Genomic DNA, 72,089 nt, shown 5'->3' with positions numbered 1-72,089 from the left:
TTTTTCCTTTTCAAATGTTAACTTTTGTCTTGTATTTCCATTAAATATGGAGTTCAAATTTTTAAAGGTTTTTGCAAATGGAGTATGAACTATAGTTTCTTCCACTTCTATTTGCATTATCCTGATAACAAGGTGTTCTCTTAGTTACGGAAAATGTAAAGGGCAGTTTAAATCTTATGTGCATGGATTAATCTAAGATTTATTTAAAAAATATTAATAACAGTATATCCATTTGTTATTATCCCATAATATGGAATTTAAACAAAACAATACTTTTAACACTAAGTTGGGTTGAGCACAATAAAAGTACACATTTTTCCACAGGTGCAGTAATGGTGATGAAACATGAAAAACAGACATTTGTCTCAGTAGGGTAAAGAGCCTACATGAACATCAGAAACAGAAGATGTGTGGTGTAATCAATTTTGGTATGAAGGACTGGGATTTTCCAGCCACATGAAGTAAAATGTAGTCAACACAGAGGGTGACACTTGTCTTGGAGAGCTGGTTGTGTCTCTTTTGTACCTTCTGTGGTATCTTCTTTTGCATTTTAAAATTTAAAAAAATCTCAGCACTTAAGTAAATTATAGTTAAAATGCACATATCTATCTTTAATTAAATAATCACAGAACAGAAAAAGAATAGCATGTCATCCCTTCCTCAAAGATGGGATGGTTAAGTATTCAGGTTGAGTCCTCATTAATGGCCAGGCTCAAGCACAATTTGTGCTTGAGGTATTTTTTCTCTGTCAGGAGTCTTACTATATCATGACATAACATACCTGCCCCTTATCCCAAACCTTTAGCAGGGGCACTGTTTTTTAATTTCCCTTGGACTAGAAAAATTCATCCATTTAACTCACATTTTAAATCTTTCTCACATGACACCCACACACACAGGCAATAAAGAGTGGTGGAAGAGAACCTGGGAAGATATCCTGGCTAAAGATCAGACAGATGGATGAGCCTGGTGACATACCTAACTGCTCAGCTGGGGACACTTAATACCTTGCTAGGAAGGTCCCTGTGGGACAGGAAGCTCAAGTGAGCAGAGTGCCCTGACAGTAATGAGGCCAGGACAGTCCTGGTCTGTGTAGCGAGAGGTAACTCAACAGCTTGAGGGCTGCCATTATTCCTCTTGGTGCTTGTTAAGCCACAACTGGAGTACCTCATCCTGCTTTTCAGCTCAAAAAGAGTACTGAAGAAGTGGGGAGAGCCCAAAAAATATCCACCAAGTTGATTAGAGGACTGATGAACATGACATACAAAAAATGCTGAAGAAATGCTTTATGCTCAGACTAGAAGAGGGAGAGCTCAGCAGAGACTCCATGAGAGTATTCCAGTAGCTAACAGGCAGGTGCAGAGAAGATGAAATTACTCTCTGCACAGGAATGCACAGGTGCCAGAAGACACAAGATACACAAGTTACTTCAGAAGAAATTCCATCTGGGTTTAAGCAAGGGGCTGGGCCAGATGAACTCCAGAAGTCCCATCTTGCCTCAACCATTCTTTGATTCACTGGAGACTCATCTTGACACAGCACTACATAATCTAATCAATTTCAATAGAAACATGGACAAGGGTTCTTTTCAATGTAAACTTTTCTGTAATTTCTGTAACATGGAATAAAATGCATCTATTTACTGATATTTTTAATTTCCTTGAAACCAGATAAGAACAAAAGAAAAACTGTTATAAAAATTATCTGAAGCAAAAAATTTCAGGGGCAAAATGCATAATAAACCAATGGGTTTGGAGCTGTTCAGATCTGTTACTCCTGCTCAGTTCAGCAGAGACCTGTGTCTGTGCAGATGCTACCCTGTCTCACTATAGTCCAGAGACTTCTTTTTCTGCTACCAGCTAGACACCAAACCACATAGCAGATTGTTGCCATCACAGAGATTGTGGCTGAGGTCTGGTCAGAACAGAAATAAGAAAATCAGTTATGTTCAAACTATAAAATTGCGTTGGAAAATTTAGCAATATCAGTATATTTCAAAATCACTTAAATTGCCTCCAAAAGTAAAAAAAAAAATAAATTAGTTTCTACCTATTATGGCTTTCAGAATTGTAAGGACTACATAGTTTTTTTAAATAGGCATCCATTTCATATTTGAAATGCACTTTTATACTGAGTGTTAGAAAGGGCAAAATCTACTGTGGGAGTGCCACTGAGTAAAAAGTGAACATAGTCATTGCTTTCTGGGAGTTTGAAAATGATGCTAGGACAGGATACATGCCTATTAATTTGTTTAGAATGCAATATCTGTTTTGATTGCAACCCTTGAGCAAAAACAATCACAAAGAGAATTTGCTACATTTTTGAAAATTATTTCAGACTCTACCTTTTCAAAAAGCTTTAATCAGTAAACAGCATTTCTTGCCTTCACCTCAAGGCTGTTGCCATTAAGAAACACCCTTTTCTAGTATAAAGTTAGCTATTTCCAGTACTTCCATTTCCTCACCTATTAGTGTGGTACTTGCTTCTCCTCTTTGACTGACCCTGAACTCAGAGTTGCATCCTTTTCCACATAGCTATATGATTTCCCTCCTGTGAGTACTAGTACCACATACACTATTTCTCTTCGATTTCAAGTTTCCAGTGTGAGGAATAATCAAAAGAAATCACAGTTCTGACATGATTTAGCATAAAGAGCTCAAAACTAGTTATAGTACAACCCAGACAGTTTATTTTCTCTCTCCTCTCTGCTATTACATCCAGATATCCACTCTCACTTATTTTGTTGCTTCCATAATTTTGTTATTCATCACACTTTCTGGTAAGTTTTCCAGATAAAGATAAACCCATATTAAACATTATTTGCTGTGAATGCTAACAGCTTGAAATACACCACTGATGTATACAGCTTGTTCCATCATTCTAAGTATGCCATAGATCAAGCTATCTACCTGTGATGGTGAGTATATTAAATCACTTGAAGTTCCATTTGCATTATCATCTTTCCAAACACTCTTGCTGTGGTGCTGACTCAAGCACTTTGAAAGGCACACTCGAAATTACTGTTTAAAAAAAAGGCGAGCATTGTCTCACTGAGTATGCAGGAAATTAAATGTGTTGGGACTTATCCATTTCAAATTAGATTCATCACATAACTGTCTAACATGAGTGCACCTAGCTATAGTTTACATTTGTCTCTCCAGTAAGCTTTTTAATCAAAAGTAATTTAGTGTTAAGTGTATCGAAAAGCCTTTCATTAGCCATCGATGGAACTTGATTTATTAATATGCTGTGCAACATATGTTGCTGATGCAGTCATCTACCACATCTCCAATTTTAAATCAGCCTTTCAGTTTTGGGTTGATATTTATGCAAAGAAGAGGTGATCAGTCCTTGGATCATCTTCATGGCTCTCCTCTGGACTCACACCAACAGTTCCATGTCCTCCCTAAGCTGGGACCCCAGACCTGGGTGCAGGGTTCCAGGTGGGCTCTCAGCAGAGCAGAGCAGAGGGGCAGAATCCCCTCCCTCCCCTGCTGCCCACCCTGCTTTGGATGCAGCCCAGGACACGTTTGGCTTTCTGGGCTGCAGGTTCACAGTGATGGTTCATGCAGAGTTTCTCATCAACCAAGACCGCCAGCTCCTTCTCCCAGGGCTCTCACAACACTTGTCCTTGCTGACCTTCATGAGATTTGCACAGACCCACCTTTCAAGGCTGTGAAGATCCCTCAGGATGGCATCCCTGTCCTCCAGCATCAGGGCACTGCACTGCACAGTTTGGTGTCTTCAGTAAAAACTGCTGGAGCTGCACTCAATCCCACTGACCAAGTCACTGACCAAGAGAGTAAACAGGTACTATACACAGACACTTCATATAGTTCCCGGGTTCCTCTGCTTGTCAGCTGTGCACTTTTTAAAAAACCCCACTTAGATTCCTTACTTGTATTTCACTTACCCACCCTCAGACTAAAAAAAAACACCCAAAAAAACCCCACGAGAAACCACAAAGAAAGGAACAACAACAAAAAAAAGAAACAACCCAATTTTTCCTAGTTATGTTTAAGTCCTTCAGAAGAAGTTTCTTAGACAGTAGGTCTGAAACCATACTACTGGGTTTCTATTGAGGTATGTAAGAATACTGTTTTAACTCCACTGAAGTAAAAATTTCAACTTCTGTTTATACAGCAAGAATCAAGAAGTGTCACTTTAGGTTTGCATGACCCAAAGAATTTCAGGAAATGAGAGTCATATTGCCAGTCTCATAACAACATGCAAATCACTTGAGCTACCAGTCAGACACACGCGTGGATAAACTGGCATATTACTTTGGTGGCTCAGATAACTACACAAGACCATGTGTTACCACACATATTTATGGCAACAAAAGATATATTTTTGAAATGTTTTTGAGAAAGTGCTGAGTGTTTCCAGCAAATTGAAAATTAAGGTGTTTCAATAAAATACAAAATTTCTAGGTATTTTCTAAAGACAGATTATAATGAGGCAGGCCAGCAATGTCGTGTGAAGAGTTTTTTACTTGACTAAAGTAATTATAAGAAATTCAATAACATGCCAGAATGAAATTTTTAAAGATGCATGCTTAGAACTCACAGGTTAAGTTACACAGAAGCAAATATTTTATCTTTCCTCAATGTCCTGGTTTAGCAATGTGCATTTCTACAGAGTTGCTCTTATGATAGGAAAATCAGTGACCATGTACAGTATGAACTGTTCAGATACTCTAGTGGAGAAAATTAGTAGACTTTTGTCAGTTTAGGTGATTAGGAGGGTAAAAGGCGAGACAAGCGTCCCACCAGCATTGAAAGTGCATTTCCGTATATCCCGAGGAACCCGATACAGGTAAACATCCATCTCCCAAAATAGCTGCATCATTGCTAAAATCATATCATTTCATGTGTGGCCTCATTTCCTCAGTACTGACCTTGTGTCTCCCTCAAAAGTTAAAACTGAGGAACAGAAATTTAATTTTTTCACTCTGTTTTTACCACCACCACCACCACTATGAAGGACGAAAACTTGCTTTTACATACTCTTGCTATATGCCCATATCTCTGTTTCTGCCAGTCTCTTTCCCTTTAGCAATATTTGAACTTTATGTTCAATTTCAGCCAAATAAGACAAAGGAGTCTCAAAGGAAGTTTCTTGGAAATAGGCAGGCAAGGAAAAGAGAGAGGCTGCATTAGCGACCCAAAGATGGAGAGGCTAAGGCATGCATTCTGGCATTATTAATCACCTGAGATACCCCCAGAAAAAGAAACTTGGTGTTCCCCAGCAGTCTCTGAATATTCCAACTGCCAGCCAAGATTAGATTGGAGCTCATACCTATTAGACCCCATAAGGCACAGTCATCCACTGGGAACCAGCTCTTAATACCATTGTAGTTTCTGGAGGAACTGTTTTTCTCTCCCTCTCTCTCTCACAGTGCTGCTCCCTCTTCTTTCACTGTCTCAAAAATGAGCTTCATTTTTTGTGCATCTGTGATAAACTGTTAAAAGTCTGCTAAAACAGCCTCCATGGCTGTCACCCCGATTCCACCTTGCTTCAGTGGTGAAATGCAGCCTCTGAGTCCTTCTGTTCCCCATGCATTACTGCACCCAGCCCCTGGGACCAACAGCCTTTGTTTATCCATTACTTCATGCAAAGAAGGAAGGCACTAGATCCCAGCAGTAATAAAGGAGCAAGGATTACCTTCTGTACAGGCTGAAAGGGAATTTTCCCTGTCTTCCATCACTAGGAAAGTATTCTCTGCCTACCTCCTTTGACAAGAGAACCTCCTCCCTTGCTCACTTATCTAGCCCACAAAGACATTCCTAATCTGTAAGGGACTGATTGGTCATTTACAATTTATGTCTATGGGTCACGATACTCTCAAAAGCAATCTTCAACTAATTGAGCAGAGAAAGTGATACAAAGACAGGAACAATTAATTTGCAATTACTTCATCTCTAAAAAAGGGTATTATTTGAGTTATGGATGGACACAATTACTTGTATTTTGTATATAGAGTCATCTATCTCAATAAAATAATACTGTCTTCAAAGATAAATTTTATTATATGGAATGTCTCAGGGAAAGAAAATTATTTTACAAAGTAATTCTATTTTTGCACATTAATCCAGCAACATTAAAACAATGCACAATGATTTTAATTTAAGCAAAATAATAAAAACTATTTAATTAAATCGAGGTTTTGTCATATGGAACTTTTAAATATTTTACTCCACCAGCAAAATCTGCTGATGCATGTGGAAGATCTCTGTATCTAAAGCAGATGGAAACGGATTCTGGATACACACTGCCATCTTGTGGAGCTCTCCCTGAGAGAGCATGTTGCAGAAACCTGAAGCTTTGCTTTACACGAGAACCACTCCTTTTGGAGCTGGTATTGGAGGTTTAACATAAAAGAGTTTTCCAAGATGCAAAAGCAGCAGATAGTCTTATACGCAGAGTGTGTTGCCAGATAGAATGCTGCAGTGCAGGCCTACTGAATCTCTGTTGGGAAGTCAGACAAAAAACCTTTCACTCTTAAAGCACCGCTTCAAATCAGAAGTAAAACAAACAAATACACTTGTCTCTTCCATTTTACAAGAAGCATATAACTCTAAAGTGCTCTGTTTCACATTTAAGACCACACTCAACAAGCAAAGGGACTGAACATTTATTGCGTTCAGAGAGGTGTATCCTCTAGGGCAGGTTTGGAGAAGAACAGTGGGACAATGGGGGAAAATCTAAAGCCCTCCTAGTTAAGAACTAGCAATTTGTAGACACAGACATACAATTTTGTAAGCTTGACGAGTTTCCAGACATGACATTTCTTTCAAAAAATGAGATATTTATCAACAAGCTCAGATGAGTCAGGGAGTTCTTTGTGGAGCGATCAATCAATATCAAATAAGGCAATCCACAGAAACATGAGTCATATCACCATAATACAGAGGAAATAAAAAATCTAGCCCTTCTGGTTCTTACTCCTTTGGTGGCCTTTTATTTGCTTTGTCTCTGTTTATTCTCATCATTAAGGCTAATTTCCAGCTATTGCACTTCAATTTTAGTTTCTTTGGGGTTTTTTTCCTATAGAGAAGGAAAAAAAAGAGACGAAGAAATGTTTTTGTCCTCCTGATACAGTATTAAACAACCTCCAAACTGCAAACTCCCAATTTCTTTTCTCCTGAGTCAACTAGTGTTAGCTCTAAAGCCTTTTTATTGTGAAGTAACAAATCCTGGTACACCCTCTAGCAATATTACTATTAAATGTATCAATTGGGACAGCCTGTAGACTACAGCTGTGCCAAAGACAGGAACAGTGCAAGAGTTTGCAAGAGATTCTTCTGTACTTTATTTTTGACAAAGGCTATCCTCACAGAGGTTTCATAATACTTAAATCAACAATTCGCTGAAAAGCTGATTGTCACTGTGATATTTTATGAAAAATCCTTTCATCAGGATTTTCTCTCCTGAGAAGCTGAGAAGCTTCAGAAAAGAAATGCAAACAATAATTATCTGCTGCTTTGGAATGTGGCAGGTGCATCTTTGATTGGTTCTATGTAAATTGTTTTTACTAAATGACCAATCCCAGTCCAGTTGTGTCGGTCACAGGTTTTTTATTATTCATTCCTTTCCTAGCCTTGTGATATATTCCTTTCTCTATTCTTTTTAGTATAGCTTTAGTACTGCATAATATAATATAACATAATATAACATAATATAATATAATATAATATAATATAATATAATATAATATAATATAATATAATATAATATAATATAATATAATATAATATAATATAACATAACATAACATAACATAACATAACATAACATAACATAACATAACATAACATAACATAACATAACATAACATAATATAATATAATATAATATAATATCAGCCTCCTAAGATATATGGAGTCAGATTCATCTCTTCCCATGTCCTGGGACCCACAAACACATCAACACTGACGAAAGCTGAACCCCAAAACAATGACAATAATGGACAGCCACTCTATGATCAACACTAAGTTGTGAGGTAGGATGAAAATCATCCCCACATGGAAATGAGACAAATGGATTTCCAGGCAGATAACATGGTTTGGCTGAGCAAGAAGATGTGGCTGCAGTGTGAAAAGAAAGGAGCAAAGATAAATCCACTCCACCTCAAAAGATAGCTTTGGGGTGACGCAGTGATACCTTCAAGATTAGGCAAATATAAAGACGCCCACTTTTAATCAGTGCAATACAGAGTATGCACTGCTCAGACTAGAGATTAAACAAATTAATTGGTAGCTGTGGTCTTTTTTGTAGACTACCACCAGTGAAAAGTATAAAAGCAGTCATTCTTTGCTGCAAGGTGATATCATCAGATGTGTCAGGAAGAGAGGTTACACGTGTGTACAGCAGTAGACTGGTAAAAACAACAACATCAGTATCACTGTTCACTAAGCAGAAGGAGCACAGATTTTGACTGACATGAAGTTGTACTTGAGCAATGGCTGTGAAGAAGAGTTTGCAAACTACATTTAATACCACCTACAATCAGTAAGTTCTTACTGAGTGTTTATTCAGTTGCTTTCATAAGTAGAAAGGAGAGGAACCATAAACAGAGATGTCAGAAGAACATGCTAGTAGTTACATGTACTTGATATATCAAGCATATTTAAATTTCAGCAAAATTCTAGGCAAAACTACACCCACTGTTTGCAGTTCTGTACAGATCAACTACATCTTGCATTATATACTACTATGAATTTAGTGCTTTACACTCCAATTTTTGTTGCAGTGTTTTTTCTCAATTTTTGCCCCAAGGAAGAAATCGCATAATTGTTTTTTCCTTATATACTTTCTTTAAAATAATTGTTACTACCAAGCAGGATGGGCCCAATGAAATTAGGAAAAAATGTTCAGAATTCCACTCACAGACTGGCTTGGCAGATAGGCTCAATCAACAACCTACATTATGAACTGAGCAATTTTGTTACCAGCATCATTGAAAGAATAAATATACTGTCACATAATGTCAGTGATTCAGAATGAAGTGTTTTAAATGTCAATTCTTGCAAGCTGTGGTGGCAAATGTTAGAAAAACATCTTAGGTTATTTTCCTAGTCACTATATAAAGGTGATTCATTATATTCCCCTAATTCCAAAAGCTGTAACTAAAAAGAATACGTCTTTGGCACATTCACAATGCACCTCTTGCAACCACCATGCATTATACTCATACAGTGAACTATAGTTAACAATGACAGCTGGCACTAAAATTTTCTCCCTAATTACAGCTAGCTCAGAAATGCTCCGATTCTAAATACTATGGAACATGAAGTAGAGAATTTTACCTCATATATGCTTTACTAGCATAATTTTTGCTGACAGTAGACATACAGGAACAAACAAAAATCATTCATCCCAGTAACATTCTTGTGCATCTCAGTTTCCTTTGAATATAGCTCATAAAGTATAAAGAGCTGAAACTTCCATAGCTACAAGAACAATCATGTTGTTGCTGTGCAACATAAACTAAGCAAATTAGAAAAAAATAAGCAGAACCACATAACTCAGGGTAAATAAAAGCCAAAAACCATACCTGTCACACATTTGTATGCAGTGGTATGTCCTGTTACCTGAGAACTAGGTTTGATTTCTAGCACTCAGCAAGGATACACAGCAGAATATACACTGTAAGAGGTGATCTTGTAGTTTCTAAGACAAAGTACATTGATACACAACCATAAAAAACCATCACCTAGAACCCAACATTACAACCAAGAACATCTGAAAATATCTAAGGCTTTGACCTGGAGGATAAGAAAAGCTCACGGAGGGAGTAGGTGCTCATAGAAGATAGAGACCGGGAGGCTCTGCCAAAAGATTCTTTTTGAAAGCAGAAGAGGCTGGCATTATTTTTTTTTTTTTCCCTAAGGAGACTATCAGATAAGTCTTTAAAAACAGCAAATTGAATTGAGACTTTAGGCCTGTAATATCATTAAACACAGACCATCAACAGATCACAGCAGCCAAAAACAAGCAGTGGGCCTCTGATCTGCCTGCACAACAGTGGTGTAAGGAGATTATCTCTGTTTTTAAAACATTATAATTTATCCAGATTTTTAACATCATAACCAAAGGCAAATTTGGCCCAGCTTAGTCAGTGGCCACTAGGGCTTGCAGTACACACACAGCAATGCACAGATGTGCAATGAAGTTGAAAAACATGTTCTGACTTTTTACAAAGTGTGTACAATGAATATTAAACAATCCCCTGAAGTTCACACTGCCACTCCCCAGAATCACCATCACAATCTCTATTATACACTGCACTCTGTGGAATGTTAATGACTATTTAAACTAATTCAGAGTGGATGTATAAAGAATCAAGGCAGTGACGGGGATACAGCATATTACAAGTGCAAATTGTACTGCAGCATTATATATTCATTTTCCTTCTTCTTTATTTCATGAGGACTTTTTCTTTCCAAATTAGAAAGAAGGGCTATTTTTGATAGCCTTGGGGGACTGAAAATGAGGTTTCCACATCAAAATGGTTAAGATATACCCATAGGCCAATTTTGATTCAGGGAAAAGGAAAAGCTGCCATGTATTAGAATACCATGTCAAAGTCTGGGGAGATCAGTTGAATCATAAAGGGAAGGGATAGGAAGCTTCATTAAAAGTATGGTATATGGAAATTCCATGTAAGCCACAATGTTTTGTAACCTCATATTTGTTTTCTAAATATATCTGCAGGATTTCAATGAATTACAGCACCAAAGTATCAGAAAGCTTTAGCTGGGCAATAGGAAGCAAAGTGGTGTAAATATCCAATTGCTTACATAACTAGAAAGACTGCGTTCATGATGTACAATCTGCATTAGCATATATCACTTTTTCCTTCCATATTCTGAAAAATACCCCAGCTAATACATCAATCAGAAGTAGAGTCTGAGGACTTTTTTTCTGGAGTTCACTACAGCTTCCATTTATTAACTCAAAAGTGCATTATTGTCCTCTCTAGTTGTCAGAGGATTTTTTCTGACAGGGTTTCTTCTGGCTTGAAAGAACCAGCATTCAGAGACTTTATTTTAAGCTGTGGCAAACTAGAATTAATAGAATCTACTCCATCCTGGCTTTATGCCTCTATTCTCTCAGTGGGCGCCTTCCCCAAATCATTAGTCTAGTAAACCCCAATCTAAAATTAACTCATAATTGGACAAATATATCTTCTGATAAATGCTTCCTTGAGAAGGCAGTCACAACCTAAATTTCTTCTTTTGTCACAGCAGGCACTTGCACAAAACGGAACTGTGAATTCTTTACCAAATGTATTGACACAAAAACATGCACGCCTTGCACTACGGAGTATCCCGAAGAACCTATTTGATGTCAGAGTAAGTTCTGCTCTGTGTGAAGGAAAAGCAAGAACTTCTAAGAAGATGTACTTTTCCAACACAAACATGAACACAAGATGTTAAACCTAGGGACACAGCTAGATTTTAGACACTCTAAAACAACTTCACACCCTGGTATTAGACATGGCTCTATGTTTTAATTTGAGATACATTATATACAGCACACTATATTTGTAGAGAGGAAGTTCTTGGCTAGAAATGTGTCCACATTTCTATACTGCGTTCTCATATTGACTTATCAGACCCATTCATTACTTTCTTTTTCGTCCTTACATGCTCAAAGCATGTAGGTAAACTGACTGCAACAAGAACTGTGCTTTTTCCAGCACAGAGATTCTAAAACTGTTGCTACTTTGGCTTTTCAAAATGTCCATGAAATGGGAAAATGCTGAATGCATATGAAAAGGTTAGAAACAACGTATTGGGGAAGGGAGGGAAAGGAGAGCAAACTAATCCAAATAATTTTAAAAAATCAGATTGTTACCTAGCTCTCATTGATGTTTACTCAATTTATAGCATCTGCTTCCCTAATTAAAATAATGGGGATTTTCATTAATTTTTGAGCAGATGCATAACCTACTTTTTTACTACCCTGTACAAATAATTTTAAAGCCAGACAGCCAGACTCATTCTTTCAATCTGCAATTCTGGGAAAAAATTCTGAGCACAGAAAATAAACCAGGAAAGGCTTCTGTTGCCTGCACACAGTTCCTGCCAAATGTATTCCAGCAGGATTTTATTTTACCAGCAGGACTTCATTATACAAGCATTTTAGCAAAAAAATTATGCAGCTAAAGGGCAAGATAAAGACTGTAGGAGCGTGGTGGGGAGGGGTCAAGAAAACCTAAAAACTGAAAAATAAGAAAGAAAGAAAAGTAAGAATAAAGAAGCAGAAGGGCCAGTCTTTTACTGAAACCACATAACAAAAATAAGATTACACATCCAGTCTGACTGAAATTTCAACACCTAAGCAGTGCTGGGCTGTGCTTTCCTGACACCATGTGGCTCGTCTGTAGAGGTGCATTCTCCTGGTCACCTGAACAGCTCTCAAAGGGCTGTTCAAAGGAAGCTTGTATTAAAAGGTATTTTCAAATCCAGTGGTCCTCAGCCCACTTGCGGCTGTGTTACGTCCTAGGATGGTCTTTCATAAGAGAGCCACCTTATGCCACCTAAGTTTGATTTTCATTTCACTCCAGCCCTTTATATTTCAAATTAATTTTCTTTCATTTATACTCAGTATTGTTTTCAATTCAGAAGTCAGATTAAGCATTTTAAAAGATCCTAAGAGGAACCATATGCACATTCTGTGAAATGAAACACTTAAAATTATAAAAAACTAATTCACAGCAACAAAAAAGCCCCAACACAAGTTAAACCCAAGCCTGACATGTAACAGACTAGACCCCTCCCATAGTGCTATTACAGAAGCAAGCCAGAATACAAAATATATCAGCCAAGAAGAACTGCAAAACAAATTGCCAGCATGATCATCATTTTGAGACAATTTGTGCCCCAAATTTAATGATTACTGAGACCCAGATGTCTTTAGACTCTCTCAGCTGTAAAAAAATCTGCTCTTATTAACTATGATCAGCATTCAGAAAAAAAGCCACTTTCCTTTTAAGTGTTTATGTCTAATTAACAATTAAAATGAGTACAATTATGTTTATTTCTGCTTCATGTAATGCAGCCATCATCACAGCTCCTATGCATTTTCAAATCTTTAGGTCATTCAATGAATGCTTCACAATGGACCCTGAACTCCTTGCATCTCCAGTGGACATTTAAATCAAGCATATTCAATTTCTCATTGTCCTGTTGACTTCTTTAATTTTTAACCTTTCTATTATAATTCTGTCAGCAGCAACATACACACAAAAAAGATTTTCCTAATAGGCAAGAATTGCAAATTGAAGCTTAAATTCATGTTTATTTCATCCATTAGCTTACTTTACAGTCAGGTGACTTCACCCAAGAACCTTTCTCAACTGCCCTGAGCTTTTTAACTACAGCATTTACATCTTGATCTTTTGCATCAAGATGTAAATGTAAAAAAAAAAATTTAAAATATTAAAGTCTCTTGAATGGATAATAGAAGTCAAATAAGAGACTATGAAGAATCAAGGAAAACATAGCAACTTCTGGTAGTGTATTTGTTTATGAAAAGGAAATTAACTGCAGCATTTGCAGCACATAAAGCTGGCATCTATCACCAGTTTCAGATATAAATAATTACAACAGCTTTACTCCAGTGATGATCAGCATTTCCTTAGTCATATTAACCCACTGCTTTGCAAGACTCATCTTTGGTAATTGAAGGCACTTTCTTTCTTCAAAGAAAGTCAATGTCAAGAAAATATCATTATCATATATAATTTCTGAATAGACTCATTTCCAATTCCATCTATTTTAATTTTTGTCCTCTGTTTTCAACTGTTATGTCCAGTGGACACTCTTAACATCCTCAAGGAGGAGCCAATTTCAATGAGACATTTCTACTAACAAACAAGAAATGAAACTGATTTCTATTACAGTATTAAGTATTTCATAGATATCAAGTAACAAAAGACAACTACAGAATAAATAAAAAAACCCACAATTTACTATTTAGATAGAACCTGTAGCACCCTGAGATGTCTTTGGAATCCCCTCAGTAAAAGTTTGTCTTGCAGGGGCACAGCATGCTATGCTGAGAGATAGCCAGCTGGTTTTGGGCTTCAGGGAGGAATTCAACAGGGAGGAATTCAACAGGGAGGAATTCAACATCTGTGCTGTGCAGTCACAGCTGTTTCAAGCTGGCTCTGCAACCACTGTGCACCCCATGTCCCACACCAAAATTTCAGCCAACCACATGGTGCCTCTGTTCAGACATGTTTATAAAATGTGACAGCTGCCAGTAAAGGATGAACAGAGAAGACATATGATGGGGATATTGTTGATGGCATGGGTGTGGATGTGCTCTTCAGAGGTTCTCCATATGCAGACGAGCTGCTCTGAAGGGACTGCAGCCCACAGTAGGATGCCCAGAAGGGATGTGGTCCACTAGTGGCACACACTAGAGTAGGGTCACCCCTGCAGAGCTACAGACCATACATAATCACTACCAGTAGTGAGACATTTCCAAAGGGACTATGACTTGCAGAGAACATGTGCCAGGGCAGAAACTTTCCAAAGAAGTGGCTACCCATGCATAAACCATACTGGGGCAGAAGAAAGCAAGAGGAAAATATTGGCAGAAAGAAAACACTAGGTGTAAAACCCCAGCTCCAGCTTCCCAGATTGTGACTGTTTTGCTTATGAACGGTCCCTGAATGGAACCCCAAAATAATCTTAGAAGAGATCATTTCAGAGGTACATGAAAGGTGGATCCCCCACCGGCTCCTTCTCCACACTCAGAGATAATAGGTTTGTTTTAGGCCTAGAATTAAGAGTTTCACAAATATTTGTTTCCCCCAAGTGCTACTATATACTCTAATCTTCTGAAAGACTATTAAATCTGAAAGATTATTATGTGCAAGTCACAAATGCAACAAAATATATGTTGCATGACTTCTTCTTTTTAAGGTAATGAGTAACTGTCAAATAGTACCTGTTACTAAGTTAGATAGCAAAGATTAACACTAATGACTTCATATGTAGTATCCTTATCTCTATGATGTAAAATTAAATAATATACCAGCATGGTGTCAGGCTGAATTATTGGCTTCACTGTCATTTAGAAGTAGTATTAAACCTATATCTGAAGTATTTATGGTCCTCAGAGAACTCCTCTGCACTGTGAACAAGGTTTTCCCTGGAGTTCTGACTAAATCACATTTTTGCAATTGCATTCTGTCAAACTAAATTTTCCACTATATTTTTGTTTAAATACTCTACACTCCTTTGCCTCTTGTTGTCAACTTCTGTGATGTAGTTGTGCACACTTTTAGAACCCCATATGTCAAGAAATGCTCGACAAGGTCATGCCACAGCTTCAATGAGAAAAGAGCTTTTATTTCGCTCAGAATTGAAAAGAGTGGTACAACTACATTTCCCCCTAGAAGTATAAGTCATGCACTGTTAATTTGAAGTGGGACAGGCTAGACATTGCAGCATTTACAGAAAGCATTAAGAAGTTATAGCCAGTGGTTACTTCAGTATTGTCAGTTTTACATAAAGGTTGTTTTTGATGCAGAATTTTTTCAAAGGTGATTCTGCAAAGGTCACACTGCTGATTCTTTCTAAGTGGAATTTGGATTTTTACATTCATGGTCATTATTTTCAAGCTTCTGTTTGTTACAGAAGCAGAACCAGCAACTTTCTAATGAAAACTTGTGATTCCTGATTGACATGTTTCTGAAGTAGTCAAGAGAACTAGTAACAGAGATTTTTGCACTCATGACACACTATTTTTCCATCCTCTACATCTTCTACAAGCCTTCCAGTGCATGTACTGTGGCATGCTATACTTAAAAGCCAACCACTGTTCTGACCCCACAAGTGTCTCAAAAATGTGCAGAGGCAGATACTGCATCCTGGAAAATGGAATTTTCATACCCACAGCAGATAGTTCTTCCACTTCATGTGTGACACCTCTTTCTAAGAACTTGAGGAAGGCATGAAATCTTTCTTGGATTACGTAAATCATTTAAATTTGTGTGGAAAACTGCAGACATAGGGTATCATCCTCTTTGTGTAAAGACTGGTCTAGCCACGTTCAGCAAGCCAGCTGTTGACTCCCTGCTCTTAATGCTCTTTTTCTCTGGAACTGGAATCTAGTAAATAATTTGCTCTTGTCACCAGAAGATTGTCACTAGTTTCCTTCAATGAAAGCAGAATTCTTTGGTAAATTTAAAATTAGATAAAAATTCTTTTATCTAAGTGACATCAGAGATAATAACAAAGATACTTCAAGACATTTTATCATCTGAAGTTCCCAGACAAAGCTACAAACATGTCCCACTGAAGACTTCTCACAGCTTGTCTACAATATGAGTTACAGGTATTCTGAACACTCTCATGTATTTACATGTCTTTTCCTAGAGAATTATTCCTTATTCTGATTTAGTCTTATTATTTGAAAGTTATTTCAGATAAACAGAGTTCCAATAAGCACAACTACAAGTGGACTTATCCAGCAATAGCTACAGGAATGAAATTTGCATCTATTTTAGTCAGAATTAACTTTCAAGTGTGAATAATCCCCTTATTACATTTTCTGAAGCAGAGGCTGAATTACAATGACCTGTTTAGAATACAGCTACACAAATATACAAGCAAAAATAACTAAAAAGTATGATTTTCAATAGTACTTTATCAAAGCTTTTATGCAAAAGTCACTGCCACAAGACACAGGCAGAGGACAGGCCACAGAATCAGCATTCCAAAGCAGATACACACCCATGTGAAAAATGTATAATGGGGAAAAAGAATACTCATACACATATTTTCAAGTGGACCATACCTCCTGAAGTCGTTTTTGGAGTAAGAAAAATATTTCCATAGACTAAGACAATCAAAATTTATTTTACAAATTTGTTTAAATAAATAAATAAATTCATTCAAACAATCCCTGCCTAGACTCGCCTGCTTTAGCAATTAGCAGTCCACTAAGCAGTAGAAAGGAATAAGAATTCTTCAATTCTGATTCATTCTTTTCTGTCATAAGGGCTTTCGATTTAATAAAAGCAAGACAGCAATTACTACCCGGAAGGGGAGACACAAATTACATTAGCAAGAACAGATTCCTGCTGGTACAGCAATTCCAGACACAGTTGTGTTGATCCCATTCGGACTGTAAGCCAGATATTTTCTCTCTTCTGATATTTTCAAACAAGAACTAGTACTTCTTTAAAGGATTTCCCTTCATAGAATTAATGATAGCAGCACAGAAACACATTTGTTTTGCAGATTGATTGCTATGACACCTAGCTAATATATTTGTATGATCAAACTGATACTGATATCACTAGGGTTCTCTTTCAAGACATTGGAAACCATGGCAGGGCCGCAGCTTGAATGCTACAGTGCCTAATGAGAATTTTTAAACAGGGGCTGTTGATCATTTTCTGGAGAGAACACGAGTCAATTCAGTTTGAAAAAAACTTGACTCATGTACTATGCAGAAATGGCAGTAGCTGCATTTAACAAATGATTGATGCATAAACATCAGCATCAAGAAAACAAAGGTAAAATTGTTGTAAACATTTTATTGAGGAACAATGAGGAAAAAAAATAGAGCTTAGAGGGAATTTTCATTCCTTTCCCATTATTTTCTTCTTTTTTTTTAACAGATTTTGGTTTTATGCACTTTATTCTTCAGCTCTTACATGTGAAATCTTAGGTTGCAGAGAGAAGGACACTGCACATTCTAACTTACAACATGAAAGATGATGATGTAATGAAACAACAGTACATAAATTTGAATTAATTTGAATGGCCTTTCACCAATATGCAAAGCAAGATACACTTGTTTTATATTTACAGACATTTAAGTAAAGAATTTGTGGTTTAGCTAGTATGTTAATATATGTTAATTTATGGTTGTCTCTAACTAAAGTATTTTCCATGTATCTATATTTTCGTTTTTGTTCTATCTTCACTTTAACTGTTAGCATTGTGCATAAATAAATGACTGTATTAGAAGTATATTAAAAGGATAATTGAAAATAGGAATTGAAAATAGGGAAAGAATAAATAACTTCATTAAGAAGGAAAAATCTGAAGTAGATTGACATCTTTGTTGAAGTAAGTAACATAATTATGGTGCAAACAATGGAAGGAAAACCAGCTTTCTTGTTTAAACACTGAAGATTCAGAAGGCCGTATTTTTGAGCCTTAAGCCAACAATCATCTCTCAAAGCACCAAATGCAGCATCCACACCATCATCCACATGAACTCCAGACCGAAAAGGCTTTCAGGACTAGGCCCTCCACCTCAGCTCCAGCATGAATTTTACCAGCTGTAGTAGAAGCTTTCATTGTTAACAAACCAAACACATTATTTCCACTGGAGAGGATTTTAAAGGCCCTCCTAGGAGAGCCAGCTGGAAAGCTGTAATGTCTAAAGCTACTGATTAAGGGTTCACATGGGCATTAGACACTTTATCCTCGCACTCCTTTTCTTATTTAAATGATTTCTTAAGAAAGTACCCACTAAATGAAAACTGTGCCTTACTTTATCAGTGTTTGGCACATACATCTTCTCAGCCAGTCAATATTAAGAGAGGCAACACTTTTTAGCCATTTTGAAAGGCAGAAGAGTGAACATGGGTCATGGATTTGTAGTCCTTAAGATACAGTCAGGCAAGCTTGTGAAAAAATCAAATCTACCTCTTTATAAGATCTGGCCTGGGTTTCTAATTGATCCCTCTAGCAAAAAGGCTCAAGAGATATGTCTGATGCTAAAGTGATGCTACTCTTAATTATATACCAAGAAATAAATGAGATCTGTTTCAAATGTGTCCTATAATTAGCACAAGACATTAGCATCCTGCAAAAATTTTATACTTTCCATTGGTCTTAAGAAGAAAATTCCTAGCTAAATATCAATGTTGTCATAAACAAAAGAGCCATTTGAACTGAACCTACTGCTAAGTATGCATCTAACTCTCTATGAACATAGAAAATAGAAATAGTAGCTGGGAAATACAACCTTCTCACAACATGCTTTTCCATATAAGCAAAAAATGAACTGGGGGGTTGGGGGAAGAAGGGGAGAAGTTAAAAAAGAATAGTATCTAAAGTTTTCAATAAGTTTCTCTTTACCTTGCAAGATACCAGTCTTGAGTAAGGCTTAATTCTCTCTTGACGCTCCATGAAATCACCTCTGCTTTTTTGCACATTCTTTATTTTTTAATCCTCTTATCTAGTTTACACTAATGATAATTAGCTTACTTTCTAAGAGCCTTATTGCTAACAAGATACAAGACAATTCTGTTTGGCCTTTCTGGATTGTAGCATATCTTTTATTCACTTTTTGACCATGTGTCATCTATTTCAATAGTATTTTGCTACCTCTTAGTTATTTTAAAAAATATTCAAACCAGTGGCACTTAAATAAACAGCATCTTCACACATAATTTACTGTGCTTGACACATAGATGGTCATCTCTGTTTCTCATTTGCAGCACAAAGAGTAGATAGCTGCAAAGCAGAAATAGATCCAATTCAGAGAGTTCTTAGGAAATGCATTAAAAGTTCTCTTTGTGCCTTGAGGCTATATTAAATAAAATGTGCATGTTTCCCTAAATACTGTTATTTTGTTGTGTAGTAAAGTTTGCACTACTGCTTTCTCAGTAGGGTTTGCTTTACAAAACTAACTATATCAGATTTAACAGGAAAAATATTTTCTCTCCATATGTCATTATAATCCCTGAATTATTTGAGTAGATTTTAAATTACATTTCTATTATCTGTGTTCTGAAACAACAGTTAGTAAATATGAAATACACACTGATACTCTGATACTACAGCCAGACTTACGAGGTCCTTTAGACTGGTAAATAATCTTGAACTTCTAAATGGAGCCAAGAAGCAAAACTTAGACAAGATTTGAAATGGTAGTAACTCCCCCTTCAGGGAAAAAAAACAAATAGCCAATCTCCCCTCAATAAACAAAACCACAGAAGTACAAACCAAACCAAACAAAAAACCACACACACAAAAACAACAAACAAACAAACAAACAAAAAAACCTAAAAAGCAACTACAAAAAAAAAAAGGCAAAAAAAAAAAGGGGGGAAAAAAACCCAACCACAGAATGCAAAACAGGAAGCAAAACTAATGAGAAATAACATCAGGATGAGAACACAGAGCAGGTAGTGAAAATGGAGATAACCCACCTCTTGCAAAATTACTTTCAAGGTGCAAATTACTGTCCTTGCTGGACAGTAAATGGAAAAAAAGTTTTTAAAATGCCCCTCAGTTGCCCCTCTCTGGGTCAGGAAAAGAGTATTGTCCTTGCTGGTTGGAAGAATCTCTCCATAATGCTATTTGATCATACCTCCAGGATATTGTGACAGTAAGGGAACAATGAAAGGCAGATGTAAAGGAAAAAGCCTCTTATCATAGAATCATAAAATAGTTTGAGTTGGAAGGGACTTTAAAGGTCATCCAGTTCTGCCCCCTGCCATGGGTAGGGAACTTTCCTCTGCACAAGGCTGCTCCAAGCTCCATTCAGCTTGGCTTTTAATACTATCAGGGACAAGGAGTCCACAACTTCTCTGGGGTACTTCTCTCATCATCCTTGTAAAGAAGAATCTGTCTTATCTACAGGACAGTACACATTTTTCCTCCTTTGTAATTATAACAACAGTTTAAAAGCAACTGATTCTTAGCTGGTGTTTAGCATGATGTTTTTCCCTGGAATTGTAAACACTAATTTATTTTTGCTGATAAGTAATAACCTTGTTATCTCTAGCTAAACAATATTAGATTAACAAGAACAAATATCCTTGTGCTAAATAAACAGTACATCATGTAGTAAATTGATAATAACGCGTTGCTTGACAAATAAACACCAAAGAGTTTAGGCAGTGCATTTGTGGTATTGATACAGGCCACACCTCTCTTGTCAAATATTTTGTGCAGCTGCAGTATACAAAGGAATTAAGGTTGCATAATTACAGCTGGTATTTTGTTTCACTAGTCAATACAGAACAAATAAATTAACCACCATCTTTGTGTAATTACTATTTTCCCTCTTGAAATGGTAGGAATTTGAATTTCTTATCCACAGCACAAAGTAACCCAACCCTTGATTAATTAAATATTAGCTAAGTTTCTCTCTACAACTGTAAATTGCACTTCAAAGAAGAGAGTGACTTGCATCCTGAATCAAAATTAATAATGTAAATGCACTGATTGATTCTCCTTAGGACAATGAAAAACACATCACTTTGACAAATGTGGTTTTTTAAGTTATCTACATTTCTATAATTGTGAGCTATAAAGAAAAGAGGGAAGGGAAAAAAAAGGAAATTTCCCTATTCACAGCACACATGGAAGAATCATATAGTTTTAGTAGGCTGCACATTTAGACAGTTAGTACTGTCCAGCAGATATGGATTCTTTCTTCGCAACTAAGTAAAACTTACATCTACACTTTTGTTAAGCATGTATTAATGAAAGGCATTAAGTTTCAGCTTTCAAAACGTGACTGCTAATTTTGAGTGTTTCCTCTTTCAGAGAACACGTTCGAGTACAACTGCCTTTGCTTCTGTTCTTTCTCAGTAAAAGTGGGGGTGACAACAATTTGTATTTGTATTCTCACAACACTTAAGATTCTCTACCAAAAGTTAGAAATATGCTGCTTGAGGGGTTTTAGAGAATGCTTTGGCAAATACCCTCAGAAGAAAGTTGCTGTTCCTCACTTGTATACTGCTGAAACCAGTTGTTAAGAATGTGCTTCTTCAGCTAGTTTAAGGAGGCCAAATTACATAAAGCAAAGTCTGCAGGCAGTCTTCATTGGCCTAGTAGGAATGATTACCACCTCTCCCAGACAGGCGGAGTGCCTCTCTTGGGCTGCTAAGGAGATTTCATATCAAGCCAAGAAAGAACAAGCCCTCTGGATGCACAAGGTCAGCTGTGTACAGACTGAGCCGGGGCAGTGTCCTCTGAGCTTGAGACACCACAATGCCCAATTCTTTTCATCAGCAGCCTCATCCCAACGTGTGCTCCCTCTCAGAGGCTGCAGCAGGAGATCCCCTACAGTGATGTGACTGCCTCCTTTGACTTCCAGCTGCAGTGGCAAAGGCCCTGGTTTAAGTTCTGCTGATCATCGAGTCCTGAGTTGTGCCCCTAAGTCCTGCCCAATGCTTCCCGGTTTTACTGCAGGCATAGCACAATAAGATCACCTATCCACTTCACCTTCAAGATGAAGACCAAAGCTTGTCAAAAGCTGTCAGTTCTCTGCCTTGCTATGTCCTGCAGTAGTCTAGGGTAGGCAGCACATCCCCATCAGTACTGCTGAGGGAGCTGCAGGGCTGCTGCACACAGCGCACAGTTTGGTTTATGAACTGCCAGTGGAAGAAATGTGTTGGACAGCATACTGATAACTAAACAAGGAAGCCTGACAAAAACAACTGCCCATATTCTTCCAGAATCATAGAATCACTTATGTTGGAAAAGACATTAAAAATCATTGGGTCCAACTGCATCAAGAAGAATTTTAAGTTTCACGATTTCCTGAAGTTCCTTACTAATCTTTACTAATTTGAATTCATCGTCTTTTAAATCAAAGTCCTTATGAGGACATATTGAAATGCAAGACTTAACCTGTTCTATGTGCTCAGTCCTGGTAATATAAAAGCAGTGCCTTAACCCAAAGCACAGGGGATGTAAGTTTGAATCACTCTAACATACAGACCCTGGGACAGTCTGACAAGAGAAATTTTGGAATTAATATAATCAGAGAGTTTCACAAAGCAGTATAAATTCTGGAGATGCCCCCAGTCCTATTCTCTCTGATATTTCTCTTTCCTCTACCACTACGAAAAGTAGTCTCATTCTCATAAGCTTTCAGCTGACACAACAATCTAAAATACTACAATACTCTTCAGTGACCTAGTGTTTTTCTTATTATAAGAACTGTTCACTCATTTCTTCGTGCATTCGAACATCTGCTATCCAGCTGTCAACAGAGTGTGAAGCTCTGCTGTTGCATGAACAGGGACACCGTGTTTGGCGCGGCTTTTTCTGATTCAGCAGTTCCATAGCTCCTCGAGAACAGTTTTCCATCTCGCTTACGGCCCTCTGCAGGGCTGCGGCCCCCGCAAAAAGAATGCCGACCTCGAGGGCCGTACGGCCATGTCACTGCTCCTGCTTGCACACCATTCCTGGGAAGCTCCGGGTGACTCTCCTGTGTTTCCCGGGCACAAACTTCACCCCTTCTCTGGCTGACGGACGCGCAGCGCTCGCTCTCTCCATCCGAATCCCCCGGCTCCTCCTGGGCCACGGCGCGGCGGCCCGAGGTCGCTCCCACGGCCGGGAACGAGCCGCTCCGCTCCATCCCGTCGCTTCCTCGCCGTCGCACAACGCCCCGCGCCTTTCCGCTCCAGCTCCGCCTTTCCCTTCCGCGCTCCCATGGCCGGGCCGGCGGCGGCCCCGGTCACGCAGCAGGTCGGGCGGGCGCGGGGCTGCGGGCGGCGGCCGGAGCAGGAGCAGCTGCGGGAGGCCGCCCGCTGCCTGGTGCTGGACGCGGACGGCAGGAGTGTCCCCTTCCAGGCCCTGTACGCGGAGCGGAAAGCGATCGTGCTGTTCGTGCGGGTGAGGAGGGGCCGTCCGGGGCCCGGCCCGGCCGCCGGGGCGCTGTGGGAGGGCGGCGGCGCGGGGGCTGAGCACGGGCTGAGCTGGAGCGCCGGGGAAGAAGCACAAAGGAGAGCCGTGCTGCTCCTGAGACCCCTGTGCTTTGGTGAAGTGAAACTATTTACCGGAAAGGAAATACTTCTTCAGCCGGGTGTTTAGGGAGACGAGTATCGTGTTCCTTGATTTCCCAGCTGTCGAGCCAGCTATCACATTCCTAAAATATCTAGGGATAAAAATATTTCCAAGGCTGCAGGCCCAGTGTCCTTGTTCAGGCTGGGGTTAAACGAGTATCCTAATCCAAATTTGAAGGCTGGAATCTTTCCCATTCCTTGCTCCCGATCACCTCCAAAGTGGTGTGTGTCCAAAGTCTGCTGCTTCGTATCTATGCAGTTGTATCTGTTTCTGACACATTCAATTGGGTACGTTGCAGAACTTTTTGTGTTACACCTGTAAGGAGTATGTAGAAGATCTGGCAAAAGTCCCCAAGGCATTTTTACAAGTAAGTACTCTGCTCTTAATGTGTTTGTGGCCACAATCAAGCAGATCTGTTATGTCCAGCTATACACTTACATAAAGCTTCAAGGAATAAAAAAAAAAATAAGGCTCAGAACAAGTGCTTTCATTGTTTGCTATAATAGCAATAATGAATCTTCCTAGGAGACACAGGAAAGGATTTATGACACTACACGCTCTATTGGAACAGCATTATTTCTCCCTGCCCTGTTAGCTTGGTGCTCTTTTTACTGTTGTGCTCAGAACAGTTAGACAACATCTGACAGGCATTTCTTTCAGTATTAGGAGTGCCCTGGACAGCTGTCTTCTGACTGCTAACTACTGCTCTTTCCATTATGCTAGTAGAGCCGACTGATGTGCACGGAACAAGATCAGAAAATTGATCTGGATTAAAAATAGTATCTCTTTCTATGGTGATTTGTAGGCTGCATTAGTAGTGTGTCTTGCTGTCCAGGGCAGCTGCACAAACAGGAATGACAGTGACAGAAAAGAGAAGTAGAGTGGGCAGGGGTTGCTATCGACATGTGTTTTTTGGGTGGTAGGAGACGCCAGAGAAGACAATGACCTCCTGCTAAATCTGGAAGGTCAGACTGTCTCTTCTGGACTGCTGATTGAAATCCTGCCATAATTTATTCCCAACAGCAGCACAGACAGAGACTCAGGTCATTGCTGATGACAAGTCACATCTAAGTTCATCTGAGATGGACTAGGAATTTGAGGGGAAAAAGGGGCAATTTCTTTGTCAGCTTCCCTTCTCAGAACAGATATTTCTAAACTGTTTGATCAGTGTTACTCAAAAGGACATTTTCTTAATTTGTCTCCTCAAATAAATATATATAGAGAGTCAAAAATGTCCACTCTTTTCTTAGTGCAAGTGTTCTGGTTTTAGGAGGGCTTCTTTTCATAACAAGCAAAATTATTTTATATGGGAAATTATTCCATATGGGAAAGGCAAATATATAATAAAACAACCTTATATTTATGAACTGCTTTTAGTGATATTTAAATGAACTTCAGTTTTGGGCTCTGTTTTACAGACTCAGGCCTAAGGCTGCACCTGCAAAAAACAGCAGTGCATATAAATGCAAGTTGTATCTACTGATGGGTCCATATATGTAAATACTAGATGTTTGGGCATCATCATTTGTGTGCTTCTTCTTTAGATGTAGGTGCAACTGAGTGGAAATTTTGAGTTTCCAAAATCATATCATGTTGCAATTAATTGAAAAGACAATCCTACAAATGCTACAGGAAACTTAAAGTTTACCCAACTGTAATTTAAAAGTTATCTTTAAAAATAATGGTTCACTTAAAAAATTAATGTAGCTACTAACTGTGGGTGATACACAAAAGTACAGTCTCCAAACATTGAAGTTATGTTAATGTCAAATAATTTTAAGTCAGTGCACTGCGATCACTAACTCGGCACACCAGATTCTGTTAATGTTTTGAAGTCATGTAGGAGCACCCAGTTCCTCTTTACAGCTTCAATACCCATGCTCTGTTCTAGGAATCAAATGTGAGGCTTATAGTTATTGGACAGTCATCATATCATCACATCAAGGTAAATAAAGTAGTCGTTCAATACAATGTATCCTCTATTATGTCTTAATGGTCTGTATTGAGGGATTTGGTTTGCATGAAAAGGTGGTCTTTTGCAAAAATAAAAAAGGAGAGTATTCATTAGACAATTCTAACAGTAATATAAGACTAAAGCAAATAATTAAAACTTGCAGTTTAAAAACCACCAGGGGTTGCTAAGGAAACATCTTTTCTTGATTTCACTGGAAGCTTTGTTTTAATAGAAGCTTTGAGGCTAAAAATTTTCCACTTTAACATAACTAACAAATACACAGTTTTCAAATAAGAGGGGGGAGCATGGAGCTGGCAGGATGTCAGTATTTTCGCTGTTGTCAGTAGACCCTAACTAGTTACTGCATTAACCTTACAAATATTACTTTATTTTTCTGTGTCACTCTTGTGTCTATGCCTATATTTTGCAGCCCTTTTGCAGTTTAACTGGGTATACACATGAAATGTATGTAGATCCACAAAGGGAAATTTATAAAATACTTGGGATGAAAAGAGGTGAAGGTAATAAAGCATCAGGTAAGAATAATTTTCTCACCTTATTTAGACTTTCACAAACAAAACAAAACAAAAATGCTCTGATAAAATGGTATGATCGCAATGTAAAGAGAAACTAAGTTACCCCCAGACTGTCTCTCATAGGCTGTATTTTCTGAAAATGCTGGTAATCAGGGATATCTAAAGTATTCATATCAGCTGTTAATTGTTGTTGCTCTTATATACATTCATTTCTAGATAACAAGTGTTTTGTGGTTTTGTTTAGTTCGGAGCCCTCATGTGAAATCAAACACTCTTCTGGGAAGCATTAGGAGTATATGGAGAGCAATGACTAGCCCAGCTTTTGATTTTCAAGGAGACCCTGCTCAGCAGGGAGGAGCTTTGATTATAGGCCCAGGTGAGCTGCTTTGTTTTGTGTGAAAGTTACCACTGTCTCCTTCAGCTGTTTGCTGCCATTTCGCCTTCTGTCCCTGTGGGTACCAAGGAGACAGTCTGGTGTTGAACTGTGTGATTTCTGTCCCATGGAGAAATCTGCAGTGTCATTGTGTAGTCCCATCTCCCACAGAGGTGGTATAAACCTGATCAGAGCCCTGAAAAAATTGATTGGATTGCCGAAGGAACAACTGCCTCAACATTTGGAGGGTTTTCTTGATACTGTGGTATTTACCTACATGCTGCTTTCACATTTAATAAAATTTAATTTAACCACATTTAATGTGGTTTTATTAGAGGGATAGAGCATGAAGGGGGAATTGCAACATGACAGTCATCACATTATTAGGAAACATCCTGCTACAGCAGATTTAAACTAGTTAAGTGCCTCAATGTTCCTTGCTTCTTTAATATAATTAAAAAACATTTTGCCATTGTTTAAAATACAGAATATTGTGCAGTCTACAGAACTAGTACACATTTGTATGATAACTGGTAGGTAGTCAGAATGCTGCTTCAATTCACTTACATCTTTGAATAAATAAATACGTTATTCAATAATTTATATGTTATTCTCATTCCAGGCAATGAAGTTCATTTTTTGCACCTTGATAAAAACAGGCTGGATCATGTTCCCATTAATACAGTCTTGCAGCTGGCAGGAGTTAAAACAGTGAATTTCTCAAACAAACCCCAGATTATTGACATATGACACTGACTTAATATATATTTTTCTTTCAATTTGTGGTCTACAAGAATAGTTCTCCAGTGAATTACAACAGCATTGGTTCTGTTGCTTCTTTCTGGGACATCTGAAACCTTATGTAGAAAATCAGACCATAGAATAAACTACCTGACACTAGAGATGGATACAAAAGTGCTATTTCTGTTGAGTACAAGATAATGAAAACTAAAACACAGCTGAGACTGACTGCAAAAAATCCTGGAGCTTATTATTGTCACATCAGATGAACTTGCTAATGTTTTTTTAAACATCATTGTTCAAGGGGCACTAAAGTAAGAAATCAGATTTTGCTCAGGAAGAATTTGGGGTTCTTGCCTTCAGCAGATCAACAATGGCTTTCAATGCAAGACTTTTCAGCACTGTTTTAAAGCTTCCAGCACTATATGACAATTTTGTATTGAAATACACTTTGAAAAGTCACAATTTTGAACACCTGGACTTCATTTATATTTGGCAGTGGCAGAAGTTATGAAACACACTTCACAAATTCAAATAAATATTTTAAATACATCATCCTGTATTGTCTGCAATTCTTTTGTGTGATACAAAAATATGGGCATGTAAGACCACAGAGAGGTGTGTCTTAAATTTGCATCGTATCAGATTATCAGTTTTGGAGTAAGCCAAATTATTTGTGTTCCTATGAAAATTTGCAGCAGAATGTTCTTCCTTTGTATGTACATATTTTCTCTCAGAGCAAGAGGTCTCAGAATAAACTGTTCTTAGTTATTTCTTTCTTAGACAACTGAAGTAAGCATAACAGCATTCTTTCTGGCTTGCAGTTCTGGTGTATTTCATATTGTTCATTTATCTACAGATGTTTATATTCAACATCTGTTGGTTTCATTAAAGTAGACATGCCTTCTTTCATCTAGGATACACTTCTTTTTAGCATTTTGGAAAAAAAAATGGTCCAAGATTTATGGAGGAGCGTATCTTTCTCTGCAGCCTTTGATCTTAGACCGTCACTGTAAAATGCTACTATACTTACATGTCTCAACTGCAAATTTTCTCCCCTTTTAAGCTTTAATGCACTTGTGAAATGGCATTTTGTGAAGACGTTTATTCCTGGATCCATTAAGGTCACTGGCAAGCCCAGAGCAAGGTCTGGAAAGCTTTACACCATTAAGAACAAGTGAAATTAAGTGCACTGTTCCTTGATGAAAAATAAAAGGCTTGTTTAAGAAATATAACAATACTGAACAATGGAATTCTATTAAAGATATGCCTCAGCAACTTATTCATTACAACTCTATTTTGATATTATGTGTTTAGAAGGAAGATTTTATTAATGGAAAAATACTGTTGTCAGTTCCCTGGTTTGACTAAACAGCACTCGGCTCAGGGCTAAAGGTAGTCACGTGCAGACTCTGAACCCCTGTGATTTCGGGGCTGGCCAGAGGCTTCCCAGAGACTCGGCATAACAGACTGGGACAGGCAGCTCAGGCTCACAGGGGAGTGAAGTCTGCGTTTCGTGAACCACTGTTCCTACAGTCTCGAATAAGGAGCTGCCTCCTCCCTCCAGCACTCCCCCAGCTCAACAATATTTTTTAGCATGCCAGGAACTCTGGAATGCTTCTGCTACTCTGCCTTATGTTACTTAAGCAGCCAAAAGCAGGCTGGAAAACTGGTCATATGTTTGTAAAACAAAGAAAAATTATTTTCAAAGACAATAAACAAAGAAAAATTATTTTCAAAGACAATGAATGATAAATACTCAGTTTATTTGTAGTGCTTCCACTCTACTTCATTCAGCTGATAATCACAGCTAAGGACTAAGGATTCTCATTCCACCTTTATTTTGCAGTTGTTCTAGGTGCTTTTGATTTTAAAGGAAATGTTCTGGCTGCCTTCCTGCTTCTTTTGCTTTTAGTAGAATTAAAAGAATATACAATGGTAATAGTTCTGTTGGTCCTAATAAGCACATTAAAAAAAATTAAGTACAGCTAAAAGAAGTATGGACTATTAAAATATATTGAAAGTAATTAAACTGTAGTTTTACAGCTCTTTAGGTTCAAGTCATCTACCCTCACTATTTCAATACTGACAGGAACCATACCACAACCTCTGTGTTAACCCAGCAAAATCACTTCTTCAGAAAGACTCACAAAGTGCAGACAAACAAAAGGAGAGAGGAAGAAAGAGGAGGATTCAGGAGAAGAGCTGAGGTGTCCTAATCAGGCCCTGCCTTTTGCATCTGGCCACAGCTTGTGAGAGTTTGCTTGACCCCTACGAGACAATGACTCCCACATTCATAATTAATTGGAACAACGATGGCCACAGCCAGCCTTGGAAGAATGTTTCTGAAGTGTCAGAAGAATTTTAGGTCTCTGGTGTTATTTAGAAAGGATAGTTTTTAAAAAGTCACGCAGTGAATAGTGGCAACTAGTATGTTTCCAGCAGGTTTTCCTGCATAAATACACGCGCTCGGCAGATGGTAGAATACTTCCTCAGGGGCTCTCATCGTGCCCATTAGACGGAGGTGGGAAGGGAGTGGTTCTCAGAAGCTGTTTTACCTGCTAGCTTGGTTTAGTGCCATGGCCATTTAAAGTAACTGTGTATTTTAAAGTATCACTGTATCTAAGAGGCAGATTCAAACGCAGTTGTTTAAACTTTCCGGAGAAGTCCACTTAACGTTCAGACCAGAAGCCTGCATGCGCGGCACTGTTTTGAGTCGGCTTTACGAAGTACCAAGTCCTGGGGCTCCTCTTTTGGTACGTGTCGGGAGGGGCACCTGGAGGGCTGCGAGGCGCCAGGGCAAGGCAGGGGAAGGCAGGGCAAGGCCGGGGAAGGCAGGGCAAGGCCGGGGAAGGCAGGGCAAGGCCGGGGAAGGCAGGGCAAGGCCGGGGAAGGCAGGGCAGCGCGGAGCCCCGCGGCGCGGGCCGCGCTCCCCATGGCGGGGGCAGCCGGCGCCACGTCAGCAGCGCGGGCCGGGCGCGCGCCCAGACAGGCGGCGCCCCGGCGGCGGGGGCGGGGGGCGCCGCGCGCCCCGGCCCACCTGTTACAGCGGCCGCCGTGACGTCACGCGCCCCCCCCCCCCCCCGGCCGCTCCGCGGCGGTGACGCCACACCGCGCGCCCCAATCAGGGGCGGCCGCTGGGGGCGCGGCGGGCGCTCCGCCGGGCGGCGGGCGAAGGTGCGGCGGGAGGGGGCGGGGCCCGCGGGGACGCGTCAGCCGCCGCCGCCCTCGGCGCCGCGGGGTCCCTCCCCTCACTCCGGCCGCCCGGTCCCCGCGGGATGAGGGGATCGTAGCGCCGCGGCCGCCTCCGCCATGAAGCGGAAGAGCTGGGCCGAGGCGCGGCGCCGCGCAGCCCCGCCGCCGCCCGCGCTGAAGAGGACGCGGGGCGCGGCGCCGCGGGCGGCGGGGGGCGAGGGGGAGCGGCGGCGGCAGCCGCCCCCCGCCGGTCTGGAGACCTGCCTGAGGATCGCGGGTGAGGGGGGTGTGCCGGGGGGCGGGTTTGTCCGGGTGTCCCGGCGCGGTGTCCCGTGCTGCCGGCTCCGGGTGGGCAGGAAAACTTCCAGCGGCGCGATTCCCGGCGGGACCCCGGGGCGCTGGGCAGCCGCTGCTGTCCGGGCGGTGGGCCGGTCCGTCCCCGAGCCCGGAGCGCTGGCGTGTCGCTCAGCCGAGTGCTGTTGGGAGCTGCGCCGCTCGTCCGGCGGGATAACTCATCCTGCCGATGTCCCGGTAGCCCGAGCCGTACCCATTGCCTCTTGCTGGCGTTTTCTGCCTGCCAGAGAAGTGAACGGGAAACAACGTTAAACACGTTTCTGTCCGTTCAACACCTTGTGGGGTGGCAAAAAGTAGCGTGTTTCTCAATGTATCGGGGAAAATGAATACACACACACGCGCACGCCCAAATATGTCTATGTCTAACCTGTCCGTGTCTATACAGATAGATACATGCACAGATAGATGTAGGTATTTGTTTCTCCTGGTGCCGTAATATCGGGCTTGCTGGCTAATGAGTAAAATAATGGTCGCACTTCCCCTTGACATGCAAGTGCCAACAGCTTGTGCAGGCAGGATTGCTCAGTGTCGTCCCTCCTTTTCGTGACTCCAGGCTCCGAGCCGCGCTTTGTTTTGGCACATGAGTCTGCCTGTTTTAAGAAGCCTGTTGGATCACAGCCAGAAGATTCTGTGTATAGGTTTGAGCTTTCGCCAGCTGAAAGATGGGCTTGAGTTTAGTTTGCCTAAAGGCAAAACCAACAAGAATTGCTTTTTAAGTCATATGTCATAATCTCACAATTTTAGTGTATTTACAACTTGTCATAAAAAGAAAGAAATATACCTCCCGGCACGTCTCTGTGAAGGGTGTGGAAAATATCTGTGGACAGAGCAAGCAAAAATATACAGAGCAAACATACAGAAAAGGCACCAATGTGCCTTTTATTTCTGTGCCAAAAGCATGGTTCCTTATATTAACTCGTGTGTCTCCTACATAACAGTATGTTTAGAAAACCCTAAGATTTTGTTTTGAAAATTTGGCATAGCAACGTAGAAGGAATGTAAACTGCCAAAGCTTACCAGATCCTTCTTTTTAAAAAGCTTTAATACTGTCAGGGAGTAAAATCCTAAATATTCCAGCCAAAAATTCAGCATTTGAGGCCTAATCTCCACTGAGAAACATAATGGTGTACTTATCTACAGAACTCTAAAGTTCCAACAACTCCACATGTGTTTTGTTTCTATAGCAGCAACTGTTCATATAGGACATGATGATAGTATGGTTTCTAAGGTCAGTTGTGGAATCCCCTCGTGTAACAGATAATGACTTTTTAGTATCAAAGTGATTTTCCTACCAGTATTACCATGCAGCCTTGTCTCCAGCAAACAGGTCTAACCATTCTCATGGAGCAGTTGCTTCGACCTGGTAACATGTGTCTGGCATCAACAAGCCCATTAAATTACTGTATTTTCTCCTTCAGGAAAGTGTTCACCCATTTAAATTCAGTACACCACCTAGGCTTTGACCTGTGGTTTTTTCAATGGGATTTCACCATGTGCAGCAGTACCACCAAGTATAGTAAATTTGATTAAAGTGCACTTTAATTAACTTTACTTTGATTAAAGTAAATTTGATTATTATATTTAACAATACTTCATTTTGTCTTGATCTTGCTGTGTGCAGTGGCTGCTGTTTACTGTCCAGTTTTTAATTCTGATTTGAATTATAGTCTAATGTTTAGTTTGCTGCTTGTTTTTTTAAAAAGAGAAATCTTAAAAGAATAAGCTAACAGGCTTACCTTTTTGTTCAGCTGTTTTACAGTTCTGTCAAGGTTTTAAATGTCAGTTCTGCCTTCTCAGTTTTAAGAAGTTAATTAATAGTTGTGTACTGGAGACAAAGCATAATGTCTTATTCTTAAAAATTGACATACTGGTAAATATTTGAACCATTGTAAAGGCTGAGATGTCTGTGTTAGCTTATCTGCTCACAGAAACAGTGCCAACTTATTAAGAACATTGCTGGCTATCCTTATTTTCATCTTTGCAAAAGACAGAAGCAGAACATAAACAGAAATTGCTATAAAGGTTTATAGATGTTTTGTTGTGTGATACATTCACAGATAGCAAAGTTTCAAATCTAGGATTTTTTTACCCACAATACTTACAGTAATCATTGCATTTCTTTATTTTGCAATTAATTGTATGCATCAGCCATATGTCAGAATAACTATTAATTAGAACTGTCTAAATATTCTTGGTTACTAGTAAGACTAGTTCAGGAAAGCTGTCCTTTTAAAAAGTTGTTCATTTTAGTCTGTCAAGCTGAATGTAAGCTTTATCATTTTGTCTTTGTCAACTAGTGCATGAGGCTTGCTGGTATGAATCCAATTTGCTGGAACTGAATGCATTTTGTCTGTTTATTAGAAGCATATTCCCATATCCTTCTGATCTCTGAGAGAAGTAATTTATATGATCTAAATAAAATGTAGCAATGCTGTGTGAGATGCTTGGAAGCTGTTTATTTCCTTTCCTCAGCTGCTTTTCTTTCTCATTGCTCTTATTTTATAAAAAACATTTTAAAGAAGAGGTGGATTACAGTGCATAAACTTCAGGCAAAAGGTGTGGGTTTCTCTCTCACCTATTTTGTATAGTAAATTCTAAACTGAAATAACTACAATAGCTATACATGGAATTAAATTTTAAGTGACATAGTGTCATGGGTAATTTCTCAATGTTTGTTTTTCCTGTTGAATGTATATCCAGTTTGTTTAAAGAATTGAACACCTTTAAGGATGCTCTAAGCTACAGTGTACATACCTATTTTGTTTTTCTTCATTGAGAATCATTTTGCTTATATAGTCATTTGGAGTTGATAATTAATTAATTTTAATGTATCCATTGATATGTGCATTGTTTTTTTTGGTTTTGTATTGCAGCTTGCTGGGGTTTTTTCAAACCATTAAGTTGTCTTTTTTCCAGGAGTGCTGGTTTGTCATTATAAGCTTTGTGTACCCAATAGAAAACTATTTTTCTAGAATGCTAAGGACACTTCTAATAAGTATCATTAAGCTTTCAATATTTTGACTCTCAAAATTTTCAATTAGTTTTTATTATGCAAACATAATATTTTATTATATCTCAGTACAAAAATTGTGTTTACTTTTTTATCAGTATGACCTCACTTACTTGTGAGTCTTCTCTAAAGTTAAGATTTTAAATACAAGTTTGAGGTTTTTAGTATCTAATCCAGCACTGAAAGTGCATGAACATATGCAGTCTCGTGTATCAGTCAAGAGCATCAGAGTGGAAGCGCACTATGTAAGTGAAGTAACAGTGTTGATCAGTCATGACATGGCACTGAAAATAAGGCTTTCATAGTTTTTTGTTTAAAAAAAGTTCCTCTATCTTTTTAGTGTACTTTTATTTTCCTTTTCAGAGTCCAAGCTGTTATTCCAATTGGCAAGTCTATCATTACCTGAATTTGAAATATCATAGTGATGATGACTGAATGAATTTTTTCAAGGATAGGAGGACTAAAAAGAAAATCTTCAACAAATATGTTGAAGTTCTTTAAGTCAAACACAACAAAATTCTGTATACCAACTCTGAATTCAGAAATACACTGCTTTTAAAATAGTAAAAACTCTTTGGTAACATTCCCGGTGATTCAAAACAGACTAACACTGGGTTTTGTTGTACTGTCAGTCACTGAGTTTCTCATCTAGGGCAACTATTTAACAATAGAACTGTGGAATTTCTGTTTGTATTAAATAATTTTTGCTGATCATATGCAAACTTGTCCTGCCACTAATGCGTATTTAGTTGTCACTTAAAGTCATAGAATCATTTAGGTTGGAAGAAGCCTCTAAGGTCAAGTCTAACCATAATTCTTGAATTAATTTTCTTTCTTGAAGGCCTGTGCAGCACAACCTGAGAAGCATCAGGCTTGTTGAGAGTAAAGGAAGGAGATTATTTTTTCATCTCTAAATTCACATTAATGTGATTTTGAAGTGGTAGCTCTCAATTTTCTACACATCTATTTCTACAGAGCACTGTGGCTCTGATAAACAAGCAGAGTGTTTTTCCTTCACTCTGCAATCAGCTTGGACAGCCATGCTTGTGCTAGCTTTAGTCTCACTAGCTGACATACCAGCACTAACACAGCTGTGGTAACCTATGCCTCAGCTGGGGGTATGTAGGCTCATTTGGTTGTACATTGGATGCTTACTCAAATTAAATGCCTGCAGTGACATCCATGCTTATGTATTTTAACTGTTCTGTTATATAAGGCTGACAAAATTAAGTGTATTTGAAGTATATCTAAAATGCTGCAGCCATATCTCTTAATTGCAGAGCAGATGCAGCCTGTAAGGCAGTGAGCCCTACTCTGTCATCCTTCTGAGAGATGATTAGAAAGGTCTGCTCTAGTTTGATAGTTTTAGCATGATTTTTTATCAGAAATTTGCAGGAATTAGGAAGTGCTCAAGTGCACTATATGTAAATGAAATACTAAAGAGCTAAAATTAGCAAAGGAAACACGAAGATAATGAAAGTGAAGCCTTGCTCCTGGCAGTCCAAACCTTTGTGGAATCCTAGTGAAATCAAATCATCAGTGCTTGAGTGTATTTTATGTATAAACTCTCAATCCTGCAATCAGATCCTTAATGAAGGCATTCTCCTTTTTCTTAATTTCTGTTAAAAAAAACCGACACAGTAATCCTTGATTAAATGGAACTTGGAATGTGTTTGGAAAAAAACCAGGTAAAAACAGACGTGGTGAGTAATACAGCATTTGTCAGATGCTGGACTGGTAAATCAGTAGAAGGGTAAATACACTTACAGGAAATTTCTTCATTCTAAAATGTACCTATAGGAAATATGTTAAAAAGATGGAGCCTTCTGTTTACATAATAGGGAGTAATTGTTAGCAGTGCACAGGAATGGACAGCTTGTCAGGGTATTGGCATTTGACACACACTGCTCTTGTTGTGAGGTACTTCTGCAAACTCATTAAACTCAAGTTTCTTTCAGGTGTTTTAAGAATAGCAACAATGAACAACAGTTCAGAGATACCAGAGCAGAGCCATTGCCAATAGCAATTCTGAAGGCCACATACACACTGCTTGCTCAAGACAGGAATTCTTATTTTTACTGGACATTTTTGCAAGCTGCAGAAGCATTTCAGTAACAGTACAAGCACTGAGGATGAAAGTGATTCTTGTATTCCAAATCCTGTTTTGGAGCAAAATGCTAAATTATTTTAGGTATTTGACCTGTGCAAATTATATTTACTTTCATTTTTGTCCTTCTTTTTTATTTGAAGATTTTGGATCGCTCTTTGCAAAGTACTTTTATATTTTCAGAAGTGATATAAAGGTTCTTTGAAGAAGCTGAAGTGCAAAAAGGTAGCGTTTGAGTACCCAAGGAACTCGGTTTGAGTACTACTGCCATTCTTCCCAGACTTTGATGTGGTCATTGTTTGTGTACAATTAAGAGGGAGAGCTCAGTCTAGTCAATAATTAGACTGGCACTTAAGGATGGATGCCATGGAGGGAAAAATTTTGGCTGCATATTCCTGCTCTTAAACCCCAGTAGGCTCATTCAGTGAGCTAACTCAGAAGATTTTTTTTTTTTCCTTCTAAGGAACCTGGTGGTAGCTAGCCATTAAATCAGTTTAGAAGTGGTGTGAAAATATAGCTTGGGGCTGCAGTGACATGTGTTTAATCTAGCAATGCCAGTTTAAATACAATCCCTAGATATCACGTCCTCTCAGTTCTCCTTTCTGCTTCTTCCCTTGCCCTCAGTTCTCCTGCATACATTAGCTCTCATTCTCAGGGCAGAGAGAAGTCAGCAAAGCAACTTTTTACCTTCTTTTCTGCTTTTCTTTTTTTTCCTTTCCTTCTTTTTCTTTTTCTTTTTCTTTTTCTTTTTCTTTTTCTTTTTCTTTTTCTTTTTCTTTTTCTTTTTCTTTTTCTTTTTCTTTTTCTTTTTCTTTTTCTTTTTCTTTTTCTTTTTCTTTTTCTTTTTCTTTTTCTTTTTTTAGTATTGCCCAGGGATGCCTGTTACAGTTTCTAATTCATTCAGATCCACCTTGACAGAGCTCAGTGATTAACACAATGGTGGGGAACTACCCCCAAAAAATCCACTCCCAGGACTGCCTCTCTACGAAGCAGTTTTTGCCGTAGCATATTTTGCACCCAGCTGAAGTATCAGTATGCTTGCTTCTCCATACATAATTCACTTTGTGAACCAGTTTAGTCACTTTTTAAAAATGCACACATTACTCTAAATTTTATCCTTTGTCTTGTTTTCAGGGAATGATTTGGTAAGTGCTGGGAAGTACAGAAGCAGGTAATGCACTTCACATCTAGTACTTGAAGCTGCTCTGCTTACAGAATGGGACTATTAGAAATTAAATAAGCAAGTTTGGTGCCTTGCTTCTGCTAGAGAGTAAGGAGGTAGGTGCCTGACTTGCTTAGGAGGTACTGTATATCCCACTGTTGCTCCTGACCTGTACATGTTTAAGCCAAAACACTCACATCAGGCTACTGTTCTACTGAAAAAAGTAATAAGAAAATGCACTCTTTTTGGTGGACCTTTCTGCCTTCACCCTTGAGATACTAGGGTGTGTAGGTGAGCACTAAGCCTGTGACTGTTGAAATATAGATATGATAATTCCTTTCAGGGCATGTCTGGATATGTATTTTCAAGATACAGGTGATGATTTCTAAGTGGTGGTCATGGATGATGCTGTTTTGAAGCTTGAAGTGATATATATATATACATACATGTGATCTGTTTTGATACTTACATAATATCTGTTCTAGGGAATTAATTTGCAAAAAAAAAAAAAAAGAAAAAAAAAGAAAGTTTTCCTTTTAGGTCTGAATTTTAATTCAAATACTTTATGATGATATTTTCTCAGCAGGAGGAAGACAAGTATTGCGGTGGTGCTGCAAGTCTCAATTTTTATTGACCAATTACCCCAAGCACAGCAATTTATAGCAGGAGCACAGTCATTGTTTAAAGTTCACTGGGGCTTCAGCTTCCCTGGCCATAAAAGTAATTTATATATATGTGAATACCGCTGGTGTTTTTTTCCCTCAGCTTAACGAAGGAAGCCAGGGCAAGTACAAGGTATCTCCTGCCTGCAGGCACACAGGCTTTGAAGTGACAGCTGGGATGGGGATGAGAATTCAGTTGGAGATATCCAGGTGGGGCTTGGCTGGTGCTCCCATGGGCAGCATGGGCTGCCTGGTTGGATACCTCCCAAGTCTGTTACCTGCAGGCTTTAATTGCATGGCACTACTGTCAAAATCATGGCTTTACATAAAGGAGTGCCTGTGTTTGGTGTGACAGTGCTTTATCATTTAGTTTAATGTAGGGAGTCAGAGGTGCAGAGGGACCTGTGCTTTAGTTTGGGGGGTGGTGTGTATGCATTGGTATTTTGGGTGCAACCAAACCTGCAAAGGAGGTGTCTGCTGGGTGTGTGGGTGCAAGTCAGGCTCCTGCTATTTTGCAAAGTCATCAAACAAGGAACACTTTGGGAAAGAACACTAAAGAGCATGGGAATGCTGCTGAACAAAAAGCCTCAATCTTTGTGTGCCTTGTTTGTTTAACATTGGAGAAATAATGATATCTAGTTTAATACTTAAAGATTTTCTTCACTCTAAACCTTTTAATGCTGTCCCATTAACAAGTAATACTTCAGACTTTCAGCAGAAAATCATGATGTTTATAAAAGCTTCCAATTTTCTTGCATTTCAGATCGCCTTTATTTTGCAATTCTTTACCAAAAACCAAAGAGTGGAGCTGCAAATACCCATTACTTCTGCATAGATGATGAACTTGTGTATGAGAAGTAAGTACCAAGATAGGTTTGTTTTCCTTTTTTTACAGAACTAAATTAGTCAGAACAACAGCATGAGGAATTAGTCTCATTGGAGAATTAATTACATGAGTTTGGTCTTCTAAAACTTATGTGCCATGATGATTTATAGGCTTTTGAAGGGTTTCATGCTTTCCCATCAGGATTTCTTAGAAACATTTTCAAAGCAGAAGTTTTTATTGTACCCATTCTTGTTAGAAGACACAGAAACATGATACAGCCATATAAATTTAGAAATGCACATTGTACTGCCAGACTAAAAGGAGTGTCTTTGGTTCCTCATGTATTAAGTGGAATGTTTGAACTTCCTATAATCAGAGAAGAAAATGGCAAAGTCAATTCAAGCCTTTATGAGCTGACAATGGATATATTATTTCCCCTGTAGTGACCAGTGTTTGTATTTTACATGATGTGGAATGTTGCTAATTCTTCAACAAGTTTTGATCAAGGGCATGCTTGCTGTTTTTTAATACACTAATAAATCTTTATTCTCTGTGTTTCCTTTTCTCTAGCATGAGTTGCCTTCTTTTAAAGTAAAGCTTATTAGTTCCTCTTAAAATAGAGTTTAAAAACTTTTGTCACAGAGCGATACAGTAGTGAGAACTAGTTGTTTAAGTCTTGGGTATTGGTTTTGAATGGTGCTGTGTGGAAAACAAAAGAATTTTAGTCCATATTTAAGATCACAAAACATTTCCTCCAACAAAACAGTATGTATTTATGTAAGAATGCATGCTTGTTTTTAGAATAATATATGTATATCACATGTAATTATGACTCCTTGCTTTGTGCATCTTGTTAAAAAAAAAGGCATTTACAGGGGTCATGTACAATTTTTATCCTTTCTTCTAACAGTTTCTATGCAGACTTTGGACCACTCAATCTTGCAATGGTCTACAGATACTGCTGCAAGCTAAACAGGAAATTAAAGGTAATGCTTGGAGTTTTGATTCAAAAGCCAATATTACTGCCTTTTAAAAAAACAAGTAGGCCAACATTTCTTTTATTGTTATTGATCAGGTACGTTCTGTTTTCCTAATCCAGCTGAATTCTGAATATGAATGCTATGTTTTTGTCAGGTGAATTTAGGGAGGAGGAAGATCAGGGTGGAAAACTTACTTCCTTACCCATTCACTCATTTACAGAAGATGCACAACTGTGGCAGTAACTATCATTAAGCTTCTAGAAGACCAGTAGCTGAATTAATACAGCCTCCTATATAGGAAAAGCTTTTTTCCTGGAATTCTGTCATATTGGCAATCTGCCAGTATTGAGTGACCTAGAAGGTGTATTGCTATGTTTTTATTTGAAATTATTTTAGTTTGATTTGGTCTTCTCTTCTGATGCTGAGATTCTTCAATACTTAACAACATTTTATCTTTAGTAGCACTGATAGCATTGGCCTGAAGGAGGCTGCTCTGCTTGTACTGCAGATTATTTTCTCTTACAGGAACTGAGTAATTTTTGGTATTGGGCTCTTGATAAAACATAGTGTGTTTAAAATTGATTTCTTAAATTAATTAACACAACTTACTAGTTAGTTGACCTTTGGATGTTGTAGATGTTGGAGTATAAAACCTGTTTGGCAGATGAAAAAACTTATTTTTGTTAGTGTCAATAATGGTTTGCCTCTTCAAAACTACTTAGATCTTTACAATGCCACTGAACTGTGAAAAGTAGGAAATATACAGCAAATTATGGAATAAGAAGGTTTTTTTTTCTTTTTCATTCCTTGATGTCTGTCACAGATAATAGTTTGCAGAATTCAGACTTGCTTTATGATTCTTTAGGTTGTGGAAGCAATTGACACCTATGGGTGTGATGTTGCTGCTTGGTTCTTACTGGGCACTAGTAGAATTGTCTCTGGCTAAGCCTGAGATAAACCTGTTTAGTGGTCCAGGCTGGGAGGTGGTAAACTCCCTCTTGAGTAACCATGTTCATCAGGATGAGATTCTCTGATTTTTTGTATATTGGGTGCTCTGAAACAACAAAACTCTATGTTTTAGTCCCTTTCCACGTCTTGTGTCTGACATGTTAAGATTTCTGAGAACATATTTCTGCTACTGATCTGGGGGTTTTTTTCATTTTCAATGCATTTAATCCAGTATCTTGAACAAGTGACATTGCTATTTAAATGCATAAGATGACATTTTATGACAGCAGTTGATCAAAGTGCGCAGTTTCAAGCACATCAGAATTTATTTCAAGGGCTAGTTAGGGGATAACTGCCACCACAAGTGTATGTCCTTTCTATTGAAAATGCCATTCCACCCACATTCTGAAATAAATGGAGAAACTGTATGCCAAGCCAAGATGACATTTAAAAAAAGTATTTATGATAAAGTTTAGAAATAATTTCAAAATATTTTAATCTAAGCATGGTTCTGATCCCTAGAAACAAATACTAATGGATTTATCTACATTTGGGTTTGAAAAATGAATGAAAAGGTGTAAGCTCTGTTTTTAAAATTTTTTTGAACTTTAATATACCTGTGATGCTTTTAAGAATGCCACTTTCTATTCTCATAAATGGCTATCTGTTGTATAAGGCTTGAAGTAAAAAATGCTAGCTAAAAATACAAATGCATTTAAGAAGAAAAAGAAAGTACTTCAGTAATTTCTATCAAAAATTATTTAGGCTAGATACTGGGAAAAATACTGGAAAAATCTAGGTAGGGATGCAATACAGTTTTCTAAAGCTTCTGAGGCACTACTCCACAGTATTTTTGGTTCTCTGACTACAGCTGGATGAAAGGAGGTAAACAAACTCTTGCATTCTTTTGATTTTATAAAAGAAGGTGTAAAATGCAAAATCATAATCTTGTGCATTTCTTGATACAGTCATTTTCATTGATAAGGAAGAAAATAATTCATTATACTGGCTTTGATCAGAAAAAGCAAGCAAACGCTGCATTCCTCATAGGCTCCTACGCAGTAAGTACTTAAATTTTTACATCAGCTGCTGATTGTGTTCAATTTTTTATACTCAATTTTTAGACCAGCAAGATAAAAACAATTCTTTTCTCTTGAATAATCATCCTACTAATGTAATTACAGTAAAGAATCACATAGTAAGAGAGTTTCTAAGGTCCAGAAGGTGTGTGAGTGAAGTTGCATAATTTCAGGTTTTTTCCTTCCTACTGCCATTTCTGTTCTTAAGAAGAAGAGCATCATTGGAAAAAAAAAAATCATTGCTTCTTGATGTTTTGCCTTTCCCCAACCACACAACCGCTTTTTCTTTTTATAATAGAAACATAGTATCTTGCATGAAATATAATGTATCATTTGCCAGTGCATGTTCAAATGACACTTTCCTTCCCCAGCTGCTTCTTCTCTAGTACAAAGTAATCTCTTTAATTAATCTGGGAGAAGAAGTTGGAATGTGTGATGGGTTTAGAGCCTGTCTAAAACCTGGGAAGATACAATATGGTTGGAAAGGTACTAAGCCAAGTCTGTGGCTGCAGAGGGGAAAAGGACTGGCTTTATATTACAACTGCATGCATTTGGTACACAGAAATGTAGTCAAGAAATAAAATGCTGAATTCTTCAGGATGAAAGCTGTGATGCACCATATTCAGGTCCTGTTTTGACTTGTAACACACCTTGGTTGTAACCATTTCTCTTGTTTACTGAGTAATAAAATGAAATAAGAAGCTATGCACTTTTTGATGTTGGAGATTTGAGAGATTGGTTCATGTAGCCTTAGGTTATTCCTATTCATTGGCTGCAAAGGCTACACAGTACTTTCTGTGATGTAGGCAGTCTCCTTCCTGCCTCTCTGCATCATGCAGGATGTCCATTTTCTTTTCCCCGGGGTTTCTTTGTTGTCTATATTCTATAGCACTTTTACAAATTGACAACTAAATTTCAAAACTTGTCACTCTTGGTATTTGAATTAGGAATGTTGTTGTAGTCCTGTGCAATCTTAAACTGCATGGAGACTGGAAATATGAGTAATTAAGCTTGTTTGCTGTTAAGGGGTTATGTTGACAAACAGCTGCAGTTTTTAGGAAAACTACTTCTTTCGAATTACTTGATCATAATTGAGGTCCAGAGAGTGAGAGGGGCCTGCTTTCAGTTATCAGCCATTATTTGGAAAAAAGTGGGTTTTGCTTCTTCCTACACTGTTCCAAATATGTGTAGTAGTAGCATTGTGTGGCACAGCAGCTGATATTCAGAGCAGAATTTTGGCACAGAAGATTAATTAATGGCAAAACAATGTAATAGGAAAATACTGTGGTTGACTATGCAAAAGTATACAGAAAACCTGAAATAAATATTATTTTTGATCACTTGGTAGCCCTGCCATGTTCCAATAATAACATGCAAGTGAAGTTGAGTGCTTCAACAGTCTTGAATAAAACTATAAGATTAATATATATGGCTTATGACAATCCAAAACACGGTAATTAGAAATGGAGGCTGTTGTACAGATGAATAGGCAGTTTTTGCTTTAGAGAGCTGCAGTGAAGGAAGTGAAAGTTGAGAGTAAAGAAAGGATGCTCACAGAGATATCATGACTGCCTAATCAAGGCATGTGGTAGGGCTAGCTGCAGACACGTGGCATATGGCAAAACCACCATAGTTCTGAGAGTTTGGAGAGGTGCTTAAGTTACTGTAGTGTACACATTGACTATTTTAGCAGTTTCCCTGAAAGGCCTAGAGGAAAGTGAAGCACAGTATATCAGTCATCTCCTTGTATGTAGACATGTCTATCTTGCAAATTTGCAAGTCTAAGATAGTGAGCTAGCTTTAGCTAGATGCTGATTTTCTTTCCAGTACAATACATTTTGGCTTTGGTTCTGTTTTTTCTTTACAGTAGGGTAGAATTTCTTCCCAGATTCATGTAGGAGGGATTCCACTGAAGAAAGATCACAGAACAAAAACTATGCCCCTGAGGCGTTTTTTTCCCCCGGTGGCATGCTTTGATGATCTTTCATGAAGAGGCAAGCTTAATTACAGAGCTCATTGCTCAAGTGTTCGCACATATTTGTCCCATATTTCTGCTTTCTGCAGAGAGAATTGGATTGTTGTCTGTGGAGCTAGCAATGATATGGGATCTGTTCAGAATGCCTGATAAACATGTCTGTATGCATATTTCCTGATTGAAAGGAAATATTGATGACTTCTTTATTTAAAACAGATGTAGGCTTACGTGTCTACCTTCTTTAGTTTCAAAATGGTTTGTTTTTTGTTGAAGAAAGATCCATCCAGATACTGGTCAAATCTTTTAAAGGGTTTTTCTATAATTTTAGTTAATCAGACTGTGTCATGTTGGTAATACTTTGTTGCTTGAGCTGATAGTCATAATTTATTTTCTGATCTTACTGTGTAAGTTGTAGGTTGATACTGTATTTTGTTTTCTGTGGCTTGAATGTGTTTTCTTACTTGAGTCTATTTATTTAGCTTCATGGTAGGTTCCCATTTCAACAGTTTGCCTTAGGGTTGAGGAGGCTTTGTGGGTAAGAAATGCCTTACTTTGGGGGAGCTCTGGTTCATTCAAGGAAGAGCAAGGAAGTAGAAAGGGAATGTGGCCTTTGCAGATTTGTGCAGACAAGAACAAAAATAGTGCTTATATACTTGGATTGAAAGTTGTTTGATAATTTAAGCACAGTTTTGTTGTGCAACTTGCTCTGTAGTGCAGGTGCTACAAGTACTTGTTAGGAATAACAAGGAATAACGGCAAGATTTTCAAGAACAGCAAGGCACAATGAGTCTGTGTAATTTCTGGTTTTCTTATCTTTTGTTTTTTTAAAATACAGTTACATTTAAGATATAAAACTGTAATGAACTGTATATGACTAGTTCTCCTCTGGGACTTATATGTCCATCGTAAACTTTCAACTTCTGAGCATGTCTTTTCAAAGGCTTGTTGACCTCAAATTTGTATTCTTAAACAGAATATTTTAACTTCTGCTTAAAGGAATTGCAATATATTAGCATGATTTATCATTTGTCATCTTTTGTTCAAATGTATATTTGTGTGTATATATCATGTGGGGATATGCTCCTACTAGTAAGGCAATTATGAAAGTCTTCATTAAGTGTGGTGTGGTAAGGGCAGCTGTTAGTGTTCTTGTTTTCAAGCAAAGTCTGTTTTCGGTCTTTTCTTCACAGTTGATGTGTTTTAATGTTTCCCCCATTCCCGTTCATCTAACTTGTCTTTCTTTCCTCTTCAGTGGAGATAGTTTATGAACTCTCCAGACTACATCCTTCTTTCTCCCCCCTCCTGCATCTCCTGCTTCCTTCCAGGTGTCCTTTGATGTGACAGCACAGCCTAACTCAAGCTCTTCAGTATAACATGGCCTTAAGAGTGAAAAATTAAGTTTACAAATATATTGTTGTATGTGTAGTTTTAGAATAAAATACTAATTTTTTAGAGTAAATCTTAACAGTTTAGACCTTAATCCCTTTATTGTTCATCTTTTATCTATTTTAATTCTGTATTTTGTTTCTACATTTTTGCAGATGTAATGGGAATAATATTCTTTTATGCAGGCTAGCAAAAATTTGGCACATTCAGCCACACAAAGGGTAGCCAGAATTCAGTGTGTTGGGGTTGAATGTTTACACTTTATTTGGGAGGAGGGGGAAAAGGGAAAGAAGGGGGGTGGGGGGGAAGCTTTGTTCTTCACCTTTTAAAGAAAAATCTTTCCCTTGAAAGCTATCTTCACTGTTCAGGCCTTACCACACTACCAAAGCAGCAGTGGTCTTCTGAGTTGATATCTACAGTGGCTTCTCTTGATTTTCACCAGGACTTGGCTGTGGGTGAGGAAAGTCTGCTTCTTCCATCATTGCTCCTTCTATATTACAAAAGAAAATGTACCCTCTGTGCCCTGTCCACCCAATTCCCAAGCTCCCCCCTCTCCCCTTGGCTACATTAACTTAGTAACAGTGTTTTTTTTCTCAGGCCTGGCACTAATTATGTACTTGGAGGGTGACCCTTCCAGGGTACCGCCCCATGAACTGCTGTAATTCAGGTCACCTTCTCCAGGACTCATCTCTGTACTTTGTCTATTTTCTCATCTTCTTTCTTCAGGGTAAGCAGCGTTTCCTTCATCCGTTCTAATCCATAGTATCAGTGTTTTGCCTTTTCAATTTGCTAGTATCCTTCCTAGTTGTGGGCCTAATGCTGGGTAGAAGCTGGAGGTTGGAGAATCAGTTGGCACCCACTGGTTGATGGAGATCAATTGGCACCTACTGGTGATGTCGAACTGCTCTGTTCTTAGTGTAACACTTGCAGAATTATCTCTGGCTAAGCCTGAGACAAACCTGTCTAGTGATCCGGGCTGGGTGGTGGTAAATGGGTAACTGTAGCAGTGCTCAAATTTAGAATGGGTAAGCCATGTTTACCCTCAGCTATGTTTTGGTGAGAGGTGCTTCGTGAGCAAGTGGCAGAGACAAGATGTACAAAGTACTGACCTTTCATTTAAGCAGAAGTTACCTGGAATCTTGGGTGTCCCTGAGTTTGTGTCCTCTAAAATGCTACCTTCTCTAAGTTGTATTTGGGAAATCATGATTAATCTTCACAGCGGCAGCTTTTCCTGCTGTTGGTGCTAGGTTCTATTCCAGCATGTTCCTGCAAAACTGCTTGTCTCCATAGGAGAAGGGTTGCTCTTTTGGAGATTCCTCACTCTATAGCCTTAGGTTGCTTTCTTACCTGGTATAAAATGATGATGCATCCAGTCCAGTCAGTTCAGGGTTTTTTATACTTTCCCTCTGCCATTTAAAAGGTAATTGGAGGTTTCTTGCTTTTGTTTATGATGAACAAAAGAGAGTTGCCAGAGACAGGCAGTTATTCACTCTCTGTCACTTTTGTCCGCTTAATGACTGTGTTTCTGCCAGTGATGAAACAGTTTGGCACATGCATTTCTTCACTACATCACAAATCCATACAGGAAGCTTTTTGTTCTAATAAACTTCTATTTTAATTTTGCAACATCTAACATTTTGTCCTATGGAAATTGGTAGAAATTTTATCTACTAACTGAGTAGTATATCAAATTGAGGTTTTAATGAAATAAAATATTTAACACTTTAAAGTTATAACAACTGTATGAGCTTGTGTTTGAGTCTGGTCACACACAGCAGTTACTTGCATTTGCTCAGAATGAGTTTAATTATTTGCTGTTTACAGCAGTTCAGGCTGTCTTGGAAGAGTGACATTTTTGGAACATAGTTGTATCACATAACATTTGCTTGTAAGCAGTTTAAAATTAATTATCTCATAATTTTCTCGTTCTAAGCGAGCGTGGTGGGTAAAATGTACGATTTAGGTAGCAGCCTTAAGCAGATTTTTCAGTTGAGGGTGAACAGGTGGATAAACATGATTGTATTGAGCACATCATAGATACGAATTTAAAGTGCTGTTTGTAGACCTGAGTTGATACAGTTTCTAACAGTAAAGCTTATTTCAATAGCCTATTTATTTTTCCTGAAAGAGAAACAAGTTTTGTCATAGATTATTATTACTAAACATGTTTTGTCTTATATGCAGCATTACTATTTTACTTGGCAGTGCCATGTATTGAAAGTTAAGATGCCTTTTTTCACCAGAGACTCATTTCCCGTTCCACCAGGAATACTTTGCATCCTATTGTGAATATCATTCTAATGATTATAACTCCAGTCTAGGAAATGGTTGCTTGAAAAATAAGGCTGTATTGAAAACATTAATGAATCAGATGAAAACATGGCTTGCTAAAAGCTCTCATTCTCTGTTTGATTTTAAATGCTCATAAATAAAGACTGGGTCACCTAATCCTGCAAACCCTTGTATTTCACTGAGTGAACTTGAAAGCAGCTGTTTGACTGCACAGCACTGTTGGCAGGAGGAGTGCTTGAGTGCACCTTTCCCAGTGTTCAGTGCTTAGATGGTTCTTGACCATTCACAGAGGTGCCTGTAGTTCCCTGATTAGAAACAGATGTCCTAAATGAAAAGGATGATTAGAGCATTGTTATTGGGTCAACTGCTAATAGCAGATTCCTGGCTATATGTTGAAGTTCAGTAGGATATTTTTTGTAAGCATAAAAAACCCTAATTTCTAAATTGTCTGTATACAAATGATTGCAGATTGTGATAAAATGGTATGTTTGACATGAAATATATCAATTCCTTATAGTAACAATTTTCCAGAAAGATACTTAAGTAGAAGATTTCTAAAATATTTTAAGAGTTTTTCTGTTTGTGTGTGTGTAGATATGTACGTATCCTCCTATCTGCACTTGAATATTACTGTAGGAAAAATCTAAAAGCTGAACTTGTAGATGCATGCTGCATTGACTAACTAAGCTTTTTTGAAAGAAGGCCTTTTTTTTTTAATATTTCCCTAACTGCAGGAAAGGATCCTCTTGGGAAATAATTTTAAAATTCTAATAGTCTTTTCTTCATTTGTGTATACACAGAAGGATAAAAATTATCCCAGAGAGTGAATGCTTCTGCTAAATAACAGCTAATATCATTACTTTAAATTTAGTTTAATATTTTTGTCTTTTTAGTAGTCATTTTTGTTGGTTGCTTTATTGGCATTAACCTAAGAAAACAACTTTATTTGTGAAAGTTTTCATCATCTTAGAAAGCACAGCAGAAACATAAATTGTAATCAGCATCTGGACAAATTAGTTTCAGCTGTTGTATATTTCGATTTCTGGAGTTTGTCTTCTCTCATTTCCTCTCCTTTCCCCAGTACATATCTCATTAATTTACAAATATATCTTTGTTTTGTTATGCATCAGACAACATTTCCATTCTCTTATTTTCTAAAACTTCAGTTCTGCTTGCTGCCTTAGAAAGTCCTTCTCTCTTTCAACACTTCTGTCTGCTACAGGTATTTGATCACTACTACTTTCTCTTTCCTGTTTATTTGCTTTCTTTAGTCCTTTGTTCACTCACATCAGTCCAATGAAATTGTTCATCTTTAAGGCTTCCCTGGCCTCCTCCAGGTCAGAAACAGTGTTATATTCAGTTTTATAAAAATATAGATGTGTCGGAAATGTTTTTTTAACTGAATCTTTCCTTAAATGCTAACTGCATTTTAGTTCGCTTCATGGAGCAGTGTAGGAGCAATCCCAACAGATACTGGGCATTCAGTCTGCAGGACCAGATTAAACCCAGCTGTTAAGCTCAAAAGCTGCTGGAAGTGTATAGTAAAGATGTCAGATCTTCCATGCTGGCTCTCTGTCTACTGATGGAATTCTTTTGGTGCTGACCATTTCCTAATGCAGAGTGTGGCCTCTGCTGCCTTGACATCTGTTGCTTCTCTGAGCTTTGCTGCTTCAGTCTTACCTGTTAGCATACATTGAATTTGTATTCGACAAACCTAAAAGCAGGCCCCACCCATGTTCAGCCTTCATCCAGCCTTGTTACAGCCAGGGTTTCTAGCTGTGTACTCCTTTAACCAGAAACTTTAAACAGAAACTGATCATGTCTCCACTTTGACTATCACAGCTTCTTGTGTTGTGTTACTGCCAAGATACTTTCCTCGTGAAGTAATTATCTGTTTATGATCTTTCCCATTATGTATGAGTGTCATTCTTCCTTTTGGAAGCACTCTATGCCATTGCACTCATCCAGCTATTCTCATACTAACCTAATTTTTTTGCAAGCACTTTCCACTGAGAACACCATCTGACCATTTCATCAACTGCTGTCTCTGCAGCTGTTCACTTGTTGTGTATTTTGTGTGTGTGGTAGTGTCACAGCTGAGTGTAGCAGGATTTCTCTTTGTTTCAGAATAAGTTCCCTTCTTCAGTAAATATGCTGTATTTTGTTTCAGTTGAACAATACAAGTTGTATTTTTGCTTTGCAAAATCAGATCGGGTTTTTAAAATGTCCTTGTATGGAGAAAGCGTTCTTATGTAGCTGTGTTAAGAAACGTCCAGACACATATGCATGTATGTTAAAAAGGTGTTTCTAGCACTTTCACTGGTAATGTAATTTCAGAAGCAGGATCTGTGCTTGAGAACTAACATAATAGAACTAACTAACAATACAATACAATGACATGGGGAAAAATTCTCTCTTGCTGCTGTTATACTTGTAAACAAATGCTTCTGCATTCAGTCTTGTTTCCTTTGAGAAGCTCAGAAGGACTAAGGATTTCTCTCATACCTCATCTGAGCTTTTGTACAAGCTTACAAAATCACATAGTATTAGTTGCATTTCTATTTGCCTCTGGTATGATTAGTACTCTGTATTCTACAGAGTGTGATAGCACTTAAGTTGGACATTAGGAGGAATTTCTTCACAGGAAGGGTGAAGGATTGATTAAACATTGTAATGGGCTGCCCAGGGGGATGGTGGACAAGATGTTTAAGGGAAGACTGGACGTGGCACACAGTGCCACGGTCTAGTTGGCATGGTCATGTTTGGGCAAAGGTTGGACTAGAATGATCTCAGAGATCTTTTCCAGCCTAATTGATTATGTGATTCTGTAATCCTGTTTTTTCCAGGTGACTCATTTCTGGCTACAAACTCTGTCTAATTAATATCTGTTTTTTAATTCCATTTAATGTCTCAGGTTTGTAAGTTTTTCAGGGACAGGGCTCTCTTCCTGATAAACAAGAAGTGCTTGATGTGTATGGTTGTTAGCAATATGTGTTCACTGTCCTGCAAGATGTAAATTAGGACTGTAGCAAAGCACACAATTTGAAATTTCTTGGAAGATAACCTTTACATCCAAATCAGGCAATGTATGAATTGAAAAGTGAATTTTGCCTTCAGAGGCTAAGCTATTCACTAATACTTGGGGAGGCTTTTGAAATATCTTTTCTATTTTGAGTGTATACTTGCAAATATAAATGCAGAAATCACTTAGCTCTCCCCAGTGTAAGCACACACACACAAAACATGCAGTTTTCATTACTTAGCTATGTCTCAAGAAAGATTTATTTTTCTGTTTTCTTCTACCAATTTCAAGGGAACACTGCTTTGAAAATACTTAGCACACTAATTGAATCAGGAAAATCAAAGGGGTCACCTGTTGGCCATGTCTGTTTTAGCTGTCTCTTTAGGTTGTGTTTCAAGCTGGGTTTGTTTGTTGGGTTTTTTTAGCAACATCTGTTCTAACTCTTGTTTTCTGTGTGTGTGTGTGTGGAGAGAGGATGTTTAAGGTATGTTAAACCATTTATTCAAACTGGCTTTGTAGCAGCATCAAAGAAATTTGAAAGGCAATGCCAACTTCTTAAAGAAAAAAATGTCCAAATCAGCAGAAAGTAAACACAGCATGCCTTGATTTTTGGAAGTTGTTTAATTAATGCTCATGAGGATTTTTACTTTCAAATATCTCTAAGGGAAAATGTCATTAGTATAAAATAAATAAATAATTTTACTGAACATTAGTGAAAAAACCCACAATTTTCTGTACATTGTTAAAACCATTTCAAAGAAAAAGTATTAACTTCAAATTACTGAATATTGACCTGTTAATGACAGCTTGTTATTAACAGTTGTTACATCCTGGCCATGCTGGGGATGGTGTTTAATGGTATTTGAAGAAGATATATGCAAAAAAGGAGGAGTTTTAGGTATTCTTTAAGGAGAACTTAGTGTTAAAGGCTATCCAAGAGGGATCAGACATGTTGTGATGGAAGACCATATGGATATTTCTCGTAAGTTGGTCCTTTGTGAATTATTTTCTGAGTGTTTCTGACAATAGAAAGTTTGATTCATTCTGTTCTTAGTATTTTGCTTCTCAAGCTACAGATTTCCTTTTTAAAATTTTTAATTTTTTTTGTTTTCTCTTAGTTTATGGCATCTGGATTTAGTTACTGGATATTGCCCCAGCAGTGCAAAAGAGGAAGTAGAGAATTTGGATAAATGCAAATGTTCTGATGTAGGAAGATCAAAACATACATAAATAACTGTTTTAGTCTTGTCTGCTGTGTGTACCAACAGTTTGTGTACCAGATGATTCATAGCTTTACTGAAATCTCTGCAGGTTTTTATGTTTTGATTTACATCTTAAAAGCTTAATTTAAACAAATCTACAGACTGGTGAAGCAGAGTTGTAGTAGAAATGTAAGAATCCAGATGAACAGGAGCCTTTTCACTGTAACCTATAGTTGAACAACTCCTGCACAGATCTATAAAGATTGTTTTAAAAATACATATTTTTTTAGATTGACAAGATATTTTATTGTTTGTGTTAGTTTTATTGTTGCACACTTGCAAACATTTGTTCTCGATGCCACTCTTCTTTTTCAGCACTTTTGCACTCTGTGATAATTAATTCTGCCTTCTGTAGTAAACAAATTACTTGAAATTATTGAAGTCTGTCTTGAAATAATGTTTTTCCTTTTCTGTCTTTTTCCAAAAATAGATAATATACCTGAGAGAATCCCCAGATGATGTGTACAGGCTTATATTGTCAGGAAGTGTTTCCTATCTTCCTTTCAGGTAAATAACAACTTGATAGAACTTTCTGTACCTTGGTATTTTAAAGAGGAATGTAACATTTTTCAGTACTAATTTCTGCTGTGATGGTTTTCTAGGGTTCTGTTTTATTTTATTGTGTTTTGGGGTGGGTTTTTGTTTGTTTGGGATTTTTTTTTTTGGTTTTTTTTTGTTTTGTTTTGTTTTGGTTTTGGGTTTTTTTGGTTTTTTTGCGGATTGTTTTTTATTGGTTGGTTGGTTGCTTTTTGGGTTGGATTTTTTTTGATATTGAAGTTTTTACTTAGGACACTCACTGTCCTAACTTTAGGTACTCAGTGAATCAGAGGTGTTACCAGCTGGTATTGAAGTGTCCCAGCAGAAGGTGAAGGAGCCCCACTGTTTGTATCCACTCATTGAGCTTTTTTTTCTACATTGCTTCTCACTTGGCAGTCTGATTTTGTGCCAGTAGCTGATAGTTGAACGTATCAAAATATCTGTCATTCACCAAGAGGGCTTGCAATACTTAATAGCATTCTTTACACACAAGAGAGTTATTTGCAGATTGCTGCACATATTTGGCAAGTGGGAAGTTGTCATCAGTGTATTCCAGCAGCCTTCTGCATTGCCTGTGCCCTACTGTGCTATCCCTCCAAAACATATCAGAGTGGTTGCAGTTGCCTGTGAGGACCATGGCCTAAGAATGTGAGGCTGCTCCTATCTGACCGTAGAAGGCTTTATCCATTAGTTTCTTCTCATCAGGTGGTCTAAGAGACACATGCTACTACAATGTCACCTTTATGTGTCCTTTCTTTTACTTGAGTAACATTCTATTATTTCTGTCTCCTGCTAATTTCTACCCCTTTCCACACTGATTGATAAGGAAGGAAAGAGTAGAAAAAATTACTAGAGACAGCTATCCAGGGTCTTCAAAAGTTCTTCTTCCTCTCAGTTGAAACTTGAACATGAACTGTTTTCTACTTATTAGAAACATTAGCTGATAAGGGCTGCATGGTCTCAAGGTGTTCTGCCGAGGCATAATGTTCTCTGGTGTAGATTCAGTTTAATTTATTTATTTACTTCATTATAGTATTCCTGGAGAATTCTTAATCTGTTGTGCTTATGAAATTTGACAATGGTCACATACTAAGAACATGCAATTCCTGGATCAACAGAATTTAAAAACTTGTAATTGAAAGAAGTTGTTTTAATGAAGCCAGTTTCCCTTCTCATATAAGCATGAACTATTTATGATTCTTAAGGAAAATATTTTATTATATTTAATAAAATGCTTATCCTAACAGTCCATTTCCAAAATTGAACATTTCAGCATTACAAAAATTGTAGCTGGAGTAATCTTAGTGTTGTATCTGTTAATATAACTTATTTTATGTTGTTATTCTTGTAAGATTCAATGTATGGAAAATGAAGTAATCATTTGACAGAATTATTTCAGTTTAATAATCATTACCTTGCAGTAATTTTTAAAAGGTGTTTTAGAGGAGTATCTTCAATTGCTTGCACTTGGATTAAAATACAATAATTAAGTTTTGGTCATCTATCTTATAGGGATGCTTCCTTTGGTACTTGCAGTTTTCATCTGACATTACTGGACTGTTTTCATGCAATAAACAAGGTCAGTAAACTAATATTTTTCGCATTTCAAAAAAGTAGCTAAATGTTGCCCATCAGAAGAAGAAGGCTTAGGAAACTAGGATCCCGTTAGAGCTGTGAAGTAGCAGATCTATGGATTGTTGCCTAGTTTACTATGCATTATGCATTGTCACAAAGTAGGTACAGCATTCATAGAAGTCTGCTAATACTTTACATAATCAACAAGTGAAGATATTATAGAGGGAATTCTGAGTTTTACTTGTGTAATCTATCAGGACCATAATTCACCTCTAATCCTAAGAGCTATGTGTTAGGTTTATTATATAAACCCCCTGGTGTTATGTGTTAGGCTGAACATAGCCTTTGAAAGGGTTTTGAATGGGTTTGCTATACACTTCTGGCATTTGCAGCACATGCTAATGATTTCAGATTTTGCTTTAGAAATAAAAATAGAACAAATGTTAGGAGGTAGGTGCTTCTGTTTTTTAACTATAAAATTACAAAATCTAGGTTTTTTAGCAAGATAGAAGTGAAGTGATGCAGCATTAAAAGGTAGAGAAATCAAAACACATTCTTTTTAGTCTGTATGAGTAGTGAAATGGAATTCTGCCACTGTACTATTGTCTTTTGTATTGTGGGTATCTCTACCAAATACTGATGTTTTTACTGGTTAAGTCGTCTTCTTGAAGACTGGTGATTTTTCAGCTTTTTTGGGTATTTTGAAATTGGTTATTTGTATGCCAAGACTGGTACATTGCTGTTCTTGCTGGTGAACAACAAGGAAAGCTACAAAAGATTAGGTAGTAAAAGAGAAAATTAGAATGTAGTATTTTTAATATCTGGAGATATGGGATTTATCTGTGTTTGTCTTCATGTTTTAATAAGTGGATAAACTATCAGTTACCAAAATGATTGTTTTTTTTATACAGTGCTAAGTATTATGGTTGTGGCTAATATGGGACATCATGGACTCACAGTAATATCTACTTAGGACTTTGTGACTGCAAACAATTTGAAATCAGTGAAGATACTAGCAAATAAAATTTATGCACAAAAAATATCTCCAGTCCTTGAATGTGGTCTTTACAATCTACTCATAGTTTCAATAGATATTTTTGCTAGTTATTTTTCTTTTTATTTTGTGCAGCTAGCAATAATGAAAAGAATGCTTCAGTAATCTGGGATTTTTATAGTGATTCGGTGAAAACAAAAAAAGTTGATTTATTCATCTGACTTCACTTATATTCAAATTTACCAACTGGGTTTGAAGCAAGACTGTTTGTCTGTATTCTTAAACTTTGTGAAGAAAGGACAGTGTGTATTAAATGACTTTATGTAACCAAAAAGAGTAAGAAACTGTCCTCATTGAAGAGGCATCTTTGTTAAGAGCTGTGTTCTGAATTTTAGGCTTTGCAGTATGGTTTCCTGGATTTTAGTACGTTTGATGTAGATGAATATGAGCATTATGAAGTAAGTGTTCAGTATCAATCTTTTGATTTGTTTGCTGTTACTAATGCTAAAGCAATTGCTTATAATTTCTGCCATTCCTTTCTAGTATTAAGTTCCATTTCTGTTTTGTCTCTTTAAGTTATGGTAGTTAAGTAAAGGTTCATGGTCAGAGAGAGAATATTAAAATTCAGATTTAAACATAATTATGCTCAAATATGGGGAAAAGCAGAAACCAGAACGGAAATAATTGGGAGTCTCCTTACAATATCCAGTAAAACCCTGGATATTCTTGAGCAGTCTTGACGAAAAACTAAAGGGCATACAAGCCCAAGTCCAACTGAATGCTAGAGAACAATCAAAGTAGGTATTTGAGAACACACGGCAAAAATGTAATAACACTCTTTGAGGTAAAGAAGGAAACAGGGCTGGGAAACTCCAAGTGCATAAAATTCACTTTGGCTCATAGGAAATTATTGTCATAATGAAGGACTGCAACTCTTGATTATATGCAGTCTTGGAAATGCAAAGCTGCCAGATATCTGTAAAGAGAAAATTAAATGCTCCTAGAGCTTAAAAAATCATTATTTAATTTGTGAACAGAAGTAAGACCAATTGGTAAGACCAATTTAGGATCCTATAAAAAATAAAAATTTGAAAGTTGCTCTTCATCTGAAGGGTATGAGTTGCATTGTTCTAAAACTCTTATTTAGAAAGACAGGGACACAGGGGAGAAACATAAGGTTGAGAGCATCTGTCATCCTCATGATTAAAAAGAAAGCAGCCAACTAACACACCTTCCTTTGACAAAAGTTATACATCAATTCTATCTAGCATGTATTTTGAAACAATAAGGAAAAGCCTGAAAATACAGGGATAATGATAAACCAAGCATTTTCTCTTGACAGAGAGCAGAAAATGGAGATTTTAACTGGATAATACCAAACAAATTCATTGCCTTCAGTGGACCTCATTCAAGAAGTAAAATTGAAAATGGTATGCTTAAAAAAGGAGGTGGGGAACACAAGCCCACTGCTTTCTTAGTTGATTGTTATCAGTAAGAACAAGCTTTAAAAATTGTTCCTCAAACAGTGTGTTTTTTCCTTGGCTCTTTTCCTTTTATAAGAACTCTGGCAGTAAAATTTTAATGCTTGGTTTAATTGTATCTGACCTAGGTGATTGTATTAAAATTCCATTTTCAATTAGTCTATTTCTTTATCTTGTCTCTATTTTGGAAGTGTTTTCATATCTTATTTTTTAGTATTTTTTTATTTCTTCAGTTTAAGCCTCACTCTTTTTTTTATCTTCTGCTCTCAAATAGGCTATCCCCACCATGCTCCAGAGGCTTATTTCCCATACTTCAAGCAAAATAAGGTCACCACTATAATACGCCTCAACAAAAAACTGTATGATGCCAAACGATTTACAGATGCTGGATTTGAGCATTTTGATCTCTTCTTTGCTGATGGAAGCACACCTAGTGATACTATAGTTAAAACATTTCTAAATATTTGTGAAAATGCTGAAGGTGTGATAGCTGTTCATTGCAAAGGTATGATGCAAAAACCAGTTTCTATTACAAGTGATGTTTATAATTACAGCTCCTGAGGTATTTTGCAGTATAATTCTACTATATCTAGTTATTAATATCTCTGCCAAACTGCAACTGTTCCATTAAAATTATTTCTATGGTTCTGTTCAGCACTTCATCTTCTAATTTTGTTAAGTACCAGAAAAATCTTCCAAGCCATTCCCAAAATGAGACTGGAGAAAGTGAGATTTCCAATATTAACGGTTCTTTCTGCTAGAAAGTGTTAGTACTTTCAAAGGATGCTTTGGGCAAGGCATTTGAAGTCCTGGCAAGTTCTCTCTGAAAATACATGTTTAAATATACCAAGTTGTAAACTTTTGGAAACAGCAGAATTTTGGGGAGATTCCTCAAAATATATGTGTTCTTCTACAGCCACCAAAATCTTCATCCTTCAGAGACTCTTTATACTAGTTTGGGCATGCTCTGAATATCCATTCCTCCAGAGTTAGAGTTCGAAGATTTTAAGAGCCTGGCCAATGCAGCTAGTATAGTTAATTCAGTTTTCTGTTGCTCTAGAGGCAGTATGTTTCCCTTCCCACACCATCTTTAATAGTCTATCAGACATTTCTTCTCCACAACTCTGCATCCCTAGTGTATCTGATAATGCTGTGATTGAAGGAGAAGGGCCTTTTCTTAAGCTGTTTGCTTTGGACCTGCAAAGACTGCAGTTTTGTTCCTGTATCTGCCATCTGTTTGCTGCATTTAACAGAATTATAGGAAAGTGAAAAAATTGTTGAAACCAGCATCATGACTCTGGGAAAACAAGTCCATACTCTTATTCTTCACTGAGGTGATAACCAATTAAGTGACATGCCTGAATTTATGCCAGAATATTGAGTATCAGTGATACAAGTGCTTTGTTTTCATTCAAATTAAGGCGTTCTTTGGTAGACGTCAGACTAATGGTGTCTTGCCTGCAATTACTCTTGAGGAGGTGTTGAATGCTGTAGCCTGTTCCTAAAGTTGTCATGAGAGTCATGGAAAGCTAAAGCAAGTTCCTAAAGCAAGTCATGGTAACTGCTGTGTGGTAGTCTTGGCTGTTGTGTTATACAGAAGATTTTGCAGTGGTGTTGATCAGTCAGTTGTTAAATGAGAGAAGTGGTGTGTGATTTGCATATGCAGCAAGTGATTGAGGAGAGATGCCACTTAGCTGGAGTGGTCCTCTCTAGCTTCTCATGTTTTCCTAGGCAGATAGAACTGTTTTGAGGGCCATTTTAAACAAGGTTTCTGACTCTGGAGTACTTCTTGCCTGTGCTAGCTAGTGCCCAGACTTATTGAAAAATTTGTCTTTGTTAAAGAAATTAATTAGAGGGGGGCTGGGAGAACATCTGAATTCAGTGCAATGTATGATTAGTTTGCAAGAAGGTGTTAGGAGAATTCTAAAAAGAATAAAAAGGCCAACTGTTTTATCCCACGCTTAAAAACATTCTTATACCTTCATACATATTCATAGGTAGGTAAATAAATGTAGCTAAACTTATAGATATTTGTAAAGTTGCTGGCTTTGGAAGGTTACCTCACTCAAAAAAATATGGACAGTGTGTTAGTAACCTTGTATATGATGAAAAAGATCAAAGAGTAAGTTTCCCTTACCACATTTGATAAGTAGAGATTTGTTTTGATCAGGCAGGTATCTACTTGTCCAAGTAACAGTGCCTATAGTTACAACAGATTCCAGATGGAAATGGATATATAAAAAAGACATTTTTTATATTACACAGCTGGTCTTGGACGAACAGGCACACTTATTGCTTGTTACATCATGAAGCATTATCGGATGACAGCTGCTGAATCTATTGCCTGGATCAGAATAAATAGACCTGGTTCTGTGATTGGACCACAACAGCATTTCCTGATGGAGTAAGTAGATTGAGTGTAAATTATTGCCAAAAATGAATCTAGATGTCTTTTTCTTCTTCTTCTTCTTCTTCTTCTATTGTACACTTAACAATCTTCAGTGTTAATTTGTTATGTTTTGGGCCTTTTTTTCCATGTTATGATAGCAAACAGGCAGAACTTTGGACAGAAGGGGATATTTTCCGTGCAAAGTTGAAACGAAACCATAAAATTGCTGTAACAAGAATTCTGTCAGGAGTAGATGATATTTCAATTAATAACACAAGAAACAGGAGAACCATCCAAAAGGACATTGAACTGGTAACCATGCAAATATTGTGCTCTTGTAAAAGTTGGAACTGTTGAGAATCTCTCAGGTTTTGAAAAAACCTGTGGGTGCACTAAAACTTTGTTAATCAATTTTTTTTTCTGTTCACCCTTTTTGTATAAAAGGATATTGGGGGGGGGGGGAAACTAGGGATGCCAATTATGAAAAATGGAGTTTAGAACACAAGTGATGTAGGAGCATCATCACGCTGTAGTCTTTTGTAATTAGGTCAACAATAGAAAAAAGTACATTCTGCAATCAAAAACACTGATTTAATTTTGGATTGTCTGTTGCTTCACTGTGTGTATTTAAAAGGAGGGGATGAAAGGGTGGGTTTTTTTACTTATTTTAGTTTCTAATTGCAAATTCTGTAATACCTTTTCATGGTGCTTTTTGAAAAAGACAGTACTGCTGTTTTAAAAAGGCAAGTGAAGGAGGGAAATTCTGCATTTATTGAAGATCATACTGTACCTAAGCAGAGATTTTATAATATATTGCTTCCAATGCTTTAAAAGGAGACAATATTCCGATGCATGTAAGTCATGACACCACTTAATGGCTTACAGCTTCTAAAGCAGCAAACAGGAAACTGGAAGGAACAGAACTATATTTATGCAAGTGAATTTCCTTTGACTTTATCCTGTTGAGATAATTCTAAGTTTTAAGATAAAGTTAATTTTTATATATTTAAGTGTCTATATTTAATCTTGATTTATCCCTTTCCCCCCTCCACTTATCCAGTACAGTGATGATGATGAAACAAACTGTTTAACACAAGGGGATAAGCTTCGTGCTCTGAAAAGCAAAAGGCAAGCAAAAGCTCCAACTCCATCTCCACTAGCGTAAGTCAGTTTCTAAATATATAAAATGCCAGAAACACTTTTATCCTCTTTTTCATGCATACTTCCTGTTGCCCACAAGTGTTTATTATCAATGCTGCTTTTACTGCCTTAAAACAAACATGAGATTCACCATTTCTCTGAAGGCTTGGTGAATGCAGAGGAGGCAGGACAATTTGGTAAAAGAACTGCAAGACTGAATTTCTAGTTTTCTGTATAGTTTTTGATGCTGGTATTCTGCACATTACCAGCACATACAGCACTCCTGAATGCTCTACTTTTTAGTTTAATCACAAACATTCTCTTGTCTGTTCTGTGGTAGTATAAAAATGAAAGAATATGATTCTGTATGGTTTTGTTTGATTGGCTCAAATAAGATATGTGCTGGTGTTTGAAGTAACATTGATAAAGTCAGAGATGAAAGAAGGATAACTTTTAACTTCCTTTCATTTTCTCTTCCAAGGAAGAGAACTTTCCCTAAATTGTCTGGGCTTTGTGATAATGTCTGGTGGATCTGGAAGGCAGAGTAGCCACTGTTTCAATAAAAAAATTCAAAGAACTGCATTTCTGTCAGTGAAGCTGGTAGTCTCTTTATTTTAGGCAAGTCCCGAAACACCACCTGTAAAAGAAAATTTGCATCTATTGTAGCAACTGGAGGTACAAAATCTATCTGCTTGCCCTTAAATAAACTGCAAGAGAATGCAACACTTGGAAAACTTTGCAGGATCTCCTTTGATTGCTTGAAAAGCAATGGTGACCCCTGGCTGTCAGACTTTTGCAATCACATGTGACCAAAGTCACAGGCCACAGTTAACATGACTTTTGTAGTGTTGTCCTTCTGCAGGACATGATTCTGCTGCCTTGCTGGCATTTTTATTTTCTTCTTTTTCAAGATCACCACTGCCATCAGACTTTTAGAAACAGTGAGAAGTATGTGATAAAAATGTGCTGAAGGTAAAGAAATATATCTCTGGAAACCTTCACATATTGCTATGTCTGATTTCTGCTTTTGTTTTAAATTACTGTCTTCTTGTCCATGCATATGATTTACACAGACAGCCATATAAGAAACAACATACTCAGAACAAAGACTGTGCCCAGATGACTTAAAAACTATCAAAATGCATCACCTCAGTTACCTCAAATAGCACAGTAAAAAACAACTGCCTCGCAGATTCATTTCCAAGGTGCAGAAGTGCCTTAGTTGTCAAGTACTTAATTGCCACACACTTACTGTATGTTCCATATGATGAATGTAGACTGTGTGATAACATATTCAGAGCCGTTGTCCTAATACCTTCTTAATTCAAGACCTATCTACTATTAAAATATTTTTTGGCTCATGAAACATTCTGCAATGTCTGTTTTAATTAGCTTGTACTTGTGTAGAATTAAAATAATTGACCTGGAACTTACAGCTCATTTTTACATTGTGCGTTGTTGCTCAAGGAGCTTCAATATGCCTCTTTCTGTTCCCCTGAGTTATTTTTATGGTTTGCAACTTGTACTGAAATAATTCAGTGAAAAATGAATGTGTAAACTCATTAATTTCTTTGTGTTACTGTTGTTTTATTGCAAGGAATATTTAGTGCCTTACATGAGTCAGAAGTTTTTTCCACTACAAGAGGTGACTGTCTCTTTCCTTTTTTAGTTTAGTCTGTTAAAATAATTATTCTTGCAGTGAAATTTATTACTTTTATCTAAGAAAACTAACAGAAGCTTCTAAATCTTCCAAGTAGTTTTATTTCAGAGGAAAAAAGAAGGGGGGGTGGGGGTGCAAAGTAAGAGCACCAGAAGCTTGGGTAGTTAGTCTTTGAAAACTAGAGGCACTATTTACTTTTAAGTCACAAGGGACTTGTGTAGAGTGTTTATTGAAGTTGGTTGTATAAATTCTTTATGTGTTGATGACTGGATATTTTATGTGTGTTCTAATAAGCGATATTCTGCACCTGTGGCAAAGGATTATGAGTTGTCTTTTGCTTCTTACACAGAAAGGTAATACACACCATCATCTGGTTGTTTATATAAGTTGTTTGTTTCTGCAAACTTACCTGTCTGTGATGTAATATTTTAATATCAGAATGTATGATTGTGAAGTAGGATGTGTGAATACAGGCTGATGCAACTGCATACGAGATGGCAGCAAGTGGTCAGAGATGTATTGCTCTTGCACACACTTCTTTCCAAGAGTGATACAGACTGAAATAGGTGGCTTTGGTGAGGGTTTCAGAAGATTTGCTTTGATTCCAGCAGCACATGGGTACTATATTGGCAATTTATGGCTGGATGGATTGTTAGTCATAGAAAGTAAGAAATGCTTGGCAAAGTTTATAGAGCACTATCCTTTTGAAGAACTTGAAACAAGCTAAAATGCACCAATAGCTTTTGCTTTTGAATTTTTTTTCATCTCTACCTCCCCCTCCAATCCCTTTTTAGATGGCTCCTAGCTATGCTGGTGTCTACACTGTGTAGCATTGTCATCTGGTGGATTGTATGTGGCTCCCTTCTGCCCAGCCTGCTATTCTGTCTAGATGGTTTAAGAACGTAGTAACCATCAGGACTCCCTGAGAGAGAGCCACTGTGTAAGTGTCCCATTCCATTTCTCTACAATAGCTCACACTTTCTGTCTAGTATGTCTTAAATGCATGTTTTCATGTCATGTTTCTTACTGGCTTTGTTGCAAGAGTGAATATCACTGCTCTGGCTTTGTTATATTCTTGTGCATATTATTTGGAATAATTGAGTGATTTTTATGGCTGGCTTACAATATACAAAGGCAAAGAGCTCTTATAATTAGAGTAGTTTTTAGTTTTGAAGTGTTTCTTCTCTGCAGTTAAGCAAAACTACATAAGCAAAATTATCTATAAGAAATAAAAAAGTACTGCTTTAAAATATGATCCTATCCTTTGCATATTGCAGATCCAGATGTTAGTTTCAGTTTTACTTCAAAGTTCATGAACTTGCAAAGTAGGCTGTTTTCCCAACACATGATTTTATTCCCATGAAATTAGAATTAGAATTTGTTAGAAATATCAGTAGGTCTTTGTTTCTACAAAGAGAATAAATATATGCCACGTCATAACACATTACTTCTTTTACCTTTTTGACACAAAAGAAGATGGGGTAGGTTGTAGTGTTAGGTCCAGGCTCAATTCTTTACCCAGCCAGTCTGGTTTCATCATCTCTTGTTCACAATTATGTTTTCTAGAGCTTTAGGAGACTACTTACATTCCTTTATTCTGTTACTTGGATTCAGCAGCTGAGAAAACACTAATAGCATATCAGTTTCTTGAGTACAGTTTTCACTCTTTCTTCACTCCACTTTGATCAGAGTAGCTGCAGTGATTTCTGTGCCTTGCTTCTACTTAAAAGGTGCAATGTTTTCATCAAATGACAGCTTACATATTTTGGTCAACTAAAATTTCAACAGCACACAGAACTGTGAGGAAGTGCAAATGAACTTTTTGCTTGTTTCTGAGCCTTCCTGGAGCTCCTCTGTCATCACCACCCTCAAAGTAGAATGATTACTTTGGGTGAATACTTGAAATCTTGGTGCTCTCAGATTAAAAAAAATTGTCAGAAAGTCTTTTACTAATTAAGAATAAGGCCGTCTCTCCTGAAAGGCATTAAGGTTGAGATTTTCTGTCATCTGTAATTTTGGCCTTGCAGCTTTTTGTCTGCACTTTTTAAAAAGCATGAAACTTTCTGCTGACCTGAGTGATTGGATGACTATAGAATGAGTACTGTGAGACTTTGGACAGGTTAATTATTCGGTTAGCCTTCACTGAAGTCATCTTAATCTGTTCTTTTTGAGAAAGAAATTATAAAGAAATAAAGATCACTTCAGCTTAATTTTTTCCTTAACCTTGTTAAATAATTTACTTGAGAGGCATTATTCCAAATAACATGAGAGGCGTGTTTTTAAAGTTTTACAGTCAATGGAGAACTTTTTCTTTTCTCAGTGGTCTCTGGAAGTCAGACCTCAAACTTCTGAACACATACTAAAAAGCTAAACTTAAAACACAGGTCAAAGAGGTGAAACAATCTGTGCTTTGTTTTGCTGTACTGTGCTATAAGATCAATTTCAGTCAACTATTGTCCTTTCTTTCTCTTACTGTGTCTTGTGTTCTGTCTAAAAAAATAGAAACATTTTTTCCTTGCTGGATGAAAAAAGACATTTGATGTTGGTAGATGTGATGCAAGCAATTTAGTTATTCCCATTTGCTGTGAATTTCCAATTACTGGTGCTGCTGCTTGATTTTCAAGTCTAACTATGATACAATGTTGGTTTAAGTATAGGGAGGGAAAATACTTTGGCTTTTCTTAAAAGCTTGCCTAATTTCTCTTCTTTCTGCAGCTAATATCCCGTGTTTTAAGAGATCAAATTATCAGTAAGGATCATGGATCAATAAGGGCTGGCCTGGCAGTTGTGTTGGCTGGAGCCCTGTATGCTGAAGTTATCGATTACTTGTTGCCTGTCAATGACTTGGAAGACTAATAGAGACCTCAGGTCTATTTTCTTAAAAAACATGAGGTGATGAAGGAGAAAGCAGTACTGCATTTGACAGACCTTGTAAGACAGCTTGCCCAGATTGGCTGGCAAGACTAAAATGCTTTTTGCAGACAGAGAAGACATGCACCTGAGTAACGTCTTTTTTCTTCATCCCTGTTTAGGATACTGCAATCACATATTTCAAAAAACCTTATTGCAGATGGATTGCTGTCCAATGTGTATTACAGTGCTTGCAGTTCAAGTTTTGTGGATTTTGTCTCGGGTTGTGGAGTTTGGGTTTTTGTGTCCTGGTGGTGTGTCTATGTTCCAGCCTTGCACTAAGTTAAATGTAGAATAAAAGTTGTGAGTTAACTTTAAAAGTTGCTGGTCCTTACCGAGCACTTTTCCATTTAAACAGGTCTTTATTTGTTTAAAGACCAAGGTATTAGCTTGAATAAGAAAGCAGTGTATAAACTACTCTGCTATTTGTGGTGTGTATTTAGGATCAGAACTACCAAGGGATGTTTCCATGGCAGATGAATTTGAGATGAAAAATTCTTAAAATGTAAATGTATGTTTAATAGTGTGACTATTACAACATCCTATAACCTGCAGGGTTTTGTTGTTTTTTGGTTGGTTTTTTTGTTAATTCAGGGTTTTTTTGGTTTTGGTTTGTTTTTTGTTTATTTTTTGTGGAGGTTTGGTGGTGGTGGTGGTTGGTTGGTTTTTTAAATTTTTTATCATATCCCATTGAGTTAGAAAACCTTTGTGTGCATCAGATGGGTTGGCTGGTGTTTCTGGAAGTTGTGTGACATGCTATTTTATGTGAACAGCTCTAAAGCAGCAAGGTAGGTGTCCTTTTGTAATGTAGTTTGGGATATTTTTTTCATGTTGACATTTTGGCAAGATTTCCTCTACTATAATCTCACATCCATTATAAAACCTATCTATTGAACCTCCTATCAAGTGAGGCTGTTAGTCTAATTGTGCTAAAGCAAAATTCCATACATTAGTTTCTTCTCTCACCTTTAACATATATGCAGTAGCATTGTAATGAAAGCTGTGATAGCACTGTTGCTGCTCCTCAGCTGAGAGCTGTGAGGCTCAAAGACAGTGTTTAATTGCAACAACCTGTCAGACAGTTGTGTAAATAGAACCTTGTCTCTTTTCCTTGAGTTGCTATAAGCCTTGGACGTCTAGAATTCTAGTCTGATTTAAATATGTCTGTGTGATAATTTAGCAAATGTTTTGTTCACAACTATTTCAATTACCTTTACTATAGAGTAGCCCAGTGAAGTTGTATATATCTGAGATTTAAAAATGACATAACAGCTGAAGAACAGATGATGTTAAAGATCTACCCTGCTCACAGCTGGCTCTGAGCTGATCCCATAAGGCATCTTGTTATCTCCCTTTGGCAAATGCAGCAAACTTACAAGGATGTTTTTGTGGTCGTTACGGTTTCCTAGTGACTATTTTTATTATAAGTCACATTACCATTTAGAGCTTCTTTTATTTTCTTTGTTTTGAACAGATAAGATGAAATTTTCTGGGAAGTAAGGGCTACCTTATGATATGTTGAAAAGATGAGTATTTAAATGTTTGTGCAAAATGCTGTCTTGAGAATTCATAATGCTTCACAGAATCACAAAATGGATAAATGTTGAAATAGACCACGGTGGGTCATTTTGTCCAACTCCCTGCTCATGCAGAGTCATGCCAGAGCACATGGCACAGGATTGCATCCAATGGTTCTTGAATCTCCAGTGAGGGAGACTTGACAACCTCTCTGGCCAATCTGTTCTAGTGCTCAGTCACCTGCACAGTAAAGAAGTTTGTGTGTCAGATTCAGAAGTTCAGAAGTTCTTCACATTCAGGTGGAACTTCCTGTGTATCAGTTTGTGCCCAATGCCTCCTATTGCTCAGCACCACCAAGCAGAGCCTGGCTCTTGACACCCTGCCTTCAGATACTGACAGACATTGATGAAGTCCCCTCTGTTGTCTCTTCTGGAGACTGAGCAGACCCAGCTCCCTCAGCCTTTCCTCATAAGAGAGACGTCCAGTCCCTCCATCATCATATCCTTCCACTGGACTCTCTCCAGGACTTCCATGCCTCTCTTGTGCTGAGGAGCCCAGAACTGGACACAGCACTCCAGATGTGCCTCACCAGGGCTGAGGAAAGGGGCAGGATCACCTCTTCTGACCTGCTGACAGTGCTCTTCCTGATGGTCCCCAGAATACTAGTGGCCTTCTCGGTGACAAGGGTACACTGCTGGCTCATATTTCAGTTCATGTTAGATACGTATATGGGTATAAGCCAGGTACATTGACCAGTTTTCTGAATTTCTGGTATCTAGAAAAAATGGGTGTTTGTGAGAGAAATATTACAAAAATTACATTCCAATAACTTTTGCTTTCTTTTATATGTATATTGCATGCATTTTATGCAGAGAGACACCAAATGTGGATGTATTTAAGGAGAAAACATGATTTTTCCATATTTCTGGCTGCGTGAGCACTAGTAAACCAGTATGTGCCACAATTTGTTCACGTTTATATTTCAGTGATTGAATGTTAAAAGGTTCAGCATAACCTCATGCTTTTCTGTTCATTCCTAGAAGTTTCTATCAGCACAGATGAATGGTATAATGCAGGTCTTATTTCACCACTGCTGTAATTTTTAGTGCTTGGATGAAAGTGTGGTAGACTGAATTTGTTCATTCTGTATGACAACTGTGGCACTGAAAAAAGAATTTCAATATTAGAACTTGTTAAAACTGTTTTACAATCACAGTAAAAACTATAACATAAGCTTTCAGGTTTTAAATATTTTCACCTTGGGCATGCAAGGAAAACATTTTCATTAGAAGAATTTGTTCTGTCTAAAGAAGTATGAGGTTGAAGATATCTGGGGGTGGTTTTTTCTGCCTCCTGTAAAAGCACTTCTTTCAACTTTGAATGTCCTGTATTTACAGGAGAATTTGGATTGCATTTTGGTAGTACTTGTCATTGAAACCTTGTATCTTACCTGAGCAGCTGGCTGTTTTGTTTGAACATTTGCAAATCAAGTAGTATTTTGCAAGGCTCAACTATTAAGAGAGATTTTTTTCAAGTAGTAGGAGTTTAAAATATTGAAATTTGTGGTTATGTAGACATTTGTCTGCTAATCAAGAAGTGTATAGTAAAAATAATGTTGCTGATCAGTTTTAGTGTATGAAGAACGTATTTTAGATGAAATTGTTATCTCAAATACATGTTCTAATTCTGAAACCCATATAAAACAATGAAAACATTGGAGGTTTTTTCCATTTCTGTTTTTGGTGAGTATGTTACATGAATATAAAAGTGTATATTTTCTGCCCGCATATTCCTGTTCTCTTTTGCTCCAAAAGTTAGCATTCAGTATTCATATATAGGATTCTGTGAAAGTAATTTCTTCAGGGTATTAACCAACCAGACTGTAACTTGCACTATTTAATGGAGGTTTTGATTTCCAGTCTCATGTAATCCACTCATACGACTGGACTCAGTGAAGCCAGAGTCTAATAATAGCAGGAGAATAAAGAGTAACAGCTAAGTTACTCTGAGGTCAGAGTCTCTAAAACGGTGCATACTTTCACAGCTGGAACCTTACACAGATGAAATAGAAAATAGATACAAAGCTGATACTCGTTAGCTCTATTGTAACTGTAACACCCTCTTTTCAGTGTTTTAGGAACTTTCCAATTATATAATCTTTCTTTTTTCCTACTCTTTACAGAGTAACTCTGCAGTCCAGTGTTCAGAAAAATAAAACCTCTGAACCTAGCATTTCTGACAGTACAGACATTACTAAAAGAACTACCAGGTCTGCTGCAAGAAAAAACAGTTTAAAAAGGTGAGAGTTACCCTCTTTACTGTAACTGTTTTCTAGGCAAATACTTTGAGCTGTTGTATCCACTGCTGGCAGGAGCTTTGCCATAGTTCAGCTCCTTCTCCTAGCAATGGAAAGTGAGAAACAATTAAATGGTTTGTGTCATGTATTGAGAACATCTGGAACCTTACATCTTAAGTAATTTATTTATGTTGCTCAGTCTTCCAAGCTGGAGAATTTTAAATAGTAATTCTCAATATGAGTACTCAATATGATAATTACTGAAGACAAGGGATTTTGGTAACATGAATACCCCTTTGCCTGGAGTAAGAGATGGAAAAATTCCTCACAGCATTAAGTCATATACTAGTCAGTGCATGAAGTCAAAACTAGGAAGAATTCAATAGACAACTGAAATGCAGTGGTTGTGGAAAGGTGAAGTGTATAAAACGCATGTGTATACTGGTATGAGATTTTTTTTTTACTGAAAGCATGGTTGATAATCTGAATTAAACCTGTTTGGTAAAGCTTAATGAAATTCTAAATTCTAACAGATTTGTGGAAGACTGAAAGTGGCTTTTGGCCCAGAAGCATATGGCTAGACTACTGCTATTTATTTTTGTGTATGCCTGTGATCACACTCCTCAGTGGCAACTCTCCAGGTCATTTTAAAAGATGAGCCTGAGAGCATAGTTTAAAACAATATCCAAACAATCTCCATTGCTTACAATTTACTGGAATTTGTCTTAAACTCTTAGTGAAAAACGGGTCTGTCAGGTGCTGAAGAGATTTTGACTGGAAAGAGTAAAAGATGGCACATAACCACTTTCTATGTTATGTGCCTGGATTTATAAATATCTCTGAAAAGTTGGTTTGCAGCTTTTTCCTCACAGAGTTATTCTTTCTCTTTCTTCATCCTCTTACCTTGAAGGTAATGAAGTTATGAAAAATTTGCTCTGTTAGTCAGTAGAGTGCAGTAAATTCTATTCAGAGACATTTTAGTTGTGACTTTGTTTTATTGAACAACATATTAAAAAATAAGACTTTTTTCTCTAAACAGGTATTTTACTAAAAATCAGTGGTAGTTTTCCAGGTTTTCTTTCGGTTGGTTGGGCTTTTTCTCCATTTTGTCTAATTTTTACCATGTCAGTTTTGGTCCAAATAGAATTGATGGGATTCTGCCTGCTGTTTTTATTCTGCATGTCTCTCCCAGTTTTAACCCAACCTGCTTGCAACATTTTGTATCTACATTCATGCATGTGTGTAATCTGAAGAGAGATTTTCAGTTCCTGGAAAGCACTTCTCCAAGCTGACCTTTGTATTGTGTGAGATGTGAATACCTATCCTTAGGAGAAAATAGCATCCCTAAAATAGAGTTCACAGAACATTTCATTAATTTCTTAAGAAATCCTTTAGGTGCATTGCTAGATGTATGACTCTGAAGGCCATGGACCAAGTCAATCTCAAACTTCATAAATTACTTCCTTCATATTTTAATGGACTTTCTAAAACTACCCCAAATACCTCACCCATATACTGTTTCTTTTCTTCTAACTTTGGAGGTGTAAGAAGTTCAGTTACTTTCATATTTCCATCCAATAATCAAATTTGTCTTTCTTCTGTCACAGTTATGGACATCTTAATTGTTTTACAATCTGAGAGGGCCAATTGGGTGCTAGTACCTCTCAAGGGTGTTGTGGTATGACCATATCATTTAATGGATTTAGAATGCAGTAACTTGTTGTTAGTCTTGTAGGTGTCATTTTATTTTCCTGTAACATTTGAAAAAGTATCAGTCTTTTTTTAAGTATGCCTTTTCTTTTAATTTAAGTTTAATTTCTTGAAGTATGAGCAGTTTGCATTACCTCACAGTACTCAGATTCATTGAACTTTATCCAGACCAAGTGGATTGCAGGTAGAGAATAATTATTTCTACAATATTGACATCCTGCCCTAACCAGCATCTGTCTTTGTCAAGACTTTGTCTATTTCACTGAACTTCACTGGCATTACTGTATATCCTTATTCTTTCATTTTCTTTCTGATACATTCCAGTGGAAACATCTTGCACCATTTTTACATCGATCTCATTTACTGCTTTATGTCACTTTAGTCAATTATTTTTGTGAATCACACTTGTGACCCATCCTAATGCAGTATAATCTGCATAGCTAGGGAATTTGTCATTTCATCCTTCAGACTGTTGGAGACACTACCATGGATTGTCTCCAAAATGATTTTTCAGCAAAAACAGCTATTTACATCTAAAACACTAATCTGGCTTTTTAAAGAGAACATAGGGAATTTCAGTCCTAACTATAACACTCACTGCTTTTCCTTTGTGGAACATCTTTAGATGTCAGCTGCCTTCTATGAAAGAAAGTACTGATGGACATAAGACACATCTTGTGATTGAAATAACACTGGTTTTTGACCTGCAGGAAGTCACATTTCTATCCCATAACCTGGTATTTCTTTGTGGGTGCCCTTATTTCTCCAGTTAAGACATCTTCCTTGTAAGTTAGACAGTTACTGAGAAGTTCATGTCTGTATTTTAACAAGGTGCATACTTCACATCCAAACCAACTGAGTCATAAGACACTAGTTAAATGGTCTTTTCCATGTCACCACACAGAACAGAATTAAAATTCAGTTGTAGTAAGTAGTTGATTAGAAAAGAAATCCTAAGTGCTAAAGGCATTTTGATGTGTAAAGGGAATGAAGGTAAAGATATTACAAAAAATTATAATGAGGAATATGTGGAAAAGGTATGAAAACTGTATAGAGGAGTATCACAAAAGCTAACAAAGAGTTAAAAATCTCATATGCCTTTGCTTTGCCAGGTATTACAAAGCAGTCTTCTACACCCTTATTAAAATACTGAAAACTGAAAACTACCTGCAGCATTGCAGAACTTTTCTATATGTAATCTAAATCTAGCTTCAAAAAAATATAAATGTTTCTGTCTTGTTCTTCCTACTTTTCCTGCAGTCTAATACTTCAGAAGGAGAAAAAGAAAAGGAATGCTTTACACAAATGTGCTTAATTAAATTATGGTACTTTGAATCCCCTTCTGCATTTCTGTATGGAACAGAATTTTCTTCATATTGTCTGTGATCAGACCAGTCTGTGCATTCTTGACAGTATGGCTGTGTTACTAAATGCAGTGACTTTTTGTTTCTTTCTTTGAAGTACCATTTGCTCATTTTACCTTGCCAGAAATGCTTGCTTGGAATACATACTGAGTAATGTTTAACTTTTTCCCTCAAATATGTTTTATTTCAACAGCCAATCCGTCACAAAGACTAGAACAGTATTGCGCTGAATTTCGAATAAGCCACCAGTGTTGAAGAGGATATTCAGGAGTGAAGGGGATATAGAGGGGACTTGATGCAATTCAAGGAAGATCACTTTGGCTCTATTTTTCAGTAAAAAATGAAATAGAACAATCTCTTTTTTACTTGTAGAATAAAATGTACTCTCAACATGTTTGGTAGACTTTTTTTCTACCATGATAACATTTTCTCAAAACCAACATAATCTACGTACATTCAGACTCAGGTGTAAATATTTAAGCTCTCTATTATAAAGAGGGCTTGCTAGTATGTATGATGCATGTGTACGAATTGTGATGGCAATCACTTAGCTGCTGATCACCAGATGGTGGGAGCTTTTAAGTATATAAATCTGTGTTGTGCATTCAGACTGGGTTGAAGTCTTCACTTGAGTCTGAGAATCAACCACAAAAGCTTTTATTTCTAATAGTATTGGTAATCTCCTGTGTTGATTGGCTGTTCTTTCTTACTTTGTATGAAGTTTTTTATGAAGCTGCAGTATTGAGTACACAGTGTAACTATTGTCCACCAAAGAGTGCTTTACTGTCAAAGGTCATGTGGTTTATTTAGGAAAAACTAACTGTAAGTGATTAACTTGTTTTTAGTAGTGACA

The 72,089-nt window shown here is 37.5% G+C and overlaps 2 protein-coding genes across 6 annotated transcripts; both read left to right on the top strand.

The window, feature by feature from the left end:
• The first annotated feature begins 23,032 nt into the window (after window positions 1-23,032).
• On the top strand, window positions 23,033-27,954 carry PRXL2C (peroxiredoxin like 2C). Its single transcript, XM_064404145.1, is given in 8 exon segments — window positions 23,033-23,271; window positions 23,274-23,376; window positions 23,378-23,627; window positions 24,097-24,165; window positions 25,690-25,743; window positions 26,183-26,288; window positions 26,533-26,664; window positions 27,284-27,954. Coding segments are annotated over 8 exon segments (945 nt in total). The 5' UTR covers window positions 23,033-23,168; the 3' UTR covers window positions 27,412-27,954.
• Window positions 27,955-30,639: 2,685 nt separating this feature from the next.
• Window positions 30,640-71,628, top strand: CDC14B (cell division cycle 14B). Of its 5 annotated transcripts, XM_064404141.1 has the most exons (16): window positions 35,912-36,152; window positions 37,203-37,346; window positions 37,814-38,025; window positions 38,656-38,749; window positions 39,629-39,704; window positions 41,615-41,707; window positions 52,093-52,169; window positions 53,712-53,778; window positions 55,164-55,226; window positions 56,111-56,198; window positions 56,524-56,754; window positions 58,515-58,653; window positions 58,797-58,950; window positions 59,699-59,799; window positions 68,049-68,165; window positions 71,430-71,628. In XM_064404141.1, the coding sequence occupies exons 5-16, from the start codon at window positions 39,663-39,665 to the stop codon at window positions 71,464-71,466; spliced, it is 1,209 nt and encodes a 402-aa protein (XP_064260211.1). In that variant the 5' UTR covers window positions 35,912-36,152; window positions 37,203-37,346; window positions 37,814-38,025; window positions 38,656-38,749; window positions 39,629-39,662; the 3' UTR covers window positions 71,467-71,628. The 5 variants fall into 5 exon arrangements, 4 of the variants coding, with proteins under 4 accessions (XP_064260210.1, XP_064260209.1, XP_064260211.1 ...); XR_010352976.1 differs by lacking the exons at window positions 35,912-36,152; window positions 37,203-37,346; window positions 37,814-38,025 and adding exons at window positions 30,640-30,874; window positions 62,233-62,378 and having other exon boundaries at window positions 71,430-71,453; XM_064404142.1 differs by lacking the exon at window positions 37,814-38,025.
• Window positions 71,629-72,089: the final 461 nt, after the last annotated feature.

The sequence above is a fragment of the Passer domesticus genome, chromosome Z (genome assembly GCF_036417665.1).
Source record: "Passer domesticus isolate bPasDom1 chromosome Z, bPasDom1.hap1, whole genome shotgun sequence".
Classification (NCBI taxonomy): Eukaryota; Metazoa; Chordata; class Aves; order Passeriformes; family Passeridae; genus Passer; species Passer domesticus.
The sequence above is the reverse complement of the archived record's forward strand: the minus strand, read 5'-3'. Positions and strand labels throughout refer to the sequence as shown.

Coding starts and splice junctions, on each gene's coding strand:
- CDC14B (XM_064404139.1), top strand. CDS start 30,715: ATGAAGCGGAAGAGCTGGGCCGAGGCGCGGCGCCGCGCAGCCCCGCCG. Junction 52,170..53,711: donor GTTTCCTATCTTCCTTTCAG/GTAAATAACAAC, acceptor TCTATCTTATAG/GGATGCTTCCTTTGGTACTT. Junction 58,654..58,796: donor CAACAGCATTTCCTGATGGA/GTAAGTAGATTG, acceptor ATGTTATGATAG/CAAACAGGCAGAACTTTGGA.